This window comes from Pyxicephalus adspersus, chromosome 6 (genome assembly GCF_032062135.1).
Source record: "Pyxicephalus adspersus chromosome 6, UCB_Pads_2.0, whole genome shotgun sequence".
Lineage (NCBI taxonomy): Eukaryota > Metazoa > Chordata > Amphibia > Anura > Pyxicephalidae > Pyxicephalus > Pyxicephalus adspersus.
Genome location: NC_092863.1, coordinates 10,281,541 through 10,351,480, shown reverse-complemented (window position 1 = coordinate 10,351,480; position 69,940 = coordinate 10,281,541). Strand labels below are relative to the sequence as shown.

General features: G+C 37.3%; 1 protein-coding gene across 3 annotated transcripts; it reads left to right on the top strand.

Moving 5' to 3' along the window:
* Positions 1 to 9,265: 9,265 nt before the first annotated feature.
* ZNF831 (zinc finger protein 831) lies at positions 9,266 to 54,197 on the top strand. 3 transcript variants are annotated; one of them, XM_072414490.1, is made up of 6 exons: positions 9,266 to 9,353; positions 27,476 to 31,200; positions 34,668 to 34,771; positions 36,958 to 37,076; positions 47,861 to 47,967; positions 50,902 to 54,197. In XM_072414490.1, exons 2-6 carry the CDS (start codon positions 27,499 to 27,501, stop codon positions 51,565 to 51,567), a joined length of 4,698 nt encoding a protein of 1,565 aa, XP_072270591.1. In that variant the 5' UTR covers positions 9,266 to 9,353; positions 27,476 to 27,498; the 3' UTR covers positions 51,568 to 54,197. The 3 variants fall into 3 exon arrangements, with proteins under 3 accessions (XP_072270591.1, XP_072270589.1, XP_072270590.1); XM_072414488.1 differs by lacking the exon at positions 9,266 to 9,353 and adding an exon at positions 20,498 to 20,617; XM_072414489.1 differs by lacking the exon at positions 9,266 to 9,353 and adding an exon at positions 22,593 to 22,777.
* The last annotated feature ends 15,743 nt before the right edge of the window (positions 54,198 to 69,940 follow it).

The window sequence follows — 69,940 nt, the reverse complement described above, 5'->3', positions numbered from 1 at the left end:
TATATATATACACAATGTATAATATTTATATATATTGTATAACACTGCAATATTTGTTATTATGAATCTATTACAATATTTATACATGGACATCTCATAACACTGCAATATTTATAATTATTAATATATTACAATATTTATATAGAGACATTGTATAATATTTATATATATTGTATAACACTGCAATATTTGTTATTATGAATCTATTTGGATAGTTATACATGGACATCTCATAAAACTGCAATATTTATAATTATTAATATATTACAATATATATACATGGACATCTCATAACACTGCAATATTTATAATTGTCAATATATTACAATATTTAAATATGGACATCTCATAACACTTCAATATTTGTTATACACACTGAATATAATTTGTTTTGGTTCTTTGTGTGTAAACATAACACAACTTTTCAAGCCATGCTTTTTGCAGCTGTTAATGTCATTGTCTTGTCACCCTATACCCTAGATCAGGGGTCTGCAAACTTTTATGGCCATTTATGGGGTGGGTGGGAGCACACTAGGCCAGACTCTGAGCCCCGCCCTAATGGCTCCACCCACCACCAGGGAACGCCCCCTGAAGTGAAATCCCTCTTCTCCATATGCATTGAGGAGGTGAGGGATTTCCCTTCAGGGAGCTTTTCCTATTTACCGCAGCGGAGGAAGTATCAACGCCGGCTGCAGTAATTAGGAGAGTCACAGCAAGGAGGCCACATCGGTGCGCCGGCAGTTCCTAACGCGTTAGGCCGGACTCAACTACCAGCTAGGCCGTATCTGGCCTAAAGGCGGGAGTTTGTCGACTCCTGCCCTAGAAGAACCTTTGGCATCATTTCTAGGATGGTAGTGAACCTATAAAATATAAATACTGCAGGTTGATACTTTAGTGTGATCTGTAGGTTACAAATATATATAAAAAGATAATTTCTCAACACCTTCTGCACCAAAACTAACTTTTCATAATAATAATGAAACAAAAGATTAATAATAGTAGTCGTGAAGATGTTCTTTTCTACTTCTAGCAATTAATGCTTGGCCATTGTATAGTTGCCCAGATTTTTACATTTTTCTATTTCATCTTCTTCCAATATATGAGATTGGAGAAATGGCGTAACTTTAGGAACATAATCAAAGTTATTCACTTGACCTGTCACGGTTTTAATGTTTGATAAGTATAATCCCCTATAATTATGGGGTTATAGGGGATATTGTACGCAGAGCTGTGACCCATTCATGTCTGGATTTCAGAGCACTCATTGTTATCTAATAAAAGAAGGCTTTGCATATGATCCTTCTCTGCACAATATTATATTGGAAAATGGTAATTTTCAGACAAGAGGGCACTCTTTGCGTCTGGAGGAAAAGAAGTTTAAGCTCCGGATAAGGAAGGGATTCTTCACTGTAAGGGCTGTGATAATGTGGAATCGGCTCCCTCAGGAAGTAGTTTCAGCAACTACTATAGATTGCCTTAAGAAAAAGCTGGATGTTTTTCTAGAAGCACAGAATATACCTGGGGATTAAGGATTTAAAGTTAAGATAACAGTGACTGCTGATCCAGGGAACATCCAATTGCCTCATGGAATCTGGAAGGAATTTTTTCCCCTGTTGAAGCAAATTGTACCAGGGTTTTTTTTTTTGCCTTCTTCTGGACCAACTATGTCTTATAGGGTTTTATATCAGGAATTTGTTTATTTCCCTAGTGGTTGTACTTTATGGGTTTATGTCTTTTTTCAACCTGACCTATTATGTTCTATAGATTGCTTTAAGAAAAAGCTGGATGATTTCTAGAAGCACAGACTATAACCGGGGATTGGAGGTATGACAGCAGAGGTTTTTTTACACTGTAGTATGTTGATTTATTTCCCTGTATCCCTGTATTTTTTCAACCTGACAATGTAACTATTCCAGCTTGCAGAATAGTAAAAATAACTATAGAAAGATCGCAGAAAAAGAATGATCACTATACTGTATTGTTCCCAGTGCATTGCTCATCTCAAGTCTTTGGAAACAATTATTGCTGATCATTTCCAGCTGCAACAAACAAGCACTGTACAGCCAGCGTTTTTTATTCTGTGGAGATGGGAGGACAAGAGGGAGGCACCATGCTGCATTCTCCCCATTTTCAGGGATTGTTCATCCAGTGATCCAGCAGGATGAATCACTAAACAACCTTAAGGGGCAGCTGTACAGATGAAACGCCCCGTACATAGCAATAGTTAGTAGAAGACTGCAGGAATTTGCTGCTCACCATACAGGAAATTGTCGCCAGCTGTGCCAAATATAAAGCAGAGAATAGTGCTAATGACATGCAATAACTATTATTAAGCATGGAAGGAGACATTGGAGAACACTTGTGCTGCCTATAAATATCATTCACACACAATAATGTATGAATGTTAGTAGACCGTTCAATATCTCTGTCCCTGAGACATACATGTCTCCCTGCTGCAAGCATCACAGCTCTCTGCAGTTTCACACAGGAGAAAACACTTTGTTTTCTTGTTATTGTTCTGCTAATTTAATGACCTAGCTAAAGCTAACATGGTTGCCATGGAGGTAGCCTTCCCTGCTATCAACAGGACAAACATGTGTTGTCATGGAAACGCCTGTCACGTGAACCTCCTTAGAATTAGGCACCACAATTAACACCAGGGATGCTGCGCACACACAAGGTGTTAGGGACCGTCACACAATAAACACACTACATCACAATGACAATAAAAAACCCATCGGCCATTTTAATTTCTCGATCAAAGCCAAATATCTCACACTTGCCTTACATTTAAAAAGAATAATTGGTATACTCCGTTCTAGAAAACCTGAGCTGGCCGTGACAAAACTAAAACCCCCGGGGCCTGGTGCAATATGTAAGGTCAAACCTTTGTCTTGGAGATACAAATGACATTTTATAAAACTTGAAAATGGAAAATAAATATAAGCAAATCTCCTGAAATGCCGCAAGTTATTCATTACTTGCTAGAGGGCCGTAATAAATGGCTCAGATACTATAGTGCAGGGATGTCAAACTCTGGCACCCAACATACTATTTTTTGGCCCCCAAAGGAATCCTAAATAAGATCTGCAGCTGGCCCGCCGCTGCATTGAAATAGCGCCGCTACTACAATTCCCGTCATCACTATCTATAGACCAGTGGGCGCCGCATTGGACTGTTTTATAGACGACAATAATGCCGGGAATTTTAGTAGCGGCGCTATTTCAATGAAGGGGGAGTTTCAGCGGCGGGCCACTCATGAGATTTAGCTCCGCATTGCCCGCGTCTGGCATTTCCAGCACTCACCCCCGGCTGTACTTTACCTTGCTACTCCAAGGCATGGACTTGTATGGTTGCATTTTCATAGACGAATATTGTTATTATTATTGTTAGCCTTTGGAAAAAGGTTACCATTACCAAAAGAGAAAGAGTCATAAGATTTTTTCCTAAATAAAATTAAAGAAACATTTTGTATTCCTCTTTCTCTATTATAGGCTTGTTCCTGATTGATTGTGAAGCAAAACCTCCTTGTTTCTGTATGAAAAGGTTTTATATCTAATGAGAAGGAAACATTTCCTCAATTTTTTCAATAAATTTCAAGGTTGGCCCTCGACTTTGTCTAAGTGTTGAATATTGTCCCTCTGTGTATTTGAGTTTGACACCCCTGCTACAGAATATAGAAGCTGCTGGAAAATATTTAAAGCATTTTTTTAGAGCCTGTCCTGTATCTGATATCTGTGCTCATTATCCTCCCCAGCTTATGAAGACTGTCCTTGTTTTTATATAGGGTCATGATAAAAAAAGGTAAAAATAAAAAACCCTCCGAAGATTTAAAGCTTTAGCATCCTGTCTGTACACATAGGTGCAACAACCATTCTTGTGTATTGTACTGCAATTAGAAGTTGTGCCATTAGGTGGTGATGTTATGGTAAATGCCTATATAATGTATGAAGTGGAACTACATAGTTATGATGCAACCTTCTTTCTCTCTGTTCTTTTCAGTAAAACAAGAAGAGCTCAGCCATGCCATCCAGCAACATCTCAATCTGCAAGAGTCACATCTGCAGCAGCATTGCAAGGAGTTTAATAAACGGTACTAAAAACTCTCCCGCCTTCCTTTCCTAGGGATATTCTAAAACACTTTACCTACAGGTTGCTAAAATTCTTTAGAAGCAAAGCCAGCTGGGAAGTTCTGCATGGAGGATGAGCTCATCTACATCAGCTGTTCTATATATAAAATACTGCAAGAACTTTCTGAATTTATTAATCTTTTTATATGGTATGAATGATTCCAACATACCTTCGTACATTGTAAACGAGTGAGAATTATCATTCTGACTGAATGTGCTTTGGAACAAAGACTCATTTTAGGCCAACAGCTGATGCAACACAAAGCGTATTTTAAGCTGCATATCATTCTAGCAGTAATGTTGATTTTTTTTATTAATGAGCGCTATTAATGCTTTCAAATATTCATTTCTGACATGCAGTTCATCACTTTTGTGTTCAATAAGATTCCTTGGCTGGGCTGATCTGCAGATGTATAGGAGGTGTTAGATTGGAGCTTGCAGTGCAGCGATTGTTCATTGTAGCAGTCTCACCAATGACTCATTTATCTAACTTACATGACTGAGATGTCTCCTGTGAGTTAAAATAGAGAACAGATTTGTAATCAAAGCAATAAGTGCTTCTTGTAAGAGTTTGTGTACAGCTTGGCTCACACATTGCACATGCAATTACACTTTTTCAAAATGAATGGTCTGGCATTGTTTCTTAACAAGGGTTCCATGAAATCTAGGGATCTTGCAGAACAGTGTTTCTCTACATTTTTTTTTTTATGGGGGAACCCTTGAAATAACTTTTAGGTCTTCAGCGAAGCGCTGCTTTAATTACTATATCCACAGCCCACAGTATATTAGTGTGGTGGTCAGTGGGATAAATGCCTTTTACATTGCTGGCCATTGGGAGGAATGTCATGGTCAGTCAGTAACTGACTTGAGATACACAGAGTGCTCCTTGCTCAGGGAACCCCTAGCAACCTCTGGAGAAACCCTGGTTGAGAAACACTTTTCTAGAGGTTGCTAGGGGTTTCTTGAGTAATGGGCAATATGTGACTCTCAGGTCAATTTAAGTGATGTTTCTGTCTATCTGTAAGAGTTGCATTCCTTCCAACACCCCCCCCCCCCCACGCTAATATACTGTGAGCTGTGAACATGGTATTTGTGGAAGAGGTTCGGTTCTCTGAAGACTTGAAAGATTTTTCAAGGGTTCCCGCACATTAAAAATGTTGAAAAACTTTGACCTGGTAATACTCACCAAATAACAGATATACACTACTTCAGAAGCAGGGAACCACAACACCTATTAGTGCATTGGTGTGCTCTAGCACATACATGTTGAAGCACATCCTGTGCATTACACAGAAATGCATTGCCTTAGATTGTTACATCTAGAGATGTATGTTATAAGTAATGCACAGAGGAACTGTGAGGTGTGAAAAAACTTTGGTTCAGAGGCAGACCAAACTGCACTTACCACTGCAATTTATAATCTTCTTAATGAGATGCATTTTCTGCATTTGCCAAAACACCCATGTATATGTGTACAAAGCAGGACTGCTAATTGTAGTATCCAATGAACCCCTTATAGATAACCTATTGGTGGAGTGCAGCCTGCTGCAAGTGGATATTGGGCAGCCACTTAAAGATCCATCAATGCAAGTTGCTATTAAGGGTTTGGCATTTGCTTTTAAGGTGCCTTCAGCTTGCATTTCAGATTAGTTTGAGGTGCTTCTAAGTTCCCTCACAATCTGTTTCTTTCCTGCTTCTTACTTCCTTCTACTCATCTTGTACTGCCATTGACTTGAATGGTGCAAAATGCAATTCCAACGTAAATACATTCCTCTGTACATAAACCCATAGGCAAATAAAAAGAAAAATTGAGTACATATATTTGGCAATTAATACTTTTTCCATGTTGTGGCTAAGTTGTGACCATGTACATATTTTCCTTTCTTTTGTCCAAAAGGAGGCCTGAAGCAACGAAAATAAAAGCAAAGGACCTGTTTGAAAGATTGCTTCTGCAGGTGAATGCTCATCTTGCTGAGGCTGTCATAGCCTAATATGAACCAGGTAAGTGCAATGCTATGCTTCCATGATGCAATGCTTTACCTGCATTGATATTGTAGTTAGGAGAAAGCTTCAGTGTTGCCATGTTATCCATACTGACATACAATACATTGTACATATTCTGCGACTGATAAATTCCAGGTAATGTACCAACTAAATATACACAAAAAGACTGGTTACCATAGACACCATCATTTAATGCTTTTATAAGTAGATGTATTGTAATCTTTCTGATTTTTTTTTAGTCAACAGTTCTGGTTTTGTCCCTGCCCCAGCCTGTGACTGTACAGTGAAGCAGAAGCAGCAGACTGAGAAACTCATCTCTTAGCTGGTGTTCCTTACACCAACAGTCCCAAACCAGTGTCCGCGGCTCTGACCGGTGCCTTCCCCAGCGGAGGGCATCTCTGGACATAACCGGCCCACTTTCTCATCGCAGGCTTAGAACTGCAATGGGAGAGTGGGCGGGTTCTGGCATCATGACGTCACTTTGGGGTAAGTTTCTTCCCCTTTGAGTGACACACTGCTCCCCGCGCATGCGCGGTCCAGTGTCCGTAAATTTGGTGGTTTGTGATAACCAAAAGGTTGGGGACCACCGCCATACACTAAGGCACAGAGAATTGCAGAGTTCAGACCTTGCAAACTCCTGGCCTGGATCATAACAAAAGTTTACAGTCATTAATACCTTCCTTAAGTTCTGTTGCTCACCATAGATTTATTGTATAAAAGGTATCCACAAGCACACAGAAATCAGCAAAGGCATGTATGACGCATTTCATCAGAGGAGCAAAGTATGTTGTTGATAATTGCCACCCTGTGCTGCTTCTCTCACTCCCACTGTGAGCTCTGTCATTCAGGGATTACACGAGTCTATGTCTAGTTAAAAACTAATTTCAGAAACTACACTACTTGTATTTAAAAATATATCTGCTGATGTAATTATGAATTCAAGGCTGCATTGATGTACATCTTTTTTTCGTATCTCCTTGGAGTTCAGCTGAACAAGCATAATTTTGCATTATTGCATACTCCCCCACAATATATACATGATGGGGGAAGTTTGAAACTAGAAGACTTTTGTTATCCTGTTTTTAAAATGTATACAAATGGACCAAATACAGATAAACAAATTAGACGTCCAGCTTGGACTTCTGTAGGAAGATGATAAAACAGAACTGAATCCTCCTATACTCACCCGTCCCCTTTCCATCGCAGGGTGCTTCCAGCTTTTCTCTTATCTTCCTATTTGCAATCTTCAGTATCTTGATTGCCCAGGCCAGGCCAGGATGTCGTTCTTTCATTCCCAGCAAGTGCAAGGCAAGTCGGTATTGCCAGGTAGCCTAGCAAGTTGCTCAAGCATTTTTGACAGCTCCACGGACATCAAGCATGTAATATTTATTTCAAGGGGGACATCGCCTGTCCCTTTTTGCAATAGAGTCCTGTCTGATCCAATTTTTTTGGAACCTACATAGGTAATAAAGTTAACTGGACCAAATATGTCTTATAGGGTTTTATATCATGGATATGTTTATTTCCCTAGTGGTTGAACTTGATGGACTTATGTCTTTTTTCAACCTAACGTACTATGTAATTTAAGTTTCATTAAGGAAAAAAAAAACACTTTATCAAATAAACACTATACATTTTAGGAGTCTTGGAAAGTTCCTACCTATTCCACTTCTTGAGATTTTATTCTTAGCAATGTATGTCCAGAAGGAAGCTCTAAATAAAAAACGTCCTTAAGCTCTGTACAGATGTTAGGTTTCTGTTACCGGAAGGGATCTTTTGTGATTGTTTCCATCGAAAGGAGAGCCAACCATTGTTGTTCACACAGTGCTGTTCTTCTCTGAAGAGGGGAGGATGAGTGAGTGGCACAATATTGTACTCTCCTACATAAGAAAGTACAGCAGTTATACCCTGCTCAGACATTAATTGATCCTCCAGGATGGATTGATGAACAATATCTGGGAAATGCTGTATGCACTCCAGGCTTTTGCAAGAAAGATCTTTTACTTATCACTAGTGTACTGTATACATTTAAATGGGTGCCCAGAGACCTACAGTGGAGCGGCAACCCATTTACCCCTGAGGAACCCTTAAAATAATTTTTAGGTGTTGGTGAACATTTGCTACAATTAATTTTTGGGAAAAATGTTATTTGCTATGATTGCCAGTGGGTAGAACATCCCCACACATTGGTGGTTTCATGCAGCTGGTTCTGCAAGGTTGAGTTGGCCCCAGAACTTGACAAGTGTCATCCTATGGAAAGGTCTATCAGCTAAAACTCTGGAAATGCTTGGCAACTTCTGGAGGAACCCTATAGTTCCCTAAAATCCTGGAATAGAATGTCAGCTCTGGACAGTAACATTTTGTACAAACATCCAGAGTCATAGCAAATTTACATCTATCTACATAGAACATCTTCAGTCTATCACAGCATACATAACTTAAATTCCAAGAAAGTTAGTTTTTTAAAACCTCATCATGCACTAGAAGTTTACCCACCCCCATAAGATCATAAAGAGAAGCTGAGGAGCCATATTCAATATAACTGTCTTTTAGACAGAAATACCACTGGAGTCAGATGATCTGGACCAAAGAATATAATAAAATGTTTTTTAGTTGTTGGAAATTGTAGGTGGTTGCAAAATATATAAAGATAAAAAAAAAGATTTTTGACAAACCAAGTATCCATTACTGTCAATCAAGTGTTATACATCTGGTGAGGGGAGCATCGACTTCTTAAGGACAACAAACAGTTTCATATCTGCAGGGATGATCAGGTAATGAAGATTTTACACGTATGGTACATGTATGAAGGAATAGTGATAGATAACACAGGCTTCCCTTTACATTATTCAATATGTGCACGTGCATTAGACATCCTTAAACTTATTGGATCCGTGTAATTGTCACTTTTACAATCTTTGGTTGTCTTGTAGCTATGGATACAGAAATGTAGACATTCAAGTGGAAAAGGAAAAAAAAAAGCGTTTCCTTGACAACTGATGAAAGCATAACTGCATGAAAGCAAAAAAAAAAAAAAAAAAATTATATATATTTATATATATAATAATAATAATGCGAGAGGGGTGTCTTTTTGGAGAGAAATCAGTGAACAGCATGACATAGCATCACAAGCCGAGTCTTCGATCACTGGTGAATTCTGTGTCGTTTCCTAACCTGTCACTGTGGGTTCTGGGTTGCAACAGCAGGTCATTTGGAGAAGTAAGTGGTATTGTGTGCTTTGGGCTAATGGCATGAAGATTAGCATATCATGTTATAACCGTACGCCTAGAGGTGTGGTGATACATTTGGAAACTGTGCATGCCCATTACATACAGTGATGTTAAAGAAACCATATTCCTTCATCACAAATTACCATTGCATGAAAAAGGTAATGAAACTGTTTATGTTAAAGTTGTTTGTCTTGTTGTAGAACTTTTGATACTTGTCATTTTATTTACATTTGCTGAGAAGCCTAAAGGGTTTGCAGCAACTTGGCTGTTTGTTACCCATTGCATGCAATCTGGGTTTTTCAAAACAGTGGATTGTCAACAAGGTATTCTTTACCATCTCTGATGGCCGTAAACAGGCAGATATCTTTCCGAGAATAGCTCACTGAAAGATACTGTATCTACCCATCCTGCCAGGTGCCAGTAATAGACTAATTGTAGCACACATGTGATCCTTATATATCCATCATAGAAGAATGATGAATTAAGATCTGCTCACAGGGTGACCCACCAACAAGTTGTGTTGTCCCCATATGTCACAAATGCCCTTCGGCACTACAGCAACAGCCCAATAATTAGGAACGATGCTTATCGATTCACTCATGACCTCATATGTTAAAGTATATCAGAACCCAAGAACAAATATATAAAACATGGAAACATTGTGGCTGACAAATCATTAAATGGAGGGGTGGCATTAGGTTTCTTTTTTTAAGGAAAAAAAAAAAAAAAACGAACTCCTGCCAAAAAGCAGTGCCATGTTAACTGTTGAGTAACTGTTTGACTATTTTAATTTAATACACAAAAAGCTATCCGCTTTATTAACTTATATCGACTACAGTCCCCCCCTTCCCCCATTTACACATCCAAATACTAGTAAGGTGAAATATATGAAATTTGTTTTTAAATCCTAGATATGCTTTAACTATAAAACTCTCAATAGGGGCTGGAAGCTGGGTATAGACAGTTGATGCCAAACTTCTATTGTCAATGACATTGGAAGTTTCCCATCTTCCCCTGAGACTGAGTCTAGGATTGATCCTTAGAGCTAAATCACTGGCTATGGCACATCAGCTACCAGCAACCAACTTAGCCACAGACATGCTTACTATTCCTGATGCCCCCATGCTTTTAACAGTCAAAATAGTAAAAAAAAAAAAAGGATATTAGCATGGCTTTCACCACCACTAGACCACCAGTGATTCTAAACCAGTATAGGCACTGAAAACATATCAATCTAGGTGTCCTGTTTAGGAGATTGGTAATGCATATTTTAATTTTGCCAGCACCCCACCTTGCTTTCTTTTAAAACTATTGGATGGTTATAGTATTGGGGTACAAAAACAACTGTATTTCACACTTGGAATACATCAGCCCAATATAACTATTTAAATTGTGGGCTCTGTAGAAGTCTCTGGTGGTTGCCTACTGTTGGCATCCACAGAGCTTCCACGTGGAGAGCTGGCAAATACTTGGCTGTGTAGGAGTTGTCAGAGAGAAACCTGTAGCTCATCTCTATGTGTTAAATATTATCACTGACATAGGGTATGCATATCAGTCAGTGGGATATCATATTGACACCTCCTGTCAGCTGCTGTTGACCCTTTAACCAAACAGATGTCATCACAAACTATAAGATAAATAGGAGTGTGATTGATGGGGCTATTTAGTATGATCCAACTGACAGTCCTCCCTTACGCCTTATGCACAGGGAACCTAAAATATTAAAGGCTGAACGCTACAGGTCTGCATAAAAATGCACAGGAATGTCAAAGTAACTGAAGCCATTTTTACCATTTTGAACTTAGTAAAGTAAGAGCTAAAGCCGCTGTCATTTTTTTTCTTTAAACCTCCACTGGAAGTAAGAGGATATTTCCCCTATAGTAAACAATTGTCCCTATTGGAAAAATCCCCCTCCTATTCTTCTGGCAATGAGTGGTTGGATGGATTTTAGTGTTTCAGGAGAATCTTTCAGTGACACAGAAATCAATAAAAACTTGACAGTGGTTCTAATTTATCACCACTAAATCCAAATCCTAAACCTAATTGCCTTTAACTGTATTTTAAGTCCCTAAAATTCATTTCATATTCCCTATTTCCTTTCCCTAAACTTCCTTTTCAAGCAAATTTAAAACCGTTAAATTTATTCCAGTGAGCAAATACTACAACACTTCTCCTGTGTCCTGTAGTTTTCTGAAATCCATGATCTGTGTACCTTTTTAAAAATAATTTTATTTTGCCACCCAAAGCTTGCTTTAGGGTATAAGCTCAATCAAAAAACTATTTCCTAGTCTAGTTGGGTGTGGGTGGATGAGCAGCTAGGGTTAGGACAAGCAGATTATGAGCAAGGTTTCTGGTAAGCAGGGCACTGTGATTATAGTTTGCTGATGCTCCAGAGGTACGATGATATGCACAGCTGAGTGGTCATGGCTGCATACAAAGGCAGGTTAGGAGGTGACCCCTCAATTCACACTTCTGGGTCTACTGCACTTCCTGGGTGGCATCATATAGCTGCCGGGGCCTGTGACATCACCCTTTTCAAAGGGAGGCCACCAAACAACCCACAAAGCCATTTTGTTAGTGTTTTGCAGAAGAGATCCTTAATCAAATGGTTGGTTCCAACAAATTATACTTAACTACAATTTCTTTCCTTTAAGTACTGTAAACCATTGCCCTTGTTGCAGGCAGGGTATTCAGGGAACTGCAGAATCAGCGAGCAAGGATAGATACGGAAAACATGGTGAATGTTGTAAGAGGGAGGGAGACCAAGCTTGTACACTACCTGGTTGACCATATAATTATTAAGAAAGGGACCAATATATAATGGGCCCAATTTCTTGTGTGGTAGTGTGTCCCTAAAATGTCTGGGAAAGTGTTAAAAAGGCTCCAGGGAAAGAGAGTGTTAATAAGTTTCTAAGAAGAAACCAGGTTCTTTGGGGCCCTGGTGATGGCCAAGGGAGGGAAAGGGTGGGTTCCTTGGCCCAACCCAATCCTGACTGGGATATATGCACCTGCACCCAGGTGCAAGGTGAGTAGGAAGTTACCTACCAGAGGGATCCAGGCTGAGAGTGAGCAATCAGAGGCTGGAGAGAGCCAGAGGGATCCAGGCTGAGAGTGAGCAGTCAGAGGCTGGAGAGAGCCAGAGGGATTCAGGCTGAGAGAGAGCTAGAGGGATCCAGGCTGAGAGAGAGCCAGAGGGATCCAGGCTGAGAGTGAGCCAGAGGGATCCAGGCTGAGAGTGAGCCAGAGGGATCCAGGCTGGGAGAGAGCCAGAGGCTTCCAGGCTGAGCAGGAAGTGGCCTGTAAGTGTGCTTGTGAGGAATTAAGCTGGAGGAGGTTGCTGTTGATGCTGTCCTGTGGATGTGGACCTCTTTGTTTGCTGGACTGTTAACACCCCAAGCTGGGGGATTGGACCTTTACAAGAGACCTAGTTTGGACTTTCCCTTACCGTGTGGCTCATGCTGATGGACCGAAGTACACCACTAGGCTGAAGTAAGCCTCTTATTTCTTATCTGGTTTTTCATTTGTGGTTGAAACTCCTCCAGTCGGAGGGATCCAGGCTGACAGAGAGCCAGAGGGATCCAGGCTGAGAGTGAGCAGTCAGAGGCTGGAGAGAGCCAGAGGGATCCAGGCTGAGAGTGAGCAGTCAGAGGCTGGAGAGAGCCAGACGGATCCAGGCTGAGAGTGAGCAGTCAGAGGCTGGAGAGAGCCAGAGGGATGAGAGCCAGAGGGATCCAGGCTGAGAGAGAGCCAGAGGGATCCAGGCTGAGAGGGAGCTGGAGGGTTCCAGGCTGAGCAGGAAGTGACCTGTAAATGTGCTTGTGGGGAATCAAGCTGGAGGAGGTTGCTGTTGATGCTGTCCCGTGGATGTGGACCTCTTTGTTTGTTTGCTGGACTGTTAAAACCCCAAGCTGGGGGATTGGACCTTTACAAGAGACCTAGTTTGGACTTACCCTTACCGTGTGGCTCATGCTGATGGACTTTTTATATTTTTTGATGGATTTTTTATATTGTTTTTCATTTGTGGTTGAAACTAAGCAGTTTTGTTTAGTTTTTCCCAAATAAAGTGGTGTTTTTGATGAAAGATGTGCTGCTGCAGTCTGAGCTGATCCCCAAACTTCACACTTGCAAACTTGAGTTTGGCCATGAAACTATGAACAGTGAGGTTCCAATGTGCCCTTTTAATCAGTAAGCTTGGCCAGGTTGGTCTGGAGCAGACTTTGTTATACAAGATATCTGGCTGGCAAAACAGCCAGGGAATTACAGAACATGGGAAAATTGAAAATGGACAAAGGAACCAGGAACCCCACTGGTTTGCCATGGAGTCAAGTTTTCCAGACACAGGTGTGGCAGGTTTCTCTAAGTTTCCTGCAATCTTCTGCCAAGACTGAGACCCTGATTTATCAAAGTTCTCCAAGGCTGGAGAGAATACACCCTCACCAGTGAAGCTGGGTAATCCAGCAAACATGTAATGGATTTCCTAAAAGTTAGGCTATTTGTTAGCAAATGTTTTCAATCCTTGACCAGATCCATTCCAGGTTTGCTGAATCACCCAGCTTCACTGATAAAAGTGTATTCTCTTCAGCCTTGGAGAACTTTAATACATCAGGGCCTGAGAGTGTAGGATCCATTGTGCTTTTGGTGCCAAAGTGCCTGGCCAAAAGGTTGTTGTGGGTAAACTGGAACACCTACCTTTAAAGGTTTTCTGGCCAGTTAAAGAGCAGCCAAGACCTGCTAGCGTACATGGACTTTGCTAAAGCATTTGACACCATACCCCATAGACGGTTAATATGCAAGTTAGGATCAATAGGTTTAGAAAATTCATTCTGTAAATGGATAGAGAACTGGCTTAAAGACCGCATCCAGAGAGTTGTAATTAATGATTCATACTCTGAATGGTCTAAGGTTATTAGTGGTGTACCCCAGGGGTCCCAGGTGTTTGGGACCTTTACTGTTTAATATCTTTTTAAATGATATAGAGTTTGGGATTAAAAGTATTATAATATATTATAGTATTTCTGTGTTTGCAGACGACACTAAACTATGTAATGAAATTAAGTCCATACAGGATGTCCATAATCCACAAGCAGACCTGGATGTACTGTTTGGGCAGCCAAGTGGCAAATTACATTTAATATAGATAAATGTTATGCACTTGGGGGCAAACAACATGCATGTTTCATACTGTCTAGGGGGAATACATTTGGGGGAGTAAGGAACAGAAAAGGATCTGGGGGTTCTGGTAGATCGTGGACCTAATAACAACATGTAATGCCAAGCTGCAATATCTAAAGCTAGTAAAGTACTTTCTTGTATTAAAAGAGGAATAGACTGCAGAGATGAAGACATAATCCTGCCCCTGTACAAAGCATTGGTCAGACCCCATCTGAAATATGCAGTCCAGTTTTGGGCCCCAGTTCACAAAAACGACATTTTGGAATTGGAGAGAGTGCAGAGAAGGGCAACTAAACTAATAAAAGGAATGGAGGAGCTCAGCTATGAGGAGAGACTAGCTGAACTGAATCTATTCTCCCTTGAGAAGAGACGTATAAGGGCGGATATGATCACTCTGTATAAATAAATAAATAAATAGTCCATATAGAGAACTCTCTTCCTAACTATTCACTTCAAGATCATTACAAAGGACAAGAGGGCACTCTTTGTGTAAAGAAATATATTCTCCGGATACAGAAGGGATTAATCACAATAAGGTCTGTGAAAATGTGGAATCAGCTCCCTCAGGAAGTAGTTTTAGCAAGTTCTATAGATTGTTTCAAGAAATATCTGGATTCCTTTTTGAAGTGCAGAATATAACTGGGTATTAAAGCTTTAAAGTAAAGACAGCAAAGACCGTTGATCCAGGGAACATCTGATTGCCTCACAGGATCAGGATCACCTTGTTGGAGTAGGGTTTTTTTGCCTTCCTCTGGATTAACTAAATCTATAAGGTTTTTATCTAGGATATGTTTACTTCCCTAGTGGTTGAACTTGAGGGGCTTATGTCTTTTTTGCAACCTAACTATAAGCTCAAACTACAAGATAAACTACTTTTCAAGTAATTTTTGTTGGAGCTAAAGGATGAGCAGTACAGACAGGTAAGATTCTTGAAAAACGGAACAGGAGTGAGGATACACATTGAAAAAAAAGCTTACCCTAAAGGTGGGATGGAAATGTTCTGAGTCTTTGCAGGTTCTAGCAATTAAAGAGGGTCTGGACAAAAGTATTGACAAGCAGGAGGTAAGGTAAAAGGTCAGTAACAGATGATCAATCAAACCAAGTGAAGTTCCAGGGAGCAGGCAGGACTGTAGTAAGGACCAGCATTGGTCAGCAGAAGAAGAGAAAGGAGGCAGGTACGAGCAAAGTTAGGATAAGCAGAGGCCAGAACAAGTAGATATAGAGAGGGATGGTTATATGGGTGCAGTTTTAGATTGAAGGGAATTACTTATTATGAAGTCAGTATTTTTTTATGTAGCCTTGGGCAAATGGTCAATAAAACTGTGTTGACTTCTCTTTCTGTAATCTCTCATATGAAAAAAAACCCCATCATAAACAAAGTTTAATTTACCTGTAATAGCTTGTTTTGTCTTTTAAAACTCGATGTTTAATCTACAGAGAACCCCACTTTGCAAAATTACCTGGTTCAAGAGAACCACACAGAGAAAACTACTTGAAAGTGTTGAGGAAAAAAAAAAGTCTTGTGTGTTGTTTAGTGATATGCTAATTTTCTCTGTGTGGTGGCTATAATTGTCAGAATTGAAGCTGTGTGTTTCCTCTAGATGACCGGATTGCAATGCAATGAGTTGTTTTTTGATTTTCAAAATATCATGTATGAATATAATTTTTTTTGTTTTATATTCATACATGACAAAATAACCTGAGAGGACTAAAAGTGCATTAAAAAAATATCATAGTGATAGTTGCCTAATAGTTAGTTGGTGCAAATGACAAACTATGGATTCAGATTTAAGAGATCACTAAGAGTCGTTCCTCTGATAACTTGAAGAGAATGTGTCATTTTGACAATTCAGAGCAAAGTAACAAGCTTTCTTGTAAAAGGAAACCTACTGTGCACATCTTCACCCTTGCTTATTATCTTATGCTTCCAGATATGGAGGAGAAGATCACTTGTTTCCAATATGCATTGCTCCAGCCTGAGCAGTCAAACAAAAAGTCTGAATACTGTCACATGAGGGAAAGGGGAAAACCATTAACCTTGTATGAGCTCCAACACCATCCTACTTGCATGGGTAAAGTGACACCGACTCTCTAACAGGGTTTACCACAACTTGGTTACAAGACACCGTACAGCACCGGTCACCAACCAGTGGTCCATGGACCACTGTTGGTCTGCAAGAAAATGTTGGTGGTCTACAGAAAAAATTGGACATTTTTAATTTTTATGTTTTATTATTAATAAAACAAAAATAATATTCTAATAAATTTATATATTCTAAATGACAATTTTCACCTTCATATTGCACTAAATTCACAAACTGTACTAGAAATGGAAAAACAAGGTGCAGCGTGACATCAGTGTAGTCTTAAATTGTATGAGGCAACCATTGCCGAGCCGTACGCTTCAGTATTGTTTCCACCATTACGATAGTCGCTCCGCGAATACCGATTCTTATACAGTTTTTTTATTTTATTATTTCTCAGATGCTCTTTTAGGTAACAATGACCTTAACTGTGTATTTTCTGTAACTGTTATATTTATTGGCATCATATAGTTTGACTTTGATAATTATCATTTCTTGTTTGGTCTTAGATTTGAATGAAATGAACCCATATTGAGTGAGGAAAACAAAACAAATATTTTTTTTTGCATTTCTTTAGTAATACCAAAGATAATGCAACTAATGATAAAAGTCACAATAGTAATACTTCACTTAACCGTGAGCTGATCAATGAATCAGAGCCTCCACTGTCCTTGTCAGGCACTATTAGGAAGATCATTATTTCACAAATATAATAAAATTATTAATTTAGTGGTTTGTGAGATCCGAAAGGTTGGCGACTACTGCCGTACAGAGAACAGAAATTTAGAGCTCTACCTTCTGTCTGGATAAAAAGACTACTTACAGTTCATTGCTAGGCAGTTTTAAAAGGCTTAATTATTTTAATGCTTTTCAGATAAACTCAAATTAGGGGAAAAAGAGAAGCATATCAAATAGTCAATCAGCTGTGCTGACGTGCCCATGGTCAACCAAGGTGCAAGCTAGTAGGAGAAAAGGGCAAAGTGACAAAAACTCATCAAATCATTTGTCTATATACAGTGGTACCTTGGTCCTTAATTCATTCCAAATCCTTGGATCCAAACAGGACTTATACCAAACAAATTTTTCCCATAAGAAATAAAAGGAAAATGATTAATCCGTTCCCATGAAATAAATCCCATTATTGGCTTATTATTCAATAATTTAAACACTGCTTAATACTAAAATACATAAACACAAAAGCAATTAGATTAAAAAAAATGATAATTTAACCTCACTTTACCTTACTGAGAAAAGTCGAATGCCTACTAGGATGGTGCTGAGAAGGGAGGAGATGTTATGTAATTCACAGAGAGTTATAGCGCGGGTTGTTCACTGAATGGTAGCAACTGGTGTATTGACGCTCGTGGGCAGTCGTGGCTTTGTATCAAGAGAGGTAAATAAGGGTAGCAAGCGGTGTTGTGACTCATTTTTACCCATACAAGTTCTAGCACAAAGGTTGTATACCAAGCAAAATTTTTTGTGTCCAAACAGGACTTATACCAAGTTGGACTTATTCCAAAGCGGACTTATAGCGAGATACCACCGTATGTATATATATATATTTACACACACACAAAACCTTGAATTTAAAGTTGCAGTTACACTTTAAGATTTATATTTCTCATTTTGATGACAAAATACAACAGACACACAGGTGCTGAGTTTTGGGAATCTCAAAGCATGTGCTGGAAACAGAGGAGGTTAAAAAATGTTTGTGTCATTTTGTACGCCCACACAAAACTGCAGTGGAACAGACAATATCAGCTAGAGGGAAAAAAAACACAATATTGTCATTAAACCTCTACCTACGCCCTGATACCCAGGTCGCACAACACATGGATAGAGTCCACTTCAGGAGCTCTGGAGAGGAGAGAATTTACTAAATTTACTTATCAGGCTATAAATCAGCCTACTATAAGTGTGCTTGTTGTGTTGATGGTGGAAGGGGCCACCGGTATATCAAAAAGCATTGCTGTTGGTAGTAGGTTCCAAATCCAGAAAAGCTCCAAAAACTCTGTAGCACAGGAAATTCGCTCTTTTATTGCCTAAATGTTGTGTTTTACTTAAATTCCCTAATCAATCTCTTGTAATGAATTTATAATAGGCAGTAAAAAATGGTTTAAGACAGAATGGAGTCCCAGTAGCTTTGGCTTCCACAATCCATTCACCTGACAAAGATAAAGACTGCATTAAATTTAGAGAAACCACTCTTTATGTAATATATATTGTTGTATGGTCCTTTCAAAAATCAACTGCTTCAAAGTGCATGGTCTAGTTCAGATAGGTGGGCATTGTCTATTTTGCACAACGTTTAAACATTTCTGTATACAGAATCAATATGTATTTCAGTTTAGAGTTTTCACAATGGAAAAATGATCTAAAGGCAGCTAAATGTCAAAAGGTTCCACTATCCTTTTCAATAGTCGACCTATTCATTCACACTGTATTGACATCGAGCATGGAAAAAGGGATGCCTGAGCTATGACTAAGATCATTGGTTTGGCATTTCCAAATTGATTATACTCCCTGTTGGAATTGTATTTTAGTAAGCTGGTGTATTAAAGAGCTAGGATATTGCCTATTTATACTGATAACAGGAACTAAATACATATGCAAAGAAAAAATGGGATGTAGAATGGTGAGAATATCAAAATATCAACCCATGGGACTTACCGGCATTTGCACTCCAACCAGGAGCTAAATGCCTATAGTATCCTTCTGTTACTGTGTTAAAGTTTACAAAAGCCCAAAACTAACATTTTATACAGCCCTGAACCCTAAAGCTGAATTCCAACTCTCCACTCGCCCCTGCAATATTTGCAGAGTTGCATTATCGGTTCCTTCACCTTAGAACTGGCACTGGTGGGGGACTTGGAAGGCAGATCTGTATCTTTATATAAAACATACTACACAATATTAAAAAAGTGTGATAATTATGTGCTTGGCTTGTAAGGGCTTCATTTTCAATTTCTAGAGTCGTTTAATCTGCAGCTTTAATTACAATAGAATAAGTTGATACTATTGTAAAGTTCTTTGTTTAGGAACTTCCCTGTCCCTGTCTCCCAATCGTTTTGTCATATCAGAGAGGCTTCCTGTGAAAGCTACAATTGGCATTTCCAATACATTATGCAGGCATGAGCCACTGTTGTATCCATCAGAAAACCTGTCTTGAGAAATGCCATGCATTCATTGTAGGAAAGATGTAGACAGAAAGTGGCTGCAAAGAGGATGCAGAAATTAAATTGGCCAAACGCATTTACTTTAGTACATGGATCACACCACATACCATTGTTCTGACCTACAAATTTTGTCAATAAGGGCTCAGTTATTGCATTGTGGGAGCAAGGGTTATGCCTAATCGCCACTACCAGGTAATAGTCATGGCAGGCGATGCTCTTTTCTTGGTCTGCAATGGAGAGGTGAAGTAAACTTTACTTGGTAGCAGTTTGTTGTACATTGGCATATGTCTGGTCCTACTGATCATTTAAGAAACCCCTTTCTGTAGCTTTCCTTTCAAATTAACCTAGAAGGCTAAAAACAAGCAAGCTGCCATTGCCGACTTGTTTTTGAAGGTGTAGGTTTTAAGGCCATCATCCATATCCTATCCTCATTGTTAGTAAGTCGCAGACATTTCCATCTGATGCATATTTATAGGTTCACTTTAAGTTTTTCATTAACCCTCTGGGCTAAAAATGAAACAATACATATAATACATGGATGTTTTACTGGCTAACTTTCCGCGTGTGATTTATCAGTCCATGACTCACTCAATAGTTGTTTTTTGCCGATTACAGAATTCATTCCAATTTTCAGCTATTTCATTATTGTGAGTCATAACAAGAGCTGCCCGCCCCCTGCAGCCTGTGACAGGCTCACGTTTGGGGTTTCTGACTCATTGCTGTGATCTGCCTGAAAAACACCAGCACTAGAAAAAAGGCGACAACCAAGTGCAAGGGGAATGCCAACCAGTTGGAATGGACCTCCTCCACCACTAGAGGTCAGCCAGCAGCAAGGGGTACCATGGCAGAGGAGGGTGGGAGGCTTTCCTGATATAATGCCCAATTGGGAGATTATGTCCTGGACCAAAGGAAGGATGAACAAGGACAGCAATCTTTTATTTAACAGAGAAAAAAAACAGATTGCAAGAAGGGGCTTACCAGGGAAAGCAATATGCAAAGGAGGGGCTATTTTCTTTGGGAGGAGCAATACAGAGAGGGAATTATATTCACAGTTGTATATAGTAGAGTTTCTACATCACTTAAAAGTCTATGAAAAGGCAGTTTAATGTATGCTTTCTTTTTTGTTATTCTTGCAGTTTTGTGCATTTTTTCTGCATTGGTACTTCCTGATCTTTTTGCTAGTAGTGCACAAAACTGAATAAGTCAAACTTTACATCTGTGTTTTACATCTTCCTATTGACCATTATTAAAACAATGGAAAAAGACACTTCATGGTATATTGCATTTTTATAAAATGCACAAGTGAGAAAAGCTTAGGGATACTGCAAGCAAACAATACATTACATTGCTTAATGCATGGGTTTTTGTTTGCCTTTTAGCCTGTAAAAAGGGAGCATTATATTTCATTTCTGTTCCCTTGTGTAAAATTTTCTTTTTTGATGTATAAAAAAAAATCTGTTTATTGTATGTGCTTCCTTCAAAAGGGAAGTATGATGAGTATTTTCATTGGGGTTGGTTTGTGAAGTTGTCTGTGATTCTTGTAACAACCATCTTTTTTAATTTAGTAATATACAACAAGATACATTACATACTTCCAGGTAACTTGTGTCTATGCCAGAGATTTTACAGGGTCAGTATTGAACTAAATTGTTACCGTACAATGAATATTGGACCTCATGTGGGAAGACTGAAAGAAGGTAGGATGTCATATTAAAGTACATGTAAAGTCTACCAACTTGATTTAGTTTTGGATGGACTGTGGATGGGTTAGAAAGAATATCTGTCTGGGAATATCCCCTCATTTTTTGCCCTAGTGACTATTGCATTCTTCTTTTTAAACATTTTAAACAATCACAACACAACATCAGTTTTATTAAAATATTATAAAATAAATATGATGTCAGTTGTTCTGAACAACATAAATGCATTGGTTTCACCTTCATTTTCTGTAGCAATTGCACTTAAATAAAGGCCCAGGAGCCCCATGCTTTCTTAATGGCACAGTCTTACCTTCAAGTATCCAACCACCTAATCTGAGTGACTCCTTATTGTCATTGACCAAGATATTCTTTTAGAGTCTTGCTGCCCCTAAAACAAGGTTTGTGAGTTACTGCAGATAATACGTTAGTTTCGGGGTCCACAATCAAAGTGCTGTGATGTCTTGATGTAAGACTGTGTACTTTTGACACTGACTGCGCTTTCCCGAAAAACAAAAATGTGATATTTCAGGTATAGGGATTCAGCCTAAAGCTACAGTGGGTGTCTGTGTGTGTGTGTGTGTGGGGGGGTGTGTGTGGGGGGGCAAAAGGGCTCAAGGGCTCAACAATAACTGACACCATGCTGTCTAATATGTTGAGACAAACATCTCTCCTCTCCTATTAAAATAATGTACCTGTTCCGACTTACACACAAATTCAACTTAAGAACAAACCTACCGTCCCCCATCTCGTATGTAACCCGGGGACTACCTGTATACATATGAGTTTTCAATTTTTCTAATCAGTATCGAATACTTTGCATAATGTTAAAATCTCTTTAGTAATGTTGGGGTTAATCTGTTTAGCGGTTTCTGTTTCTAAGTTACAAGGCTGTAAAAAACAAAATTCATTTTGCCCAGCTTCCTCTTTCTAAAGTTGGTCCTGTCAGCACACTATCATCTTTTCATAAAGAGTTGTCTGTTTGTTCAATTTTAATAACTCTAGAGACTGTTTATTGCTTTAGTACCAGCCTTTCAGGTCACCGTACTGTGGCAAGCTTAGAGAAAGCTACAACGTCAGATGCTGCAGGTGTCAGTGTAGGGTGCATACCATCTCAGGAAATCACATTTATGTCACATCCTGCCACAAATATTGTCTGCCTGGGAGATCCCTTATGTCAAAGATGGGTGAGTACACAATGCAGCCCAGTGTTGTTTTCAGAACAGTAAGAGGTGGATGCGCAGGAGATCTACAGTAAGCATTGAAGTGTCAAGACAAACTGTAAGTATATAACACAAAATATAGGATGTAGATCAATCTGCATTATAGAATAAAATGAAGAACTTATACAAAATGCAGCACATTTAACTTGTTCCCCAACAGTGCTTTAGGAAGTACTTAAGCGAGATCATCAGTGAATAAAGGAAACAACATGCATTTTCAAGAAGAAATCTGCAATGGCAGGCTTACATATTTTTCTGGTCTTTGCCACCGATGAAACAAAGATTCAACTTTTATTTGCAGTAATTTGTAGTGTATAGAAACTAAACAAATAATAACAAAGGAGCTTTAAAAAAAGTAATTTAATTTTAATGCTGGACATACAATATATGATTTTTTGAGGACATCATTATGTTAATCATCATGTAGTGAATTTGCTTTCAATAGAATTGTGAACCAAAGAGAAGATGGTCTTGCCCAATTGATTATTTCAAAATGAGTGTCAGAAATGGAATTAATTCTAATATTTTCTGCTTCATTCATCAATGTTGTCTAATCCAAATTATTTTACTCTTATTTGTTTGGCTTGATTAAAGTTAACTGTAGGTGAACATGGATATATCTGCAGGCCCCTATATCAGTTCTGAGTCTTTAAAACAACAGTACTGTCTGTAATACGTGTTCAAACAGAGTGCATCTGAACTACAAGGGCTTATTCGTTGGAAAGTTTTCATTTTTTTATTTTCATTTTAACCTCCCTGGTGGTCTTAATAATAAGTATTTTAACGTCAAAGCGGTACATTTAAAAATACTTATTATTTTAAATTTTCCACCTGGTCTTGCCTCTCAGCCGCACACTTGCGCCTCCCAGCCGCACGCTCGCACCTCCCATTCCTGGCCGGCATCTACGCACCCTGGTCTCGCAGATGCCAGCCAGGCATCGTCAGGCTACACAGATGCTGGGCAGGCATTGCTGGAGGACGCCGCGGGCACGTGGGGAACAGGTAAGCTTCAAAACTTTCTTACAATTCCACCCCGAGTGTGGCTCGGGGTTACCGCTTTTGGTACTGAAAATTAACCCCAAGCCACACTCGGGAATACTGCTAGGGAAAACCAAAAGATTTGTAGAACAGTTAAACTCCATAAAAAGGAGCACCATAATCTTCTACATTTAAAACATATAGTTAGGTTTATGAGCACATAGTTTGTTTATAGGCACAACATTTGGGACAGCAATTACAATAATAAAAAGACAAACAGTTGGTGCATTAGTTTTGTAGGATCCATGATGGGAAAGGAGCAATTTTCAAATTTTTAAAGCTTTAAAGGGCTTTAATGGAGGGAAGAGGGAGTGGGAAGGAAGAACGCACAACGTCAGATACTCAACATCTTAAAAGAGATTTGACTACAAGTGAGCATGATCTAGCCAAGACAGACAGAAGTGAGTACTGAATGAAAAGGTTACTGCTATACAATTTATATTTCTAAACTAATAAATACAAAGTCACAGAGAATCGGTGAATGGGGGGTTTGAAGTATAGAAACCCCATTAATGGGTCTATGGGTATGTGAACATGGAAAAGGGTTTCCAGTAACCTAAACGCTTGCCCAAAATTATATAAATAAGGTATTTAGGTAAACCTGTAAGAAAATACATTTTACTCATAGCTGCCACACTTCAATGACTTCAGGACACTGTCTCAACCTTAAAATACTTCTACTGGGCCCTAGAAGCTCCTAGATACAGTATGTAAAAGTCTTACTGTGGCACCAAAATGTGAATGCAGACACTTTCAAGTTCATATCTATCCATATATATCCATAAACATATTTTTAAAATAAAGTCAGGTTGTGTTCTATGTATTTTATTTGCGGACAGTAGTTAATTTTCTTCTGAGCAATAAAAACAACAATAACGTTAGATACCACAAATCAATGTTTTAAAAATAATGTACTTATGATCTAAAATGTTTAAATGAAACAACAATGCTAAGGAACAGGCACTTTGTAGTGATTAAAGAACCTGTGTTAGATCTATCCTGATATCTAACCCCTATTTTCCTGCGGAGCAGCCTTGGACCCTATACTGAAATTGTACATAAAGTCACAGTTCTTGCCTAGCTGAGGTTAAACCCATTCATGGCAATAGGCCCTGATACTAGTAATTTATTTGTCAAATGCTAGAATTTAATTTAGGCCTTTAAAGGCTTTAGCAGTAAAATGTTATTAAATGGGGTAGGTGGTGGTTTAATCTAAATTTGCACAGAAGTTCCAGCCTATTTTTCAAACTGGACTTAGGATCCAAGGGGGGTTTCAACAGCAATCATATTTAGTCAAGAAATGTTCACTTGTTGGAAGCTCTTGATACCTAAATATTTGTATATGAATTATATTAGGAGGCCATGTCTTTGACTGGCAAGACCAAGCCAAACTAAAACCAAAAAAAGTTTGAGACTTTTACTGTTGATTCTGTGGTATATTTCACATATCATATGTAACAGTGTCAAGAGCCTATGCAAACTGATCTGTGAACAAGCTGTAATATTAGGATTTTAGGAAAAATTTCTGACCTGGAGCCTGAAGACAAACTGTGTGCTGGAATAGAAGTATTGATAACTTTGTGAACTTATGCCAAGAAGAACAAATTGCAAGTCGTTAGTACTTCAAGATATAGAATCAAAACATCAATTATGCCTTTAAGAGGAGTAAGAAAATCCAAATATCCCACTCACAATGAGTGTTTATGGCTTTTTATAATTAAAACAAGTTGTAATTGAATGGTTATTACCAAGATAATATTTGGAGAAACTAACACTGGGAGAATACCTGGGAATGTAACCTGCTGAGATTTTTAATATCATCTAGTTGACAGAAAATTATACTGTGGTTAAGTCAACCCAAAACCAATATTTCAAAATGTACCAAATTGCTTTATCTACCAATTCTTTGCTTATTCAGAACACTATGAGATAAATGTTCAAATGGTTGTCCCTGGCTTTGCATTCTCCCAGCATAAACTCTTACTTTTTCTTCTGTACTATATAATATATTAAAAAGATTCCAGCAGAGATATTGTATTTGCTGCAGGAGCTCTTTGACTTGGAAGTTTGAGCTCCTGCTATTGGGGTTTTTAGTAGGCTGCAAATGCTGGTGAGTAACTTAACATGCTAGTATCCACCATCTCATTTATCACTCTATGTTTATCATATCCCAACCTCTGAGAAATCGGTGCTCTTTAATTATTCATTGATATATATGTTATGATTTTTTTTCCCCATATGTTTGTGTGCCTATACAACTAATTAGTCTTGGTATGGGAAAAGAATAGTCTACCTGTATAATTGGTATTACACCAGAGCTCCAGGCTGCACTTACAAAAAAAAATCATGAAATTCAACATAGTTATATTGTTAGTTAGGTTGAAAAAGCCATAAGTCAATTGAGTTTAACCACTAGGTAAATCAACATACTAGAAAACCTGCATATTCCAGATCGAAAACCTACAGTATATGCACAGATAGAAATTTATGGGAACAGTTGAGCCAGATGAAGGCAAAAAATCCTTTTAAAGCACGGTTCCAATTACTCCAACAGGAAAAATAATCCTTCCTGACTCCCCCTGAATTAACAGTTTCTGGTGTCATTCCTTTTGAAATGTATTACCCAGTTAGTTATAGTCTGTGCATCATGAAATGGATCTACAGTATTCTCCCTAGAATTTTTTAAGATGGATGGATAGAAGGTGTAGGTGGATGATCTCCCCTGTATTGTGACTGAACCAATTGGTTCATGAAAAGTGCCAGTGCACTCGGCTAAAATGAGCTGGGAGAACACTGACCTAGCTTTTTCTTAAAACACTTTTTTGAACATGCTAAAACTATGTACTGAGAGAGCTTACTCCACATTTTCACAGTTCTTCTTGTGAAGAATCCTTTCTATTTTCTAAGCCATAGACCTTAATTTGCACGTTAACCATCTGTGGGGTACTGTGTCAAATGCTCCAGCAAAGTCGAGGTTTTATATTATATATTTTATCAACTAGTACACCATTGTTTACACTTGGATAATGCTCGAATATTACTTTGCAGTGAGTGTGGTGAAAAGTAGTTAGAAACCTATATTTGGCTGGTGGTTAACATAGCAAGAACGTTATGAGGAAACTGATCACTCCAATGTCATCCTAGCACCAAGTATATTTTCTAGAACCTCTAAACTGGTCATGGAGGTTTGTTAAGATACAGCAGACTGGCTACATTGTTCTGATTTACCCCACTTTATATAAGTATTTGTTATCAGCAAGCAGGATATTGGATTCTGTTTATCAGGGTGCAGGTGATATGTAGTTTGTGTGAGTGCAATAATTCAGAAGAAAGTGACATAGTGCTAAAAGAGTATCCCCTCCCTGATTATAGCATTTTTTTTAAAACTGTAAGTACACAATGGGGGGATAGAGACCACTTACAATTGGAAAATAGTAGAACTGTTGTTTGTATCTACCTGATGGTTTATATTAGCATGTAGTAAACTATTTATGTTCTGTTACAGTTTAGTAAAACTTATTCCATGTAGAACCAAAGCCACCAGGCAGTTTACATTTTCGTTCTGCAACTACTGTTAATATGAATGGTTTAAATATCGTTAGTTGCAGTGGGGAAATAATAAATTCTTTAGTTTTAGGTTGCTTAAGAAAAGATGGAGCAGATAACACACACGCCCCAACTAGTTAGCACATTTATAATTATTTTGTTGTCATTACAGGTACAGAATCTGAACTTTTTGACATGGATTCATCCAATGTTTCAAGTTTGTCATCCAGTATGATACAGCCCACAAGCACTGCTACACTTTCTGGTCTACATACGGTCAAAGAATCAACAGTTAATGACAGAACATCTGCACAGGCTGTACTTATTAAAGGTGTTGGTGTACCTGTATACCAGATTACCCAACAAGAAGGCCAGAATGTATCATTTCAGCTGGCATCCAGTGGCTCAAGCTTTGCCATTGACAATGGAGGTTTATCTGTGGTGTTGGCTCCACAGCCTCAATCCATTCTTCATAAACCTCCCACACAGACTCTTACCCTAAACATTGTGAACCCCTTAACAGTATTATCTCAAAATTGCCCATCTGCAATCCCTGGCACAAACCCGGCTAAAGGAAAAAACATTGGGAAACACATATGTGCTCATTGTGGCCGAGACTGCCTAAAACCAAGTGTTTTAGAGAAGCATATTCGTTCACATACTGGAGAAAGACCATTTCCTTGCACTATATGCGGCATCTCATTTAAAACCCAGAGCAATCTTTACAAACACAGAAGGACACAAACTCATGTCAATAATGCCAAACAAAGCTTGGATTCTGATTGTGCTGGATGCCTAGAAGATCAAAATACTGGACAAGCTAGAGAAAGACAATGCTTAGAAATCAGTAAGGCAGTTAGTAACATTTGTATTGGCAAAGACCATTGTGAAGATAATAATAGTGTTGACAGTGAAACCATTGTCCATGAAAATACCACATTACCATTCTTACAAACATTCAACAAAGAAATTTCATCAACATCTGTCAAGAACAACGATCATGCAGTTGGCGTCCCAGATTGTGCATCACCGATTAAAGACTCAATGTCTATGTTAAATCAAAAGAAATCCCTAAAGGATCCAAGAACAACTACAACAAACAGACATGCTCAATTACAAAGACAGGGTGAAACATGTATTGATAAGCTGTTGGACTGCTCTATAACTCAGAGGAAGCTAAAAAAATGTGAAAGCACAGACTCTGGGTATTTGTCTCACTCAGACAGTGCTGATTTACAAATGTTTTCTAGCAGTTCTCTGCACAGCCTCAGTGAGTGTAGCTTTGAGTCTGAGCCCATGCTTAATAGTACTCTTGACTGTGAAGACAAAATCTCAACAAAGAAAAACTTAGAAGAACATATTTCTATGCTGATCTCCAAAAATAGAGCTGTTGTTGATAACACCCACCTAGACAATGTTCGGCCGAGAAAAACAGCTCTGTCGAAGCAGGGCAGTATTGATTTGCCAATGCCATATACCTTCAAGGACTCTTTCCATTTTGACATCAAATCCCTAGATGTAAACAGAAAGAAAGTTTCAGTTTGTTCAGTCAGTTCTACCAGCGCTCCACCAGGGAAAAATAAGCCTATGTTTTTTCATTCTGTCCCCACTCAAATATCTTCATCTATTGACAACGTAATTATGTCACGAAGCAACTCTTTACCATTTGTCGAAAATGGCAGAGTTCAAGACAGATTTCCTATACGTAATACTAAAGCACACCTTCAAGGAAAACAGCCTTTAAATGTTACCTTTGCCAATTTACTACTCTCTAATACAGCCACAGCTTGCACAGTGGATTTTTCAAGCAGTCACCCTCGAGGTCTTGTCAGGCAGGTTGCTGTAGATGAAGTACAAACAAACAATGTCTCCGAAAATCCTAATTATGAAGAAAGTAAGGAATGTAAAAAGGTTGAAGGAGATCAACTGACCCCAAAATCCAAGGCGGCCCAGAGAAAAGCAGGTCAGAAAAAAGTAAACATGTTTTCTCATGAAAAATGGCAAATGTATGGAGATGAAACATTCAAAAAGTTTTACCAGAATATAAAGAGTGAGCATACCAAAAAGACAAAACAAGAGGTTCTAGATTCCAAATCTGAAGTCAGAAATGAAACTGTATTGCCAACTGTGATGACCAAGCCTTCAGGAAGCCTTTCATCACTACCAAGTTCCGATTCAATTTCTTCTGGGAAAAGTTTGTTTAAAACAATATCAGTAATCAGTAAGATGACAGATGCAACCTCACCCTTGGAGAGCATACAGAAGGTTTTGGATGTGGACCTGGAAAGTAAAACCATTTTAAGGTCAAAAGGAGGTAATAAAGTACCCCTCAATGGTAAAGGAAATGAACTGAAAAGTTGCAATCCTAATCACAACTCCAATGTACAAGCTCATTGTCCACAGTTTCAACCGCTAGGTCAATCAAATCAGTCTGTTGCCAATTCCAACATTATAGACAACATGGTAAATGAAAGGTTATTTATTTCAAATACGCAGGAAAACATGGCTTACAATTTTATTACAAGTTTACAAAATAATGAGCAATCACCTTCAGAAAGAAAGAAACTTAGGGTTGCAAAGAAACGTGAAAAATCACTTGAAAATCCTTTGGAACATTCCATAATAAAAGAGACCGGTCAGGTAGAATCTCTTGAAAGCAGAACTTTTAAAGGCTCACTAGTGAATATTGATACTCAGCAAAATATGAATTTCAGTACAGATGCTGAAATCCTTACAAGAGAGTCTTTAGACCAGATTAACAGGTGTGATCCACAATCTTCCTGCATTCTTAACGACAACTGCATTTCAGCTGTCAAGAAAGATTTGGAAAAGGGAGCACAACCTTTCTCAATACATTCTTTACCTTCATCAGCTCAATTAACATCAACACAGAAAGAACATTTATTTTCCCCAAGGTATCTTATAAAATTTCAATATATTGGTCCTTCTGTTGGAGTACCTAAAACATTACAAACAGATCCAAATCAGATTTGCGATCTTCCAACTGTAGAAACAGATTTATTTAGCCTTTCCAAATGCTCAGCCTTAAAACTACCTTACCAACACAACATTGATAGCCAAGGAAAGCAAATACAAAAACATGATTCTGTTATTGTCCCTTTAAGCAAAATAAGTCTAAACACAGAGTGTGTATGCACTGGTGCTGCTACAATATCTATCCATGTAACTCAAAACATAATTCTTGATTCTAAGGGAAATGCAGAGCAAAAATTTAATTTAGATAACATGCACCTGAGCAGAGAAAACAAAGTTCAAGAACTTCAAGTTTTAACTGAACTGGAAACCTCTCCCTATAAAGAATGCATAGCTTCTGAACCAAATTGCAAAAATATTGCCACGCAAAGGAAATTAGAAAGCGACAACCTAAATTATAGGTGTGCGTCACCTGCAACAACATCACAAAGACCTTCTGAGCAATTTGATACTGCAAGACATGAGTATAAATTGGCCAGTACAATAGCCAAATGCTCTCACGATTCAGGGCTTGGGACTACCAATGTCCTTCAAACTGGACCCGTCTACAGCACCCCAGTTAAGGCTATATTTCCTCTAGAGCAAGGAAGCTCTTCATCTAACACAGCACAACTATGTTGGCACTCGGGGATCTGTAACGTTAGAGTCACCAAGGTCACCTTCTCAAGCTTAAACACTGAACCTAAGTCAACTTGGTGTTGGTTGGACAAATGTCTTCCCCTTCCAACAGAACAAAAGGAGAAGTCATTTTCAGTTTATGCATCTCTGAACTATAATTCAATAAAGGATGAGAGCCCAGTTCAGGCTCCAATTTCTAATTCCGAAAGTGTTGAAAAGTACCAACCAGCATCTACTGAGCAGCTTCTGGCATCCTCCTTAGTTTTGAAGCCACTAAAACAAAAGGTATTTTTACTTGTAGACCATTGATAAGTTTGTTTCTCAATTAGAAAACATAATTGTAATAATTACATAGATCTTTCCTCATGTAAAATAGTACTGCCTATTATAAAGTAACCAATCCAGGCAAGTCACTGCCTTGCTACTTCTTAAGAGATAGACTTCTTAAGAGATAGACAGAAAATAGAAGAGTAACCATTATGTATTTAAAACCCGTACCAGTAAAATCACAAAATTTTTACTTAAAAACACAAAGTAAACAAAAGCAGTGGTATTAACGCTAACAAAATTAAGTAAACTCACTTTTCGGCATACACTGGGAGTAAGACCATAGGTCCAGCTGTTTTAATTGTATCCTTTAGACTCAAGTAATACGTTCTGAGGCACGATTTACCAGTTAAACCTATTAAATATTAAGAAATCATCATTCACGCATTAGGAACTACGGGGCAGAGATCATGGGCAGGCTACCAATGACCTCTATTTTGGGAGTAAAAAAAGTTTGTATTGCCCACAGCTACAAGGTAAATTTTAGTTTAACAATGTTGTTTTTTATTTTGAAGTTTGAATATTTTTTTTTGATTACTGTGATATTGATACATTCCTTTCACAGCCATTCTGCATAGACTGTATGAGCCAACCAGCCATTTTCAGTTTATTCTTTCAGTAAATAGAAGTGAGAATCTGGTTCCTATGCACCACATAGAATTTTATGTCTATTGTGCCCTTGAACCTGATAAATAAAATCTTGTTGATTAACCCTGGCAGTTCTTATCTGCTGGACAAGGTGGCTCTACATGTAATTCAAACATTTCATCATATTAATTATTGTTTCATCTTACAAAATGATTACATTTACTAATATGTTTCAGATACATTATAAATATTTGTGTCTTCACATCATCAGTCATATTGGTAACCTAAGAAGAATAATCAGTCAAGATAACGCAAACATTAATGATATTACTATTATTCAATCACACCTACACTTATAGAAAAAAATTGGAAATTGGCCCCTTTAACAAGAATCTGTTTACAAGCTTTAGGCTCCATTTCTTTATTAATGTTTCTACTAATTTTTCTGTCTGCTTCCTAATGTCTGCTATCATCAATCATTTGTCACAGGAAAAGATAATTCTTAAAAGTTACCCTTCTTTAGCTTTTAAATCCACCTATACATGCATCCCAGGTAGGTTTATACAGTACCCACTCAATTGCTTATGATACCTTGTCAAAATAAATATATGATTTCTTAAGCTAAATAGTGCAATTTGAACAACATATCAACTAACAGCTGTTATTCTTCTTCACAATTAAACGTATATGATGCATTGTGAAAAAAACTGATGATACCTAAACTGCACAAGCATTGGTTACCTTTCAGTAAACTTTACATGGCAAATAAAAAAAACTCTTGGATCCATTCTCTCCCTGGCCACCTCATTGGATCCCCTTATTTCACATATAGAGAGACTGCTGGGGCAGAGCTAAGTTTGGTATTACTAGAAAAGTCAAACCGCTTCTGAGAACTAAAATTTGTAAACAGACCAAATGCATTATGTGCTTTTCTTCATAAACATCTAGTATTATTTTGGGTACCTTTTGTATTACATGGCAGCAAAAGGATGTATTAGGCTATGGAAGAGTTTAGTGTGTGATTCTTATTCATTAAATTGAACTGAGTTACTCCAAACTCATCTAAGACTTAACTTTCTGCCTTGGAATTATTCAAATATGGATTGCAGAGATAAATCTTAAAGCTGAACTCTTTAAAATACACAAATGAATTAAACTATTTAATAATGAATTAATCATTACATTTTCTTTTTCAAATTATCTAGTTTATTAGAATTTGGAGCCAATTGGGTGTACTAAATTCTAATGTGCTGTGAAGGAATAAGCTATCAGGAAAAGAAAGGACCATTATAGGGATGACAGCTCCAGTCTGTTTCTGTTCCTTGAGGTTGGGGAGATGACACCACTTTACCCCATTCATTCTCTTGGCTGCACTCTGTGAGGTGTGGCCATCTTAGCACTGTATATGAAAAAATCAAAATATTTTTGCAAAAAGGACAGCTTCTTTTATATGTATTTCTTCTTTTAATGTATGTTTGCCTGAAGCTCAGGTTTAAATAAACAAGAGTGGCAGTAAATATCAATACTTGCAGCAGTGATTTTAACAAAACAATCTCTCCTTAGTAGTGGGAACACAATTCCATATACATTGTATGTGCCCCAAGTTGGAAACAATTTGTTCTTACATCCAAACCCTTTTTTTAGAAAAAAATACCAATACTATACTTCCACTTCCTCCAGTGATCTGTTTGGGCTATCGATAACCAATAACACCCCATTTACTAACGTCTGCTAAATGCCTAAAGGCAGAGCTATATCCCAAAACTAAAAAAAATTGTACTAGGAAGATCCCTTAAAACAGAAGCAGCGTCACCTCTGTAATAATAACCTTACCTGCCTGATTGTAATGTTTTATTAAACTCACTTGTCCTTGTTTGGCGTCCTCTTCACCACATTTTCTTTCTGAAGTCGGGTCTTTGTCCATGTTCATTGGCAAGGTCAAGGTGAAGTAACATGTGCATGTGCGTGAAAGTCCATTCAGTCCCTGCAGCATCAGGGGATGCCAGGATACCCAACAAATCCCCAGCATTCTATAAATGCACAGCATGCATACATACATACATGCATACATATATACATACAGTGGTACCTTGGTATAAGACCCCAATCCATTGTAGATCCTTGGACCAAACAAATTTTTCCAATTAGAAATAAAAGTAAAAGGATGTATCCGTTCCCATGAAAAAAAAAACCTATTTTGGTATTGGCATGTTATACATTGATGGGGCTGTATAAAATAATTTAAACACTGCTTAATACTAAAATACATAAATACAAATGCAATTAGATTAAATAAATGAAAATTTAACCTCACTTTACCTTGCTGGGAAGAGTCGAGTGCCTACTAGGATGGTGCTGAGAAGGGATATATATAAAATATATATATATATATATATATATATATATATATATATATATATATATATATATATATATATATATATATATATATATAATATCAGGGATGTCGCCTTTCTCTTTCTGCAATAAAAATCTGCCCGATCACGGATTTTAAAGCAGACATATAGTTCTATTTTAAATTGAAGCAAAATTCTCCCCCTACACAATTAGAACTATACTAATGTATCAAACATGGAATATTTTACAGTTACTCTCACTAAAGCTACATACATACTCTAGATTGCGGTCATCCATGACAAACAAATTTGGTGTCTGATGATACCATTTTTAATAGTCGTGCAATGTAACTAACAACATTTTCAATGCACCATTTGTTTTTCACTTATAGAAACCCTGTAAAATAACACTTGCTTATTGGTCTCTGTTTAAAACAATAATCAACTGAATATGATATATATTTTTATTCATCCTTACAGGGGTGCTCCGAGGAAATAAAACAATTGGATGCAAACAAGTTTCAGCAATCAGCCAAGAGATCAAGCAGAATGTCAGCGCGAACAAAATCAAGACACACAAAGAGGTGCTCCCCCTGCTGTTAAAACTAACTTTTTTTCCATTTATACCAAATGATTACCATTTTGTAGGGAAATTGTTATTCCATTACAAACACTGCAAACGTTTTAAAAATCCTCATTGCAGATATTTCCGACATTTCAGATATTTATGTGGTGATATTCAGAAATGCACTTTTTGCTTAAAGGTGGGAGTGCAAGTTGCAATTGAAGGGCCTGCCTGGGTCTAGCATCCAACGCTTTTACATTGAGGGTTAAAAGTAATCCTATTCACAGCTGTAATCATATCATACAGATCACTTTTTACCATCCCCATGCCAACCATAGGGATATGCTTGGGAAAAATGTACTCACAGCATGAGGTATTTAGCCAAGACATGCATGAAAAGTATAAGCAAGCTTTATTGTCCTGTGTTTTTCCTGTGCATCCTAATCAGTTTTTTATTAAATTGCAGTTTTATAAAGTTTATCAACTTATAACACCCATATGTTGCCCTACACTATTCGTTCTGATATTCTTGTCTGGTCTGTAAAAGTATATAAGTGACACTTCTGACACAACTACATTTCTGTATGACATAACTCTCTACATGGGGGTTTAAAACATTTTTGCCTGATAAAACCATAACAAGTACAAATACCTTAACATGAAACTGATAGCTCCTCACCTTTGATTGGGGACAGATGGACAGCAGCAAGTTTACTTTGATCCTTAGCGTCATGCAGTCTGATAGCTGAAATTCAATCATTTTTTTATATTGGAGGTCAATTTTGCTCACAAATACTTTTGCTGTATGGGTCTGCAATACCAGTGTAGCTAGAAGAGTTAGCAAAGAAATTGGATACCAGTCTATTATTTGCTGGAGACAAGAGTTTCTAGACTAGAAGTTTCAAGAGTGTGGGTTCCTTGCAAGCCCATAATATGGGAGTGGTGGTGTCCTGTATGTTTCTCATGTCCTTGCTGTCCCACCATATTAATCAATTTTACAGTCTGAAAAAGACACATGCCAATTATGTTAAGCTAATACAAAAACAAATCCATTGAAAAACTTCACAGAATCCTTTAAATATATTATTTAATATATATTTTTTAAAATAAATATATATAAATATATAGTATTGTACAATTTGCTTCAACAGCAAAAAAAAAATAAACAAAAACATTTTTTATATTCTTTACACAAAAGGAGTATGTCAAGACAAAAACTTTTTTTTGTTTTGTTTTGGATAGGGTGGGGAAGGGTTAGAATTCCCATCTAGCTTTTACTGCTACCCAGGCCTCAGTTAAAGAGGTTTCCTCATTACTTCCTGATCAGTTCCAGTTTTACAAGACAGGAAGTAACGTAACGAGAACTTTTCATCACTAACACAAGCTTTTTAGTAGAGTCAGGGAAGGTTGGAACCAATACAGTGCAATTGTGTCTGTATTGACTCTATCAAGCCAACCATTTTTTTTCTAGTTTAGGAAAAACATCTAAAAAACACATCCAACTTTATTAATGCAATCTATGGAGGCAGCTAAAGTTTGCTCCTGTAAAAATTGTTTTACATTTTCACAGCCAAAAAGAGCTTCGTGTAAAAACGTTTTTCCATATGTGGGGATTTAAACCTTATTTTCTATAGATGCATATAGCACCACCCTGTCATTTTCAGTGATCTTAAAGTGAACAGCTTTCCAACCAGTTTAATATGTGGACCATTCATTCATGAATACAAGGTAAACAAGGGATTCACTTTTGCACGGTGAATTACATGTGCCAGTAACCCTGCCAAACACACAATTGGATTTGTGATGGAAGTAATTATACAAATATTTTGGTAAGGAACCAAGTAGGAACATCTCTGCCAAAATCCTTATAAAAGCCAAGAAAGCATTGCCTGTGGGTACTTATCATGCCTGTCTGCTGCTGGTAGTGAGATCAGTTCACGCACGGGTGTTTGTGCTTCCTGTATCTCAAATAATTTTTGGGCCAGGAAATTATCTGCAGATGAAGCATAATGCTCCCAAATGCATTTACACAAACCGACTCCTTATTTCATTTTCTCCCTAAGCAGATTGTGATTTATTTGGATGGCTCATCACTGTCTTCCCTAATATAATTTATGATCACACTGATGGATTCAGTAAGATGACCTAAGGCTGCACAGATCTCTACTCAGCGTGTGATGTCTGTGTATTGTTTATGTAATGCAGGAAAAAAGACAGCTGTCGAGATCGTCTCCATAGCAAAGTTCCCCACCGCACGACACACAAGGGCATATGCCAGAAGCAGAGGCAAAAGAAGACCTGTCTCACTCCAAGTCTTAAATCAGGTATTGTTTTTTTTTTTTTTTTTTACATCACTGATAAATGAAATATTTTACCGAGAACCAAATGTCTCAGTCACTATTCCGAAGGAGCCTAAACCTAAACTCAGAGAAAACTAAATACATAATGAAAATAAATAATAGGTAGTTATTTTAGCTGCCAACTAATTTATATTTCTGCTTGGCCCTTTTACCTGTGCCTGGTGCCCATTCTGATGTATAGCCATAAACAGCTCCAGGTTCCATTTAGGGATCTAGCATATCAACCAATCAGGAGACAGTTCTCCAGATTAATGTACATATTAAACGTGTAACAATGCATCATTCAGTGTTCTAGCAACTGGTGCTGCGGAGTCCTCCTGCCACCTTGATCTGTGTAACCCTTGGACTCTGGTGGCACTGTGCCTCCAGTAACATTGTGCCTTCGGTGACTCAATACCTCCAGTTACCATATGTCTCTTGTTACCTTATGCTCTTACTAACTCACAAATTTTTGTTCCTGCGACCTTCATGCTCTTGCTTTCAAGTTTGTGGGTTTCTCTGGATTCCATCTTTAGCTTAATCAAACCTAATTTGCTTCTCACCCTGAGCTTTCCCTTGTTCCCGATTGTTGTTTTGGTACCTGGGAGGTACAACCTGGGAACCAACCACAGCAAAGTCCATCACTGCTTGCAGGGTGCTCTGGTGAACACTAGTGGCAGCTCAGCAACACCTTTCTCGAGCAATAGTCTGGAGCACCTGCTTCTTGTATGAGCTTGCCCCCAACAGATTGTGACTGCAGTAAATTGACACAGTCTTGATATTTAGTCAGCTCTTCCACCCAGGTCAGGGTCTAAGTAGTCATTAAAAGACTTTCCATGCAATAAAACAACGTTCACAGTGTTTTAGCACCAGTGTAATGACATCACCATGCCACACCCATGATGACATCATGGTGGTAGCACAGTGGCTCAGAGGTTAGCACTCTAACCTTTACAGCGCTTGGTCCCAGGTTCGAATTTCGGCCAGTACACTATTTGCTTGGAGTTTGTAGGTTCTCCCCTTGTTTGTGTGGGTTTTCTCTGGGTACTCTGGTTTCCTCCCACATTCCAAAAATTTGCAGTTAGGTTATTTGGCTTCCCGCTAAAAATTGACCTTAGACTGTATTGACCTTAGATATGACTTTGGTAGGGACATTAGCTTGTGAGCCCCTTTGAGGGACAGCTAGTGACATGACTATGGACTTTGTACAGCGCTGTGTAATATGTCAGCGCTACATAAATACTGTGTAGTAATAATAATAATAATAATGGGCTTGCAAAGTTTTATAGAATATCTTGTGATATTTTTCATTTTTCTCTTCATGATGGGCAATCTGCCTCAAATAAACAGCACTGTTCTTAATTTGGCCCAAAATGGTAGCATCCTCACAGGAGGAATATCATCACAAGTCATAACCTATAGCAGTTTTACAATTCTAAGAATGTTTGAACTGATTCTGTTTCCTGGTTCTGTTTTGGAAACCATCAAATTCATAGCAGGATAGCGCAGATCGTGTGAGAGATTAACAGCGGGTATTAGTAGAAATGATGGTTTCTATTAGTTGTTTTTAGCAAACGTCTGAAAAAGCCATAAAGTATTTGTTCCTCTGGGCTGCAGACAAGTTTCCTTGCTGTAAAGCAACATCTTATGGCATAAGAACAATTCCCACAGTGTGCTGAAGGCTTCCGGCCTTAAATAAAAGAAGCTGCTTCATTAAAAGAACTGCTTCATTCAGGTGGATAGGCAAGATATTTTCAGAAGCACTGTTGTACTTTGACCTGTCTTACATGGTTTCATACAAAATCAATATAAATTATCCACCTCATATATACCAAAAATCACTATAATGCAACAGCTTTCTTCCCTAATGAAGAGCACCTTGCTGTCTGAAACCTGCAGAATTTCACTACAACACAGCACATCTTGCGGGTTTGGAAGCAATGCCAATATAGAAGGCGAGTCAAGAACTACCTATGGTAAAAGACAGAATTGCTAGTGTGTCATGGCAGTGCAGCTCACATCCAGCTTACAAGCCAAGCCCCTTACCCCCACCCTAATGTAACAACATACTTCAGATATATAAGTAGCCTACATTTTACTGTCTAAATTAGGGATAGGTACTGGCTATTGGGAATACCAGCACTTGTCTTTATTTTAGTGCATATGGAAGGCATACACCAAATTCTAAGTGGAAAAAAGAGCCCCTTCCAAGCCAGGCAGAGTGACATTTTACTGATCTAATGATTACAGTTCAGGAGGGTAACTGATGCAGGGCATGAGGCTTTTTTTCAGGTATATGTAACCCCCAACAGATGCCCACATAACAGAAAATAATGCAGACACAGATGTGTCAGGGGCCAGACTTTACAAGTACTACTTACTTAACATTACACTTTTCAGAGAAATGTACTGTTTTCTCTCTATATAGTTTGTTCCTACTGCCTTCTTACCGCACATCACAATAACAGTAGAGCAGGACAGAGATCTTTAGGTGTCTACCATGGCTTTTGCCCCACTTTCCAAATCTCAGGTCTTGCGGTCTTATTCCTAAGCATTCAAACCTCACACTATATCCAGATGTCTGTGGCTGGGTTTACATTTGCATATGGAAAAACACTGGCAATGGCCAAATCAACCAACCAGATTTCAAGGAGATGGAACAGACTGAACTATGACAAGTGATGAGCCTGTGTCACCAGATTTCTGTCTTGTGTTAAAAGCAAATACTGCATTCTTATAACTACATTAGGTTTGCATTTGACATCAATTTGAAATGTTTCTAAAATCTAGTCTAGTAGTAAGTTCACTTACCTGTATATTTCACCTGCATACGACTTGTAGTTGACCCCATTTGGAGCTGCTTCAATCTGCTTTTTCAGACCAAAAGAATTGTGTATAGAGAAGAGTACATGCATAAACACCTGTTACAGGTCCTGGGTTATCACAAATCAATTTCTAAATTGTATAAACATTTTGCCCAGTTTGTCTACTTTTTTTCGTGTATTTATAATACTTCGGTAGATAGTTACCCCTCATCAATCCCCGGCTTTGTAAATAATGACTACTTTGTAGATGCCTTGGGTTGTAAACTTGAAGATTTCAGCTAGAAGTCGCCACACTCAACAAAGCTGAGTCTAAAGTTCCTATGATAATATTATTTACTTGTCGAGATATTTTAACTCCTTATCCTGCTCTTTACACGGTGAATTAATTGCAGATTCTTCAATAGAACTTGTAGTAGACAAAATATTAGCATTTACAAAACTATTTTTTATGTCAGCCTCCATCATGAAAGAATTAAAAGCCTCTTCTGCTTTCAGTTCCAAAGATGTTACCTGCAGCCTCTCCATAGGGTATTGCCTTCTGCCATAGTAATATATCCATGTAATGTGATACACGGTATCCACCATGATGGACAATTACAGACACCTGTAGATTACAACATAATTATTTCATTATTTACAGTCTGTGTCATTGCCGAGGTCATTTGTTGCTCGTAGTTCAGGGAGGAAGCTGTTATAGTTTGGATGCCTGGACCCTTAAAAAGAAACATGTGGACAAATCTACATTGAGTTTACCAGGAAAATATGATGAAAAAAAAAGTTATTCTTAGTGGAATTCCTTGTGGGTTTGTGCATATATTGTCTTATTAAATTATGGTCAGGAGGAGGAAAAAATGTGTCTTCCTTTTATTAAGTCATTCATAGGGCAGCATGGTATCTAAATTCAGCCCCACAAGCGGTTATTTACACATACAAAGAAAGAAGCCAGGTTCATTCAGGCTATGTAATGTGTTAATGTAGCGGTTTTAGCACATGAATATGCAGTGTCCTATTAATATGGGGAATCCATTTATTAGGTCATTTATGAAGGCACTCAATTCTTTAACTAGAACAAGAGACTTTTTTTAAAGCAGAATGCCACAACCTACAGTAATATGTTGAGGTGCCATTAAATTCATAGTACCACACTGTGGTTCATGCAATCGTATTCATTGTAGTAATGTGTTACCACCAGATGGGGAGCATTGACATCCTCGTGGCTCATTAGAATGCAGCTTGGTCTATTTAATTTAACATTTTTAAAATAATTTTAGTTAATCTTAGTTAACTTCACATGTACAGTACATGTACATCTTTTTCAATCTATGGAATACCATAATGAGAATAATTTATTAAAGTTCCCCTAGACTGGAGAAGATAGGCTATTATGGGGGAACCAAGGTGATCCATCAAACCTAGAAAGATTTTTAAAAATCAATTGAAATTAGTTGGCAAATGTTTTCAATCCTGCACCAGCTTGATTTTCAGTTTGATGGATCACCCAGGTTCTCCCACTATCTTTTCCAGTTTTGGAGAGCTTTAATAAATCAGACCCACTGGATGCAAATGCATACAATCCACTATACTGCAGACATTTAAAAGGTTATAGTGTCACATTCCTAGAGTGAATGGAAAAATGAATAAGCGTGAGCAGCATGAAATGGTACTTTAAGCGGAAGATTCTTGGGGATACATATGGTCTGGATTGTATTTATGCCTTCACTAACCTCTTAAAAAAAAAAACTTTGTGTTTCAGCCTTGTTCTTTAGGATTAGAAACATCTGCCATTGAATGTATATTATAGTTCTTCTGAGTACATCAGCTTGTCACATATAGCAGCAGCATGTGACTTCCTTAACCCTTTACATGACCTGAGGTCAATGAAGCTTATATGCAGACAATATGATATGCAGACTAAATTTAGCAGCGTCAGTATGCGTCTTTTAACATGACAATATTTGACCTACCTAAATAATGTTACATGCTGAATAGACATTTTTATCTTCTGCTTTTAAGTCAGCAATACTCACCTGTACTGTCGCAGAGCACCGCCATCTTTATCGTCCTTCGCTTCCTGAAGCCAGTCTTTGGCTTTGGCTTATTTTGATTGGTCGGGATAATATAACTCCCGCGCAGGCGTGTGGGAGTTTTTTCATTTCCAGCACACACAAGGGAAGCCAGGATTGCTGGATATCCCTGGCAACTTTTTGACAGGTGGGTGGCAATCAGGCAGGTTAGAACAGGTATTGCAGAAGATGCATCGTCTGACTCTTTTTGCAATAAAAACCAAATGTCAGTTTGCTTTAAAAAGGCACAATCTGTTTCCATGTTTGACATTCAAAAGGTGTTTCTGCTATGAGCCTGTCCAGTTCTGAGGCCTCTACTTTAGAAGGATATCTATTTCAGCTGGATTTAAAAGATACACCAGATACATAGAAAATATGTTTTCAATATATAACATATTATATATATTACATTTTTTTAATTTATTTTCTTTTTTCTGTGCTGCCAGACCATTATTCTATCCTGTGTGCATGGTATATAGATATACAATAGTGGTTTTCCCTATATATGAAAAACTCCAATTCTCTGTGGCTTTATTATTTCTACAGGGAATCTCAACTCTGGTTCACCCTGTTCCTTATTGCCTCAGGACACATCACCTTTTTAGTTCAGAGTATAAAGACCTTATACAGGTTATTTGGTAACTCTAAGGTCATCTGAGCTGTCAGATGAGAGATTTTACATAAGCCGTGTCAATCCTCTCTGCTTTGCCATTTTTGACAGCTTGGACCGTTCCACTAAATCATTTTAGACTTTGAATCCAACTTTAAGTCTGAAATGGCCCTTAAAGTATTAGGTTTGGACAATTTGTTTTCTAATTTTAGCAGTAAGGGGTTAAAAGTACTGTCAGTTTAGTTTGCCATCAGGGTTCTTTTGGGAAGATTTTTCCTCCCGTACTCTCCCAAAGGCACACCAATAATTTTAAGAAGGGAAACCTTAAACAAGTGACCCTATTGGAAGAATAATTCTTACCTCTTGTTCTAGCGACAAGTATTTGGTTTCCTATCACCCATTGGTAACCAGGACTGACAGAACATATCCAGTATGAACACAGACAACAATATAATCATGACAAGATATATGTTTCTTCCTTACTCTATCTAAAACAAAAATAAAATGTTTTGGCTAGGCATACATTTTATTGTCAAGAAGGATTTTACAGGCAGACATAAACATGACACTTTAAAAATAGCTTTATCATTTGCACAGTTTGGGGCCATGCTAACCAATGCCAAGGATGGCAGCAAATTACAAAATTTAACAATGATATCTTGTTCCTATTATCCTCTCACTTCCCTCTTTATCTGAATCCATCTGGATATTTATTACTAAATCCAGGAAATCCCTGCTGGGGAAAGGAGTACAATTCTATTAGGAGGACTCCAAAAATTCTTAGTAGCTCAGACATGTGGAAACTTTACATCTATTCCTTTTTCAAGAATGGTGCTTGGTTTTCTGGGATTTAAAGTCCATTGAAATGCCTGTTTTTTTGACAAACTCAAAGAGGCTGATCCCAGGTCAGTTTCATGCTTTTAGAAAATATGCAGTTATGTATTAAGACAGGAAATACATTTTTTTTATTCTCTCGGCTTTTAAAGTACACCTTAAAACATTAAGAGCAATAAAGTGAGAGGATTTTTGCAGTTGCACTTCTAAGGGAGAGAGTGATTTCATATAGTACTGATGCTTTTTTAATCTATTCTCATGTACTGCTCACTACTTCAATAAGTTACTTGGCACATAAAATGTTCACATTTCTTCACCAATGAGATCATTTTGTGGGGACTGGCCCATGCCCTGTACAGAATGTGATGTTCTTTTATTTATTACCATTTTTTACCAAAAACTTGCTAGAAGTGGGAAATATTTTTTTACTATCCTACCGAGACTTAGAGCAAACAGGATTTGCACATAGAAAAAAATGTTTGCTTGGCCTAATATTTTCACATGCAGACTTGTGCATCTCTATGCTCATTTAAAATTTAAAGTGCTCAGTACAAAGGGTTACATTTTAATTTAATGAACACTGATTTAAGTAAAACTGTGAGTAATGGCTGACCAGTACATAAATTATTTATCCTATATGCAGATATAATATGACAGCAATTGAAATGAAAATATTTTTGACTATCCTTCTGAGACTTAAAGAAAACAAGATTTGCGCATAGGCAGAAATTCCCGCTCTGTTCGGAATGTTCACATACGCTCTATGCGTCTCTTTGCTTGTTTAAAACAAGTGTGTGGCGCAGAGGTTTCAGTGTCACACTGCAACTTATAGCTGTAGCTTTCAGAAGTATGAACATTTATAGTAAAGGGGCAGAAACAAAGTGTGCGAAATTTGGTAAATGCTGATGTAAAATGCATTTCTTAAATTCCACACTGTGGGTAATGGATGACCACATATAAATTGATTTCTTACATGCAAATATAACATGACAGCAATTAAAATGGTATTTTTACTCATGGAAGCACACATTTAAAACAATTTGAACTTTGAACTGGTTCTTTTAACTCTGTATGATCTTCATTCATTCAAGTTATCACATGTCTATCAACATGATGTGTAAGTTTAAGCAGAGACAGAAAATAATTTTTAATTAAGCCCAGCAGATGAACCAACATACTGTGCACTTACAGATTTATTTTTACATTTACTTAAAATATGTATTGCAAATAGATAATAGGTTACCAGCAATTACTGCTTTTCATAAATTCTGACATGGTAAATTGGGCATAATATTAAAAATTACAACTCCCATAACAGTATGACACACCAGTAATACATGTTTGTGTAAAAATATTCTTTTTATTCCATAAATAAAATTTCACTTTAGGTTTCTCATGTGACATTAAAGAGCCACTAACACCTTGTCAATTTAATGCAGATTGACATTTTACACACCTAGCTATGTACCCTAGTTTCCCCCTTACACTGAAGGAGTGGGGCTTCTTGATAAGGAGGAGCATTTGACCTCCCTTTTGTAACAGTGTCAAAAGGCCCAAAAACTGTCGTATGGGTAGGGGTGCTCCATGTCCTCATCGCCCCCCTTAGGATTAAGATTTTATTGTTAAGAATTAACGCTGAACATTAGACAGGTGGGTATGCAATGTTCTTTGGTTGCCAGGAGCATTCTGGCTATTTCAAATCATTAAAGAAAAGAGAAAAGTAAAAGGATCAGCAAGTAATAAACATTTTCTTCTAACAGTTGCAAGGACAGGACTGTTCTTTGGGCACAATGACTATTTTACACCCAAATAGAAAAGGTGACTATTTTACACCCAAATAGAAAAGGTGACAAGTCTATTGTCTCAAAGCCATCTTAAAGTATTTGTCAGGTGTAGAGGTCTGCATGGGGCAGAAGATAGGAGTTTTATATCACAAGAAAATAATTTCAGGAAAAACAAGTTTGGAAAAAGCAAAGAGCCACAAACACAGTAAGAGTATAGACAGTACTCATTACAGAAGGATAGAAGAATGTCTTGTTTACAGATTGTATGATGTTATATAACTGCTGGCTGCTCATATATATTTGATATTATTCACATAAATATTAATACCATTCCTCCCCTGGAGGAGTGGATAAAGCTGGCGAACTAGATGATAAAAACTCACTTTTATACTATGTGACTTTCATTGGGATTAGACATTGAGGGAGTTTTCAACCTTCCAAGCATATTTACTCAGATGCCAATTAACAGTTACAAAATATGGACGTGCAAAGGAAGAGGCATCTATGCTGGCTATTAGGGTCTTTAACATGCACATTGGACTCCAACAGAGTACTGCATAACCTGTAAATAGAATATTTTCAGTACTAGGTATAAAACTTTACTATATGGTCAAACTTTGTGGACAGCAAACACAATCACAATCACACCCATAAGAGTTTGTTGGACATCCCATTCCAAAACCATGGACATTAGTTTAAAGTTAGTTCCCACTTTGTGACTAACAGCCTTCATATTTCTATAAAGGCTTTTTACAAGATTTTTGAGTGTGTTTGCATAACATTGCGCACATTCAGCCAAGAGTACATTTATGGGGGCAGATCCTGATTTTGGAAAAGATGACCTGACTAACAACTGGCATTCCATCGAGGCACAGCGCGATGAAAAAAAAAATTGCTAAATTAATGCATAAGGTTGGAAACACATGTCTTTCTTTGTAGGACATAGCATTACCAAATCATTTACTGGAAACATCTGAACTCAACCAAATAAAGAGCTGTCCACACACTTTTAGCCAGATCATATAGTAGGTATAATGGAAAGGTGTCCACACACACTTTTGGCCATAAAGTATACATTGTTACAGAAAAAATTATCTTAGCCCTTTATTTGGAGTTCTTACATGTGACTACCAAAAAGATGTTATGGCTCCAGATGTACAAAAAGTGTATTAAACAGTAGGCCCACAAGTTTTCTTTCTCATATTATAGTTTTTTTAATTTGCGAGGGGATGGCTGTTTAAGACCCCACTGAGGTAATCTCCTTAACCCCTTTATTTATGACCAAAGCATGGGTAAGCCAGTAGTGAGAGCCTTCAGCCACTAAATCCTAGGTTCCTTAAAAACCGTTAGCCCTTCTTTCAACTGTCCTGCCTTTCATTATCTAAGTTAACATTGGAGTGGAGTTACACCTAATGTCAATTGTATGTTTTCCAGACATTTTATGGCGAATCCAGAAAGAGATTTAGCCATTAATTTTAGACCATTCTGGTATAGTGATGTTCTAAAATAAAACAACAGGCAGGCTAGCATATGCCAGAAATTTATAACCCTTCAGAGGTTTTCATATCTGTGCGTGAAATACTGTAGCCTCACAATATAAGTGGTGGCATCCAGATGGAAACCAAACTGTACTATCTATGAAAGTACGGGAGAAGTCTGGGAAACAAAGCAAAATCCTTTGCTGTGCAGAAGTTTAGAAGTCCAGAAAGAAGATCTATTGAGACCGAATAGAACCTTGATGTTAACTAGTTTATAAAGTGGGAGTTTCATTTTAAGAAATGTACTGATCCATTATTTTGCTCATGTGCTGACTGTATAAAGCTAATATAATGAATGTTTAATATTACAAAACATTACTTTCAAAAAGTGGCAAATTGCTTCAAAAGTGGTAAACAGGTGCATGAAAAAACACTACTGATCCCAATTGTGACGTATAGTTTTCTCCATTTTTAAGGTGGAAAAAACTTACTGGCGATCTATAATGTGGACATCAGGTTGATAGATATGGCTGACGTCACATATAAAAGCAAAAGTGCTGATCTTACATAGTGTAGGGGGAATGTTTTACCGTAGCCAGTTAGTTCTCCCAGAAGTGGTGACTAAAGGCTTTGTATGAAAGCAGGGACTTTGTGTACAAGAAGGGAAGTGCCAAAAGTCGAAAGTATAAAGCCCAGAATCAATTTCATTCAGACTTCCATATCTTTAAATACCAACTCTTTTTCAGGGGTTTCAAGGACTTGGTACTGTTGAACTATAGAAAGTATACTGGACTGATAAAATTGGAGGGATCCTAAGGAGTAATTTGTCAGGGCCAAACAAGCATCTGGAGCATCTATCAGACTAAGTAGTACCCAGGATCATTCCAATTTTATTAGGAAAAAAAAACTTGGACAGCAAATGCCAGCAGAGACATAGAACTGTGCAGGAATACTTGGCAGGCAAGAGTGGCATTGGTAGCCCCTTATACCGTTCTCCTGTCTGTGGGCTGGTCATTACATATCCGCCCTTAATTTTTCTTTTTTCTTTTCCTTTCCATACTCACGTCCTTCTATTTGACACTTTTACTTTTAAACTGCATTGAATATGTTTGTTTAACATCTCAGATTTAGGCTTCATTACTATAATCTGACTGCTCTCTGTTTTTTCCCCACAGGTGACATTTTACAGAGGACCACAACAACATATGGCTCTAGGGATCATGCAGATAAAATAACTTTTCTACATCATCCCTCACTTCAACCCGGAAACAAAGAAAGAGAGGTAACATAAAAATAATGGCAGTCAAATTTCAGCTGCCATTTTTTCAGTCACTCTAAAAATGACTATAGAGGTCATGTATGCACCAGGAAGAAGCTTTTGGTGCTTGCCAGTGCATCACTTAATTCCCTGTTAGGTGTCTCTTTTTAGTGTAAAATATAAGCAAAGTTGTATTTCAAACACATGCAGTTCTGACTTATCAGGGATGATAGCAATAGCAGAAGGGTAGAAATTTCTAGCCTGTTATTTATTCCACCTAAACATCCAATGCACATTTTTTTGCCAAAAGTTTGTGGACACCCCTCAACAATCACAAAGTTTAGGTGTTCCATAGTGAATGATACAGTTAATATAACTGAATAAAAAAGATAAAAAAAAAAGGATTTGTTCTTAAAAAAATATACACACATTTGGGAAATATTACAACTGTAGACACTGTGTCAAATGGTTGACAAAAAAAGCCTAGGTATTCAATTCAGTACTTTAAAAACAAACACATTATTATGTAGTTCATCAGGTTGAAAAAATACTTATGTTCAGTGAATTCAATCAAAAGACAAATAGTTCTAAATTCTCAGGACTATAAACCTGCAGTTGATCAAAAGACACAGTAAAAAAAAACTCCTTTTTGCTCTCAAAGGAAAACAAATTCTTTCTGCTCCCCAAAGGCTACTTAGAAGTTCTTGAATCAACAATTTACAGTGTTAATAAAACAATAGTGTAATAGTCTAATAGCCCATTATATACATTTAGCCACTATTAAAGCAATATTGAGTCGATTAGAACCATTTCCTAATAAAGTCTGTTTAACATTTTCACATCTCTGACTGTAATAAACATGTACGTAAATTATATCAGTTTTTCTCCCGGCGCAAAATTATCTTCTTTTTATATTGCCCCTAAGGAGAACCCATCAGCTTTCGAAAGGAGTCCAAATGGCATGTTTTCACAATAGTATATAAACAAATGTATTATAATCACCTCTCTAGGCTCCCTACGCACGGTACTCCTTGCTTACTTCCAGTGCTGCAGCTTTCATTAGGCTGTTTAGCATTTTACAAGGTCAGGTGTGCTAAATTCCCATGAAGCATGCTGTATGCTTTGTTGGGTTGGATGATGGTGCCACAGCACGAGGCAGGGAACACAGACACCTGACATAACAGATTGTTCAGCAATTAGAATTTCGGAAAGAGGTTTCAGTGCTGGAAATGCGGGGAAAAGAAATGAGACAAGCCATCATAAATTTCCACCATACATTTAAAAAAGAAGAACATTTCCTCTTCTATTGCAGGGACCTTAGAAATGTGTTTCTATCCGTTTTAAGTGCATGATTCTGTAATACTAATAGAACTGTTGAGGTTAATGTCGTTGCAGTTGCATTTTAACCTGAGCATATCTGGAGCATTTTTTGCGAACCCTTTTGCTCCTTACTCTTAAGCTGGCAACCACTGCTTTAGGAAGGATCAGCCATAATTTATGCATGAGGCAGGATAATGTATGGAAGCTATACATACACAGCTTTGTCATTGTTGCAAGTGTGATGAAAAGGTAAAGATGCTTGGTACTCTTCCGCTTACCAGGTAATACATTCCTGATTGTCATCTTCACAAGTGTATTTACTTGTTCTTTTACTTTCAGGAATTCAGATAAGTATGTGTAAAAGAGACATCTCAATATAATTAAAAAAACTGTAAATATTCAGCTTGGAGTTGTAGTGAAACATTTTTAGCATTTTGCCTACTCTGAGAATGTTAAGTCGTTCCACATGTTTTTATGAATAATTTCATAATGCTCAGCAGCAGGAGGGTTACCATCGGGGATGCAAAGCAAGGCCTCGGTCTTAAACACATGTTGCACACCTTCCCAAAACTGCAGGTTTCCAACCACAACTGTAATCAAGTGGATTTAGAATCCTACATGAAGCAAGTTCAGACCTTCCAGGAATGTACTAGACTAAGCAAATCAGAAACAGCTTTTACATTACACTATTTAGTTGACTTTGTAGGATGCAGAAATTTTATTTGGGCAGTTTTAAAATAAATCTGGGTTTGAAAAAAAAATGAGCACCTTTACCAAATTTACAACCGAGTTTACAAACCTGAAATGATAGCTGTCCAGTAAAAACAAAAATGTTGTCATGCCACTAAAAACAATTAGACAGTGTGAATGATTAAAACTTGGGAAATGTTTGGTCAGAAAATTTGCATTCAATAAAAATATATGACTAAATATTTGACTGCTTTAGTAATACATTTACCAGACAGAAAACGGGTACAAGAAGCCATCAGAATCTTTGTGGACCCACTTGATTTTCTTCCAAAATTAGCTACCAACTCAATACATATAAGCCTAATAGACATTATAAAACATTAGCACATAAGATAGCCATCTATCCTTTATAACCAAGAAATTTCATTTTCTTAGTCCATTTCTATAAAATAAAATGTAAGTTTTCACACAACAATGGTTTAGAATATTTTGTTAGATTGGCCGAAAATTAGGTGCAGTTTATTGCAGTTTAACCATATAGCCCTCACATCCATATTTATAGTATCTATTCTTTTCAATTTTCTTTTGCATTTTTCTAATCAAATTTTGAATAGCTTTTATAACTTAGCCTTAGTTTTTCTTCAACATACTTTAACATCCTTTTTATGAAAAATCTCAACAGTTAAAATCAAAAGCTATTTAGTAATGGTAGGATATTTTATTATTTTTTTTGTATACTTTTACCACTGATTAAGTTTTAAAGCATGTATATAAATTGTTTTGTATGATCTAAATTGTTAATACATGTGTCATGGTATGTAAAGAACTTTCAATGATCAGACTTAAAAATAGCTGTAAAAATCTGATCTTTATGTCTTTGGTTGCCACAGAAGAACATGTGTTGAATGTATAGGATGTTTTCAATGGGGTTTGTTTTGTTTTCAATAGGGTGGATGTGGATATGGGATGGATAGTCAAACTAATGAGGGGACCTCTACAAAAATAGCCTCTATGCGACTGTTTGCTCCTGTACACCAGCTCATTGCTGGAGAAAAATCCAAAGCACAACTCCCTGAAGATTTTGCTAGTCTGAAATTCCCCCAAAAATTATCCGTAAGCTGGCAAAAGTCATGTAATGTGATCACTAGCAAAGATGAAACCACATCTGACCAGTTAACATCTGAAATCAAAAGGGTCCACCTACAGCAAGATCTGATTGATGGTCCCCCTCAAAAGCATGGGAGAAAAATATTGCACAGGTCTAAAACCATAGGACACAGTTTGGGTGAGGAAACCGTAGGACCGAATCCCAACCTTGCATTACTTAACAGCAGTTTGCCTCTCTTGGTAAATGTTGACCACCAGGCCAGAGATCTTGCAGATTCCATAAAGACTGCATGCAGTCCATCCCTACAGGACTCCAGAAAATCTGTCTTTGGGGGATGTGGACCTTCAGATGAAAAAGCATGTTGTGTTTCAGACCTGGAGCAGAGAAGTCCCAAATTTCAGAAGAAAGTTAACCTTGAATTGATGAGAAAACAAACCCATGTGGAATATAGTGACAGCAGCAGTGACGACGAAGACCGTCTGTACATAGAGATTGAAAGAGAGTGATCGGAAATGGAAAAAAAAAAAAACATTCCCTATATGTACCAAAAGATAAAAATGCCTTTTCTGTGGAGCAGAAAGTAGTTTTTATCAATTCCCTTTTTTTACGTCATCATTGTGACCAAGAAATAGTAAGACATATTAGAGTCTACTTTTATCTTTGATGTTATTTTTTCAATTAAATTTAACCCTTTTAAATTGTGGCTGGGTATGACAAAGCTGCTTTGTAGATATTTTTTTTGAAGAATGTTATTTACCTATACAATTTTTTTTCTTTTAGTAGCATAGTGATGTACAGAGGATCATGAGAAGCTGGCTTCATCATTTTACCTCAGTATTTTATCAAGGCAAGAATAATAGGTTATCAGTCCAGGGCTTGCTAATGAAGGAAGAAATGGACGCGAGTGCATATGTCCTATTTTCACAATAGGGGGTTTGTTATAAATTACATTTTTATACAGTAATTGGCTACCTGATAAACCACTGGTAACACTTTTTCCAATATTCACCACTGCAAGCATCACTATTTGACAAATGTATTTTTTTTTGTATGTAAAGACATTCTATTAGTAGTTACCATACCAGAATTACCACATTCAGGAAGTCACATGCCAGATAAATTGTAGTTTCCCTGTTTTGCCATCTTCAGTTGTTTTTTCTTACAATTACCTTTAGCCACATGTTCTCCAGTTTATAAAAAAGGCATCAATTTTTATTGACATTATCAACACCAATGGGTGTAAGGTTCTGAAATGTTTATCCTTACTTAAACTTGTTCTACCTTGGATGGGATACTGTTAAAATTGTGTTATTGCGTACCTAGGCTAGCGCCAAATCATGGTGCAGTCTATGTAACATAATGCTACGGTCAGGTTCTAGACGTTGAATAAAATAGACACCCCTTTAAAATGCCAATTTTTTGGAAAATTGTACTTTCTTGAATAACCTGAAAGGAGTGATATAGGCAAGAACAAGAGAACTTATACTTTTTTTTTGTGATCAGCTATTTTCAATATAACGTACGAAATTCAGCTTTTTCCCTGAATGCTTTTCAGTTGGTTTACAATATACACTCACTAGCAACTTTATTAGGTACACCTGCTCAAATGCTTAACACAAATATCTAGCCAATCACATGGCAAAAACTTAATGCATTCAGGCATATAGCCATTGTCAAGGTAAAGTTAAAACCAAGTATCAATGATGAGGAAAGGCCATTTAGGTTCCTTTAAATGTGCCATGGCAGTTGGCACCAGGCGGGCTGGTTTAGCTGATCTGCTAGGGCTTTGATGCACAACTATATATAAAGTTTACAAAGAATGGTCCAAAAAAAGGGCAGATAGTACTCTGGGCAAAAATGCATTGTTGATGTCAGAGAAGAACAGACTGGTTCTAAATTATAGAAAGGCAACACATCAAACCTTAAAGCAGATGGGCTACAGTCGCAGGAAAGTGCAATGCCATTCCTGTCAGCTTAGAACACGCACCTGGCCTACAACTGGCACAAGATAAACAATATTGGACAAGACCTTTTTTAGTAAAATCCAGGTCTGAGTGGCAATTTCGGCTGCAACATTCAAATCCGTTTGAATTTTGTGTCAAAACATGGATCCATCCTGCCTTATTCCAATAGTTCAGGTTACTTGCAGCAGGATAAAGCACAATGTCACAAAGCTTAAATGATTTCAAACTTCTTTTACAGTGAATGACTTCACTGTACTCAACTGACCTCCACAGACACTAGATCTCACTCCAAAAGATTGGAATGTGGTGGAATGGGAGATTTTGCATCAAGGTGTGTGTAGCAAACCAATCTTTAGCAACTGACATGATAGCATCTTGGTACTAGGAAGGTGTAATGTACCTAATAAAATTGCTGGTGAGAATATACATAGCTATATTTTTGTGGCACTGTATTGATTTTATGCATAAATTATAGTTACATGCATCTTGTCACCATTGGTGTTTGTGTTTCAATATCAATGTTTACAAAGTGCTAAACATGTGTGAGGTAATGTGCAGTTTATTTTGCCTTTGCACTTGATGCTCCTTGACAATCAATATAGTTTTATATGTTCATGTACAGAATATTTACTTACAGTTTGTATTTAACCTAAAACTGACAAAAACATTTTTGCTGTTGTAAACTTCTAGTTTGATACTAGTAGGAGAAAAAGAATAAAAGAAAAATTAAACAAACATGGGCAATCCAAACTGGAACTTTGATGAAAAAAATCCATGAGCAGGGGTTTATTTTTCCTGTGTGTGTTTGTGTATAAACACACATACACACACACATAAAGGTATATGCAAGTTTCTGCTTTTCCTAATAACGTTAAGCATGTCTTGAACATCCCATTAGGTTGTTTAATATAATGAGGAGCCCCAATGGGTAGCTTGGAAAATGTTGACAAACTCAACTTTAAAAGGAAAAGTCCAAATTTGTAATTTACTTCCATTGTCTATTCTTTTGAACCCAAATGTTTTAAAATATAAAATTACCATTGAAAACGGAAAAAGTGCAATATTGTAAATAAGCAAATTCTTGTTTGTTTTGAAAAAATACACAATTTTACAATGGTGGTTTTAGGAAAACTATGAATATTGATCAATAAAAGAATGCAAAAAAAGCAAAATTCTTTGAATCTACTTTCTTAGTATTTATTTATATCAAAAGTTTCTTTGCACCAGAAACTAAAATCACCCAGAAATATTTACTTTTACAGCCATAGCACTGTATGTTTTCTTTAGGGTTTTATGTGTTTACTTTTAAAATAATGTGTAAATAAAAAAAATATTTAAGGGGGTTAGAGTATTAGAGCTGAAAATGAGTTAAATAGGAATAAAAGTTTTTAAAAATAATACATATTTCTATTACATATGAAATACCTTTACCTTACATAAAATGTAGATTAAAAGGTCACTCATTTGACCTGCATAGGAATGAAACAGTATTACAATGTAATAACAATGAGTGGTTAGAGGTAAAACAGTCTGACTGATTTTTAACAATATATAGTTTATTATTTGTGATATGGGCACATAAACACTTTAAGCCTATCAATAAATGTTTAAATAGTAGCTTTCTATTATACAGAAGTGGCAGAAGCAGCAGTGTAGTTTGGTTAGCTCTTTTTTTTTTTTATCGGTTTTTACCATGTACTGCCAACAAAGCAAACAACTAGCCCCTCATAAGCATTTTACAAGCATTTCCTGAATTTTAGACAGATACCTGTACATGGTTAAAAGTTTTGGATAAAGGGGTAAAGGTTAGAATAAATCTTCCCACAGGGGACACAATAGAGGTCCCAACTTCCTGGAAAAGACCTGGAATCAATCAAAATACTTGGCCACATGTGGAATATGTGAAAAAAGTTGAACCAATAAAAATATCTGTAATTGACTTGCCTTAATTATGATTTTTTCCTGTGTACTGTTTATGTCATATCTTGTTTTCTTAAAGTTTTCAAACGGGTTAAATACAATATTTTAATGTGTTAATGTTAAAGGTTTTTGGCTTTTTCTTCTTTCTTATTCTTACTTTTTTTCCAGCAGCATACACTGAACATTCCTGCAACTGTCATTTTGTTGACTATCCACCTGTGCAAAGTTATCAATGGAGCTGTAGCTTTCAGCAGAACAGCGAGTTGAACATTAAGACGTGGAAAATTTTAGGTATTTTTATTTTAGGTATGAAAGGGTTATTGTGCATTACTTTAAAATGTATCCAATCTCACCTAGAATATTTTAGTAAGTCTTTGGAGGCAACTATAAAATCTTGGAAATCTGCAATTTTCCTGTTACAGTGCTCATCAGGACAAAAAGAAATGTCATGTCACCTAGTGAGGTCACAGACAACAGAGTGAGATATTCATTAGGGCTCAATTCCAGTCAAAAAACTTAAAGCACAGTACAATACTTTGTCTTTTAAAAATATTAGGTTAAAACATCATTTCAGGAACTAACCAACATCATGGGCCACTGGCCAGTTAGGGGATCAGAAGGCAGACTTAGTACAAGACCCTGGGGCATCCAAATGAATGCAACTCTTCATGTGAACATGCACTTCTGCCATGTTCAGCAACTAGTGGTGTGCCACTTGACTTGAATTGAGACTTGAGAGGTGCACGTGCCAGCTTGGGCCAGAGGATGCAAGACACTGAGGCAGCATGATTATCCAGCCCTGGGCAGCATATCCTGCTTGGAGGTGCCCCAGAACAGAAGTGTGGACAGTAAATAAGTATTGACAAAATACATATGTTTTCCAACAGAGCATTAAGAATCCTTGTCAATGATTTGGCAGGATGGTGATATTGGAAAAATAGGCGCATTGATTCCCAACCCATGCATGAAGCTAGTCAGTCCATTAGCTTTAGTTCCAACCCAAAATATCAGTTTTGGTTCTACTGGCCCTTTAATGTAAGGCAATAGTTTGTAGGCATTTGTGATGTAAAGATATCTTTCAACTATGGTATGTGAGATTGAAATGACAATTAATGCATAATTGTATGGTTAAATGGTTTGGCAACTCCCATAGAAAAGCTTGGAAAAATAATTCCCATTTGTAAAGCATGTTAATGACATGGAGCCTAAATCTGACCACTTTATTCCCCAACGACACTGGGAATTTTCTTGACATAGAGTCCAAATGCCTAGGATATAAGCAAATTGTCACATATCATTTCGGCTGGGACAACATTCTTCTTCACATTCAGTAAGGCATAAAGGATCACGGGATCAGAGAAAACTGAAATGTTTCTGTTTTCTATTTGGGCCTTTTATGTGAAGAAGTTAAGTTAATCCAAAAAACATTTTTAATTTATTTACAGATGTTGTGGGTTGAAACACTTACTGGCTTCTTAAATGTAATGGTATTCCCTAGAGGGATGTTTGAAAATCCTATTCTAGGCCAAAATAGGCTCACCCAAAGCATTCAATTTCAGGATAAAAGAAGACTTGGGTTGCCCACTTTGTAATAAGCAATACAATGGATGGAGCCTATGTATGGGCATGAACACCAGCCAGACCTTTGTAAATTGGTATGTACACATTAACAAGAGGTTTGCATGTGCTTTGATGTCTGTTCCTGTTGTGGGCTGAAGTACCCTGAAACTAAACTTGTGTTTTTGCCCAAGCAGATTAAAGCAACAGGTTCACTTAAATGACAGCTATAAAAATGACACATGCACAGTCATAAGAAATAGAAAATACAGCCTCTTTCAATTGGGTCTTAAAATTAGGTGAATACAACCTTGGATCAACTACAACACATTTCCAAACAATTTTGGTGCCCATAATTCAGTGAGAAGCATTTTTTGACAGGAGAAAAACATTCAAGACAGTTGCCAATCAGACAGAAAAACCAAAAGCTCAGTTATCATGTTAAGTGGTAAAGTTCAGGGCAGTAAAATTAAAAAAAATACTAAAGACATGGCTTGTCTGAATACGTTGCCAGTCTCTTTAAAAAGAACATGGTAACAGGGTGTAGATTTGCAGCTCCACATTGGGTGAAAAGCAAATGCACAATGCAACAGTGTAATGATCCTAAGCACGCCGGCTAATCCACAAAAAATGGCTGAAAATTCAAATAATCCTGTTGTTGCAATGATCAAGTCCAGACCTCAACCTAATTGAAAAGGTGTGGTGGTACCTAAAGAGCAGTGCATAAATAAATGCATACAAACCTCAATGAACTGAAGCAATTTTGCCAACATTTGACCACAATGTTGTGAAAGAATGATAAAGTCATTCAGAAAATGATAACAAAGTTATTGCTGCTAAAGCTGGTTCTAAAAGATATTTAATCATGGGGTGAACTTAGTTTTGTCATACATCACTTTTCCATTTTGGCTGCATTTAAATTAATGACACTGTGGAATACATTGTTTTTTTACATTCAAGGTTTAATTTAAATACGTTTTAGAACTTGCTAAGAACCAAAATGTTTTTTTTATTTTGTCCTGAGATGTAACAAGAAGGCAATACGAAGGTTTAGGTGCAGAAAAGGGATATGGAGAGGTAAGGCGAGAATTAGATGCCATAATCCTTACTCCTAGTAAATCTGTTAATTTAGTGATGAAAAAAAGATCAAGTTAAAGGAAGTTTTCGAGACTATGGTGCATAGCGTAATATAGTAAAATAATTCACCAAGAGCTTTCCTGCTAGACAAAACCCTGTTCTGTCTGGTCTGTTTTTAATATCTCCCTAATCTGTTTGGAAGTAATCATTAGAATAATTCAGTGGGAAGAGACCTCAGCACCCTGAGTGGAATGTCACCTCCTCTTGACCCTGTTTGTGCATGGACTGAATGCCAAAGCACACACAGCACGTTCAGGCCGATTGTTTGCATTATCAGTTGGAAGAACCTAGGCTGCTTGAGGAACACATCAATTTAACAGCTCTGGTCACGTTTCTGTTTTCACACAGTAAAAAATCAACTTGGCCTTTGACAGCTTCTTTGGGACATAATAATGATGCTAGAGGACAAGAACCAGCCCAAAAAGAGGACCTATTAAGCAGGTATAAAATTCAAATCTACAAAGAAATCAATTTGTACATTACACAAAGAATCATAAAATCTTTTGAGTGTTCTTGTACAAAGCCATATTATAGAAAAATAATACTCTAAACCGAATGCCAGAAATGTGCATGAGCAGGAGGAGTAGCCCTGAGCCTTGTATCATGTCATGATTCACTCCGGTTCAATCTTTACCACTGGTAAAGAGAGAAGGGCACCTGAGGAAGTCTACGTCTACATTGTATTGCAGCTACTAATTTAGGATTGCTAGAAGACAGGGAAAACAAAGCTCACAAAACATTCTGTATGCCCTGTTTAGGAGATAAGCAGATATGTGAATTAGCTTATTTCTGCTTTAGAAACTATATAGTTTATATTTTGTTTTTCTGTTGGAAGCTCTTAGGAAAAACTGTAATATTTGAATATGTCTCATATTGAATTTATGAGTCCATATCCATACTAGAAATCCTCAAATGGAGACAATTCAAGTTTTTCATGCACATGCAATCAAACACATCCTCCTAAATATTTCTTGTTGGAAAGAATGTTTGGAATCATAGATATACTATGGTGACCCACAAATAGGAACAGATGATGCAGTTTGGAGCTTTTAATCGGCTCATTGCATTGGAAAGCTTTTCTGGTCAAATATGTGGGTCTACCTAAATAGTTTTTTGATTTTGGATATTATGCATCTGAAATCGATAGGTAAATGTGGAATGTAAAAGTAATAAGTCACAAATGTATCTATATTAGTCACACTCGGGGTAGGTAAACCTATGGAAGGTAATAGTAAATACAGCCTTACCTGATCCGCCGGCGTCCTGCGCCGTGCATCGCCAAGATTTCCGTCTTCTCTCTTCCTCCGGCCGGCTTCTGCATCCGAAGAGTCACCGGGGAGTTCCCGGTTTATTCAATTTATTATTTTTACATAATTTTGTTTTTCAAATGTTATTAAACTCATACTTTTATTTTATACTGTAAAAAAAATTTTCATGAAAAACAATGTACCACTTTTAGACATAAAACATAGACATAAAACCGGAAAGAAATGAACCGCTAGGGTGGTTAAAGATCAATCAGAACCAGGTTAATGTGCTACCAGGCTATCTAGTGACCAAACTGGACCACTTCCAGAGCAAACTATTCGCTTAGCAATGGCAAGTATGGTCCAGATTTTTCTTTCAGACAGTCTCCTGCTTGGTAGGGATGATTGTCCCAACGGGTCTTCCTAACCAAGAAGATTCTCTACTTCCTGCACAAGTGTTTAACATCTGTTACTTATTACCATAAAAGGTTGAGCATCACCCTAAGCTGCATTTTTTAGGACTCTTTAACAAGACTTACTGATTTTGTCAAGCGGGAGCCTGTTGGCCATCAATTTGACCAAGAAAGTGTCCAGGTTGGAGGTCTTGCCCTATAAAGCTTCTAAAGGATAAAAAGACATAGTAGTGTTAGGACCTAGACTCTAAAATGGCTTTCAGTTTTTACATTAAGGAGATTGTTCTCCCTTCTATTAGTCTAGCCCCTTTACATTCTCAAGAAATAGCATTTTACATTGTGGATGTAATTAGAGATAATAGGAGTATACACAAAGGCCACTTCCTCCTTCCATATGTTAGATTCATTATCTGCTATTGCGGATGGTCCATATAAAGGTTTTGCTGCTTCTTCCACAATTTCTTGATGACCATCTCTCAAGAATATGCCAATAAAGAAAAAGCAATTGTTCAAATGACTGCTCATTCTACCAGGTCAGTTAGCACTTCTTAGACTTTTTGCCATCTGCCCTTTATTGACCAGGTCTGGCCATTACCTGGTCATTGGTTCATACTTATGTTGATGTTGTAGCATTGGCAGATGTTGGCAACATTTTTTCTGGTGTTAGCTTGAATCACTTTCTGGGTGAGTGCTTAACATATTTTTTTCATTGTTAGTGTATTAGCCAACCCCTCTTGTTGGGTACTTTTGACTCTAGGCTTTTGTGTCTAATTTGGATGTTGCTAATGCATTTTATTTTTTACCTTAGCCTGGATTTATCCTTTCTGGTAAATATGTACTAGGGTTTTGGTGTCCACAGTTCTGGAATTATTATCCAGTCTTGTGTGGTCTGTCTTCACAGTGTTTGTGTGAATGTGAGTAAATCCACGAGGAAAAAAAGAAGTTTATTGGAGGAGATTATAGCTTAGCAGAGAGAGGGATTTATCTTTCCGTTTAATAGTGCTGCAATAACAAACTTATATACACAAAATAACTACTGGTGATTAGAAAAATGGTGCTGGCCAGAGTCCAGGCCTCATTCGAAGCAGATGTGGACCAAGAGATGGGAACTGGTGAAGGCTTAACTGAGAAATGGAGGCAGAAGGTGACTAATAATTATTCATCTGGTTATATGGGAGTCTGTTTCTTGTCCAGATGAAAGATACTTATTGGAAGATGTCCAATTTTGAAAGATTATCTGTAATTTTTTTTACTGTATCTCGTGGGCAGAATAATTCTCTTTTTGTGTAATTGCCCTAGAATTCAGTGCATCTGTACACTCAGTTCCTACTGGAATTATTGAGCATACAGAAAAAGGGTATTTTTCCAAAGCTTAAAATGTATGGATGGAGAATTACCCAATTTACTGGTTTAACCATTACATTCAAGGTATGCATCTGATGATAAAAATCATGGTGACCAGTGTCTATATGTCAGCTTTTAAATAAACTTCCAAGGCCATGCATGGTTGCCATCATAGCTGGTCACATGCTCGATGCCAACAGCCAATCTGAATAGTGGCCAAGATGGCACAGTATTTGGCTGTAAAGATAGTTTAGTATCATTTTAAAGTTCATGTAAAAGGCTACTCTAAAAAAACATTGATAAATGCACAATGTTCAAAAACATAAAATAATTATTCTAGATAGTGATCAAACTAAATCACATTATTAGGGAGTACAATTATTGCAGAAACATGCACTCATCAAGCATATATGAACTTTGCAAGCATCTCTGGTGCCAACCATATCCTGGAAAATCAGTTATGCTCCACCAGGAAAACCAGTTTGTAGATTATAATTAAGGACGGGTTCACTAATTCTACAGAGGCATCCATACCTGTTTTTAAAAGTCAAACTTTTAAAGTATTTTTTAAATATGGTAAAATATTGCATTTGAATATTAAGAAATTGTCACCCCCCCCCTACACTTCATAGGCCAAAAGACATTCTCAAATATAAACCAGAGCACATCTTTTGTATAGCTACTAGACTGCAATTTGCTGAAGATACTTGATGGTTTGTGATTAGTCTTTAATCCACATATTTGTACCAGGATCTCTCCATTTTATATGCATATACAGGTAAATCTCAAATTAGAATATCATCGAAAAGTTAATTTATTCCAGTATTTCAATTCAAAAAGTGAAACTCATAATTTATAGTATCATTACACAGAGTGATACATTTCAAGTGGTTCTTTTCATTTTGCGGATTATGACTTTGAAATCACAGTGGACCAACACACGCAGATAACTGTGGAAACTTCACAATGGACCTCAAGCAACTTACATATTGTGCTTGTCCACTCTTCCTTTAGAGTCAGGGATTTCCAAATAAAATGCAAAATGTACTTAACCTGAAAAGAGGACTTTGAACCACCAAAATAACCGTCCAGTCTGTTTTCCCCTTAACCCAGGTAAGACTCTTCTGATATTGTCTCTGGTTCAGGAGTGGCACAAGGAATGTGACCGTTGGAAGGCTGTGTAGCCTGAGATATGTCTTTGTGTGGTGGCACTTGAAGCACTGACTCTAGACACAGTCCATTCCTTGTGAATCGCCCCCAAATTCTTGTAAGGGCTTCCACAATCCTCTCAAGGCTGAGGCTATCCCTGTTGCACCTTTTTCTCCCAGATCCATTCAACCTTTCATAATTATACTTGGATGAAGCACTCTAAACAGCCAGCTTCTTTAGTAATGACTTTTTGTGGCTTCCCCTCCTTGTGGAGGGTGTCAATGGCTGTCGTCTGGTCAACGGTCAGCAGTATTCCCCATGATTGTGAGACTATTTAAAGGCCCAGGACACCTTTGCTGACTTTGAATATTGAACTTTTTCACAATATTTTAATTTTCTGAAATAATGAATTATGGGTTATATTACCTGTAAGCCAAAATCAGCAAAAAAAAAAAAAATACTTGAAATATATCACTGTGTGTGTAATTTATATATAGGAGTTTACCTTTTTGAATTTAATTAAATGAACTTTTCTATTTTAATTTAAATACTTTACCTTTTCAATGATATTATAAATTATTGAGATACACCTGTATACTTCCCTTCATCTCTAATGCCAATTTTATATAGGGGTGATACCATCACCAAGTATGAGAAATCATGCTAATGTATTTTACATCTTGCTGTAGTTATTCTGGCTCATACTTTTCCCTAAATATGCTCTGCACACTTGGGACTTAGGAGGCTAACTCTGAAACTCTCCATCATTCATCAAGCACATTTCCATAAATAGGCATTTATATATGTGGTTATTTACTATTTTTTTCTTCCATCATATTATCTTGAATATACGTCCTTTATGCCAACACAGCTTCTGTCCTAACTCCAGTGATAGTGCTTTTGTAGATCATCCAAAACATGCATTGCCAAATGACCCTTGGTGGTCCAGTCTCTGGCAAACTTACCATGTAGAAAAAGAAACATTGCCGCCAATTTTAGATACATAGAAACAGAGAAAATTGATAAAATATTCAATAGTATTTTTATAAGTTAATATAATGTTAAATCTTGTGTTTCGTCTAATGACCAGCAGGTGGCAGAGTGTATACAAGTTCTACAGCTCTATGCAGACCTCAAGGGTTCAGATATATGTTGAGCTTCTTCAAAGAGAAATGATTTGGTGTTGAGTTTCAGGACCAGACATTTCAGCACACACATTTTTGGCATGAACAGCTTGAATTGAGTCCAGCAAAATAATTTATCACACCCAAAAAATTAATTTATGTCACACCTGAAAAAGTGTTAGTAGTCGCTAAATGACTCCTAACCTCAATGTAAACTATAATCCTTCCATAAACCAAACATAACCCTTTTAGCCATTAACTGAACCTCCTCTTTTTAGGAGATTATATATGTCCAAATGCGTAGACTTTTGGTCAGACGCCCAGCACTGGAGGGAGCCTGGAGCAGCATTTTCTTTAATAAAAATATTTTATCCCTTCTATATCTCTTTATTAGTTTCTTCATTACAACTGCTAACTTAGTTTTGCATTAAAATTGCTATAAAGATTACTCATTTCCTCCCTCATTAACATGCTATTACATTTTTAAATTAAATCTGTTTTCACAGCATACCTCAGTTCAGACCCAGTGACATAATTTGAGTCTGCCTACCTTTCAATGCAGTAGATCGTGGCTGGTGGGAGGTACTGGTAGGGTGTGGTACTTAGCTTCCTGAAAATACAAAGCTGCAATATCATGCATATGTGATGCCCTCACATAACTAAAAGAAAAGAATTTCCAAAAATTAAAAGGGGCGGGCCAGGAATAATAAGACTAGGAGAAGATGGATTGGTTGATGTTAGATGCCCTCCAGCTTGAAATCAGAGTAAGAAATTTCAGTACAGGAAGCTTATACAAATCAATGGCAATGTGGGAGGTGAGGGCAAAGTTCAGCTTTAAAGGTAATCTACAGATACTTTCACATACCTGATCACTGTACTTTCCTAGGCAATGTAGGCAGAAGAAGGTTAGCAGAAGGAGCCAGCAGGATGCTGCACATCAAGCACATGTACACCTTGCCAGGTTTACAGCAATCTACCTCCAAAGCCCTCAGTTCCGATGCAAGCAGTAAATTGTCTTTTGTAAGGGGTTATGCATTATTAAAATAAAAAGTAATTGTGGAGAAGTTGGCTGTTCTGTTCAGCCTAAATTTGTCAGGTACTGCCCACTTGTGATAAGTAAGCTGACTAAGCTGTGAGTAAGCCTCCATGATTGGCATTACTGAAATTCAATAACTGAAAGAGTTGGGCCAGGGGCAGTAAGACTGGAGGAAAGAGCTAGATAATGTTGGATGCCCTCAAGCCAGGAAAAGGGGCGGAAATTGACTTGCTGCATTTTCTTATACATACTATGAAAAACTCACAATGTAGAGTGAAATCTGAGTAAGCAGTTTCAGTGAAGATGAAATGTAACAATAAAAATCAATAACAAAGTTGCAAATGCTAACAGTAAAATGCATGGCCAGAAAAGTTCATTTAACATGAAATATGCCACAATGTGCATCTCTCAAAGTGGTAGGCAGGTCCAGCTGGCTATATTTTACCAGACAGAAAGTTAGAGGAACTTTCCAACAGCAATAACAGAAATAAAAAAAAATTCCTAAGCATTTATTTAGTATTGTGGAGAAGGTGAAATTGTTGTCAGCTGGACAAAAATTAAGGAAGTTCTCTCTAATAGAGCCCTAGATAGTAGTAAAATCTGGCGTTCTAACCTTTCTCTATTCTTTCAGAAACTCAAGAATAAGTAATTTGGCTTGATATACTTTTTAAATAGCTTTTCCATTTGAAAAAAAATATAATTCTGGCCAGCAACCTCAGTGGATGTTTTGCTTTTAATTCCTTCAGTTTCTTTAGAGCATCTGAGTAGCTCAATGGTGACACTCCTATTAATTTCCAGTGTATAGTTTAGCTATGGGGACCCATTCATAAAGCCAAGGCATAGATAATATGATTTCTTAGGTGAGAAAAAGTTCATCTGAGGTCTCTTCTCACCTTTCAATGATGCCTTTAAGCCCCACAAGATTCAACAAGACAGAATAAGATGTGATAAATTTGATCAACGCCTAAGGATTAGGTTGGCGGTATATTTCTAATATATAGTTGTGCATTGCTTCTAATGTTAGCATCACCTGGTTTATAAGAAAAGTATGCAGATTCGATACGTAGAAGAAAACTGACTTATAATTTGCTTGTTTAGGTATATGATGAACAATTCCCTCATAGATATATTTGTTTTGGTGGACAATGCCTGCATAAGGCATGTCAATAAAAAACACTTTTTATCAAAGGCCATTGTAGGAGGCTGATAATGCAGAACCACAATTTGAAGACAATGGTATTCTCATTCTTTAACTAGAAGTGGCTAAACAAGGATCTTCATGACAGGATCACTAGACAATTTTTAATAAAATCTGCAGTTTTAAATGTTCCAATGGCTTGAAATTATATTACCGTGTTAAAGCATATTGTTTTTGGCTTCCTACCGCTAGCCCTCAGTCACTACAGGGACCAGCACTAAAGAGGTTCCAGAGTAAGAAACCATAGCGAGGGGATGGGGGTTTCAGAAATCTCACTTGCTTGAAAAAGTAGCTCATAAAAAGAATGGAGATCAGCAGTGTGGAGCCCAAGGTAGTTCAATTTAGTGCCTCCTATTTACAGGGCCTGGGGTATTGCTAGGATTAGAGGGTACAGGAGTCTAGTGTGTGTAACATACAGAGGCCAGGGGTCATTCTCATGTTATATGGTACATAGGAGTAAGAAGCACATACAGCCAAGCGTAAAGAACCCTTTTGATGCATTTTACTATCCCATTTTTATTCGTGGCACATAAGTACCCATACAATGTATACACACAGTCACTTACCCCACTGCTGGCATGACTGGATGGCCCCGCAGCCTCTTCAGTTCACTATGTCCCCATGTCTGCAGGTAGGAAAAGCATATTAAATATTTGGAGATATCAAAGAGTTGTGCCCCATTGTTCAGAGCCAGGGAACCAAATCATAAATGTGGGCTATGTGCTCTGGGTGCCTAGCTGTAGAAAAGCCCATTAACAGGGGCATCCTTTTTTCTAAATTTTATTTTTGCAAGAGCACCACTTTAAGTTTTGTTTCCTTGTTGGACGTTATCAGCCTGTTTAGAAACAAAAGTCTCTATGTGGTTTATCTTCTAGGAGAATAGTCTGGAAAACCTGCCACATAAAGTATATTCATGAAAATAGCAAAAATATAATTTAAAACATTACTTTTTAGGTAAAAATTGTAATACCTTTGAATGTGGGCTTTAGTTCCTTAAAGTTTTAAGGTTAGTAAGGGGGGTCTGAATGTCTTCACAATTCAGGGGGGGGTAAAGGAAAATGCTCATCAACAGCTATATTATACTGACAGTATATAATTTACAGCAGTTAGGTATTTGTTTTATTGCACAGTAACAACATAGTAGAAGATAAAACTTTTCAGAGCTTCCTGTGGTGCTTCAAGCCAACCATTCAAATCATCCTCTCCTCATAACTTATTGCCTTACATAAAGAAGAGTTCTCTCCAGATTACCACCATGGCGCTGCATTGCTTGAATACTTTGATACAGACAAGTTTTTAAACCACATATCATGTGTAACAGAGATGCTTCCCAAATGCTCCCCAAAATATTAAAAAAATAGCTGTTTTATGCAATAGCTGTATTCAAGAAAGCAAAGCTAAAAAAATCAGCTACTAATTGAATTCTCATCCATGTATCTTATATATACAAGAACTGACACCCAAATGAAAATGGTGACATATATAATCTATTCTTTATTGCTGTCCAGTCTTATGCTTCCAAATAAGCCCTGGATCCTGCTGTATTCATTACATATACTACCTGAATTTACTAGGTAATGTTTTATTTATAGGCAGTCAAAGAGTGTCAGGGTAGTAGGCATAAACTCCTGGGGAAGGTGTAATTAAATATGTTGCTTAGCCCCAAATTAGCAAAGCACAATGCTCTGCATTGCTTGTAAATTAGGTACATTTTATGTATTCTTACTACCAATGTGTGAGTCAGTTGCAATGTGGATAAGCTCTTTTTAAAAAAAAGAATAGAACACAGGAACAAAAAGAGTTGTTTTAAAGATCTTTTCAGATTCCTGGTTTCATACTCTCAGAAAATATAGAGTGAGAATCTAACTTTCAATTATTCACAATTAGCAGCACTTTTGTTCCATTTTTTAATAAAAACTAATAAAAAGATGAAAAGAGGTTTCTGCATGCATCATCAAATAAGTACATCCCAAAATCACACATTTATTGAAATAGGAGGGGCACAGCTAAGGAAAAAAACTTGAAAAGGGAAAAAAGGAGATAAATGAGATAAACAGCTTACAGAAAGTAGAGCATTTTAAAAGGAGGCCAGCATTATTATAAAGGACACTGGGTAAAACTGTAGATCACATGGACATTTTGCTGTGTGATTAAGAGGAGAAAGCTTTGCTTAGTGTCACATTTCCCATTGAAGAGCTAGTAATACTGGACTGTAAATGGCTATTTTTTAGTAATAGAAAGAGTAAGGAATATACTATAAATTTCCAGGCTGTCCTGTCTTGTCAGGCTTTATCACGGAGGTACTGATAGATATTCCAGCTCATCTGGTACTAATAATTATCCCAGCAGCTTTAATGCCCTCTAGACCTCAAGAGCTTTAGCTAGAGTTGTCGCCAAGCTCCCAGGCTTAGGTTTTTGTACATATGGGTCCTTTTGTATAGGAATTTGTTAATTAGATTTGATTTCTTCTTTTGTATCTGCAGGATCTCACAATATCCTACTTGTACATTGCATTGAATCCAATGTCAAGTTATAAAGATTTTGGTGGCAAATGATGCAAATGTCCAGAGAATAGCTGCCTCAATGTTAAACTATCATGCAGGCCTTCAAACTGTGCTTGGCTCATGTTCAACATTTAAAAGTAACATGTGGACTTTCATTGTTGATCTCCTTTTGAAAATGCTGATTGCTTGACAGTTTTGCTGATGTTTTGATAAAGTATGACTTGCTGACTATGATAAGGAAAACATTCAGTTTGTGCATGCTTATTCCAGATCATAGTCAAAATATGACAGCCAAACAGCTGGCACCGGAATGTACTACAATCAGTGTACGTACCAAAAGTGCTTTATGAACTCAAAACTTTATTCTAAAATTAAAAGCTGAAATACATACAGTTTTGTCTCTGTGTTACATAAAAGCATTAACCAAACAGACAAAAGAACCCAACATGTTATCCCCTCAAGGAATGGCACTAGAAAGCACTACCAATGCCTTGGTCTAATAATTTGTACACCAATTCTAAAAGATACTACTACATAGTTAATGGTGGTCTGGATACTCTAGTGCCAATCAATTTAGACCTATTCCAAACAACATCTTCCAGGAAGTTTACTTAGGAAAAAAAATCTTGTATTCAATGTTATTATGCTACAGAAAATAAAGGGCGTCGTCCCTGAAAGGGATATAGTACGTCCATAAACTGGCATTGCTGAACATGTCTCTATTGACCACAATAACAAATTCTCAATTATCTTTGAGTACATTGTTAACTATCAAACCTTACACGTCCCATAATATTTTAGTTATCAGCGATCCTGTTATCAAAGTCCAGATGGTTATCTTGTAAACAGATGGGAAGATCTGCAGGACAGTGACCTTCCTTCATAACACCCTGAGTGTAATATAATGCATGCTTGGGTATGGAGCTCATGGCATGTAATGTACAGGCCCATTCACACTGTGCGTGGCAGAAATAAACACATTCAACATTAGGAGGGGGAGTGCATATCTAACTTTCTGTCCCTTCTGCTGCATTGCATTGGTAATGTAACTCACAATAAAACATTTTACAAAGCATTCACTAATACAAAGGTGTGAATGGGCCCTTAGGAATAAAATAGAGAGGTGTTATCACAGAGAGATTGTATAAGGTGCTTTTGCTGGCCTGCTTCTAAAATATCCAGATTACCTGGTTGGTGTTCTGGTCTTCTGAAACCCTGACCCAGAATGAGTATACAGGTATTCAGGTGTTCAGTAATTATCTGTATGATTGTTTCAGGTGTGTGACTGCATCTACTGACCCCAAATATCACATTTATATCCAGGGAATAAGAATTCTGTACAATGAGCTCAGCAATAAAATCTTTCAGTACTGTCAACCAGAATTGTCAGCACAGGGTAAAGAAACCAACATAATACCAAGGCCAAAGCCTATGGAACGCTACATTGATGGTTGATAAACATATGCTGCTGGACTGGTGCATTACAATGGATAAGCACTGCACTGCATTGTGTTATCGTGGGAGTCCTTGCGCTACACAGGTTGCAAAGGAGCCTAAAAGCTCCAATCTACCAGCAAGAAATTTAACATTAAAAAAAATCCTCTATTTGTCTCATGGAGATAAAATATATACTTTTTTCAGAGCACATTTAATTTGTTGTGCTATCAGAGTTAGTAAAAACTCTGCCAAATCTTATTTTCTCCAAATTGTATTAGAAGGGCTTTACCTCATCATGGCCAGGAAAAAATGATGAATAGATAGCAGCCTCCAATGTTTCATAGTGGTTAGTCACATGACTATCAAGTAATGTCATCTGATTGGAAGTGATGTTTGGACAGATCTATCCAGTAAGTGTTCATGCTTCAATTTTGACCTTCCTCTTCCAGCTGAGATCACACCATCCTTAGGTATGTGGTCACATGACTAACTGCTGTGGAAACCTGGAGTTACCTTTCCTACAGGTCAGGTATGTATTAGGAAGCTTTTTGTTTACACAATTGCAGGATTCTCATAAAAATATTGGAAAATACTACTACTGTGGAGTTCTTTCTTGTCTGGCTCTGGTTTTAAAACTAGTCACCTATCTTGTCAATTTTTTCCAAGTCAAGGACTAAAACTATTGAGGCCAGAGACTTAGAATGGCAACCAGACAGGCCAGCAATGACAGCAACATCTAATTGTTTGATGGGTTTACAAAATTGTCAGTTTTAATGTGGATTTAGTAATATATTCCAGCACCAAAAGGTTTTTATTGTATATGAATTAAGTGCAGGATTCTATATCATA

Bases quoted from the DNA above. Each gene is read 5' to 3' on its own strand.
- ZNF831 (XM_072414490.1), top strand. From the start codon at position 27,499: ATGGATTCATCCAATGTTTCAAGTTTGTCATCCAGTATGATACAGCCC. The intron at 34,772-36,957 runs GTGCTCCCCCTG...TATGTAATGCAG, and splicing joins AAATCAAGACACACAAAGAG to GAAAAAAGACAGCTGTCGAG. The intron at 37,077-47,860 runs GTATTGTTTTTT...TTTTCCCCACAG, and splicing joins CACTCCAAGTCTTAAATCAG to GTGACATTTTACAGAGGACC.